The sequence below is a fragment of the Argiope bruennichi genome, chromosome 11 (assembly GCF_947563725.1).
Source record: "Argiope bruennichi chromosome 11, qqArgBrue1.1, whole genome shotgun sequence".
Lineage (NCBI taxonomy): Eukaryota > Metazoa > Arthropoda > Arachnida > Araneae > Araneidae > Argiope > Argiope bruennichi.
In genome coordinates, this window is record NC_079161.1 from 65,169,094 (window position 1) to 65,239,733 (window position 70,640).

Genomic DNA, 70,640 nt, shown 5'->3' on the forward strand with positions numbered 1-70,640 from the left:
TAACTTTTTCATTTTCCCGTCATTTGAAAATCACAGTAAAAGACGAGAATTATTGGTTTAGTCTTTCAAGAATGAATATTTGCTATTTTAATATATTTCAGTATTATTTCAGAAATTACCGGAGATCACTGTCTCCGGTATTTTCCTGCATGAAGCACAAACTTCTCAATGAAACTGTAACAAAGAAATGCATAACTTTCAAAGCCAGTTCATTGTAATATTTGTCAAGTTTTTATAGGCTGCTTTCCTTATGCAAACAATAATTTTTGAAAAATCAAGTTTTACGTCGAAAACGACGCCAAGATGAAAAACTGAATTTAAGCGGCATAAAATACGATTGTTGTTTTTATGAGAATTAAACGGAAGTTGTGATTTCCGAGTATAACTAAAATAAACAGAAAAGAGTCGGAATAAAAAATAAGCTTCATCAAAGCTTTATATCTTCAGATTGCTATGACTACATTTTCTAGTTTAGCAAAGCATAGTCATAATTTTAATTCGTAAAAAAACCAAACTAAAACCTAATCTGTGTCACCCTAGTTTTTGATGTTTTTCAAAAGAGAAATCTGAAAAGAAATAAGAATATTCAGAATTACCATAGATTTAGCAAACATCATTTAAAATTGAGTTTTTGGTGGCGTTGCAATTATTGCTTCCACAAACATCCACCCACTCTTTTAAATCTGATCACCAATCAGTGGTTATTCACATTCAGAAGCAATGATCACCACTGGCATTATTAACCTGCCTCTGAATCAATCAGACAGATCTTTGATTTGCCAGTTCCCATCTGCTTTTGTTATTTTGGTTGGCCTTACAGGCCATGATCTTTATGGGGAAGTTACGACTCAAATGCACAGGGCAATAGGGTATGCCTTTTAAATTCTGACCAAAAAATGTTTTCTTGTGGCATCGTGAAGTCTTCATTCAATTCATCTTGAAATTTGTTCTCGTTTTTTTTTTTTTTTTATCTTTCTTAAATTAAGCGGTTGATAATGATACGTATACAATAGAGAATACTTTACGTTCATTTTAACAGACAGTTGATACGATACCATTGGTTCTTTCCACCCCCCTAAATATATATCAAACGGAGCACACTGGCAAAATTTTGCCTGTCTGGGTCACATTAGTTTTCATATAAATAAATCTCCAAGTATCGAGAAAGCATTAAATCATATTGTTAACATTATAATCGAAGCAGTAGAAAATCGAAGCAGTTTCTAAAGGCATCTGGCACTCAAAGCGAGCAAAAGAAACTTTTGTAGATTTCCAATTTGCCAGTCTAATGAGAAAGGAAAAAAAGAATTGAAGTGTTTTTTGGAATGTATTCTACTACATAAAATTTTATATCAATTCTAAATTTACAAAAGCAGAAACGAAAAATTCGACCAATGTTGTAGAAGAGTTGCTCGGCGGAAATTTGTTTCTTGCATCACTTCTGCAAAATTAAGCAAACACTTGTTGATTAAATTTTAAAAAAATCTTCAAGTTTTTGTCACTTTAATACAATTTCTGTTTTAACTGATGAAGGGAATATAGATTTCAACCTAAAGGGCACTGAAAACTGCTTCACTTCAACTTTTGCTTATGCTCCTGGCAGTCAAAATTACATTCCTCAATTTCTGAATTTTAACAAAATTGCAGATGAACAGCCTTGATATTGTTAGAAACAGATCCTTTCCCTACAAAATAAAATATATTTAACATTCTGAAGACACTTTTAATAATGATTTCATTTGTTCTCGTATAAACATTTAATTATAAAATTTTATTATTTAAAATTATACCATCAATATGTTTAAAACATTGATTATTAGCATAGTCTGTTTTGGCACAGTATAATTATGTCTGGCTTCTTGTGCCACTAAATCCCGAAAACTTAAGCAAACTGACGAGAATCTATGCCATGCCGTCATGTATGACAATGTAGCAGCAGGAAGGATTGAAAATTCTTCAACCGCCATATCGGAGAATTCTACGAAATCAATTTTGTTTTGGTTCTCGAAATATTTTGGCTTGAAGTAGGAGGTTTCGTGATGAGAACAGTTATAAAAGTTGGTGGTGGTCTTGCTGCGAAATGATCCACGAAAACAGATAGAAAGAACTGTTTGAAATATTTTGTGTCTGTTTCCCTGTCTACTGCGCTACCGAGGCTTAAAAATGTCGAGCAAGCAAGTTATGCTACTAGTGTTTTGTTCTTATCATTTTTCTGAAATTTTAGGAAGTACTTGCTAGGAGCGTATTTTCTTCATATGTTTTAGATATTATATCCGTATTTCATATAAAATCTAATTCATATAAAATAGGGGCAGATTGTCATATGTCTTACGATTGTTGTTTGCATCCTAAATCTCAATCCTGTACATAAACCTGGGGATTCTAATTTTCTAGTTAGTATTGTATGCGTGAACAAAAATTCATACCTACTAAACTGTCTATTCGTTGCGGCGTTCTATTTTTTTCTGAATAACTTTTAGAAATTCATGTATTAGATAAAAATACTTTACGATTCTGCAGCGTCTGTCAGTGGTTTTGTGGATTTTGATATCTTGAGAAGCTGGTCCTTTGAAATTCTTCCCAAGTCTTTTTAATTAAGGTAATACATTTTCTGTTCGAATCTGAAGCCCCAATTCTGTTGAAATAACGTTTGCAATCACAGTAGGACTATTTTGCTTGAAGGTTTGGTTATCTGACTGCCATCCGAAACATATTACTGATATAATTAAGTAAAGTGAACACATTTCTTTCAAGGAATAACTTCATTACATTTATCCTCCATCGTGGTACGCATCTTTCACTGTCTTCTAATTCACGAATAAAAGAAATTCCCCTTCCGCACTTTTCATGAATTTGATGTCATGCTTGTGACTTTTATTATTTTTTCTGAAGTGATGATATTCTTGACAAAATTTCGCTAATTGTGTGGTTTATTAATATAAAATAGAAAAACAATTTTATTCCTTTCAGTGTTTTCTTCAATCAAACCACGAATCTTTAATGACTATGAATTAGAAACCACATACTATGAGAAAGGAATATTGGACGTTGAATGCAATTTTACAATTCTGTTTACTCTCTTAATAGTGAAAAGAAAACGTTCTTTCATGCTCTCACACTTACCTTATATGACCTTTATTTGGCCATATATGCACCTGAACTCTTGACGTTGCTGACATTCGAAACATCTATATAATAGTGTTCATTTCCCTATAACTGTCTCTCACGTTAATAACGGAGGTTCGGCTCTTTTTGCTCTTTGTTTGACGGTTTTTAATGCAGTGGTCACACTGGACTGCACTCTGCTTACGGTCAAATATCTCATAGACTAAGGTGAAAATTTCGGATGTTTCTGTAGCAGTGCAATATTTCAATGATAACCGAATGAGCACATTAAATATCAAGAGTTCCCCAAGTTTAAAGAAATACGCAGGCAGTGGTGGAATGTATAGCTTGTCGCGACAGATATAATAATAATAATAAAAAGCGTTGGTAAATTTTCAATATGTACCCAAAGAAAGAAAATCTTTCCACATTTAAACGAAACAAAGCTCTGGTGGTCCCATCATATTCTCTACTTCCAGTAAGTTTCTGAGTTGAAAATGTGAAACTGTTGAATTGAAATAACACGGCCCTTTATATCCTATTTTAAATGCAAGGAGTGTGATGTTTCCTTCCCCGTTAGATGTTGTCAAGTATCTCGGCCAAGCATTCGTACTAATCTGTTCAATTGTTTGTTATAGTTCTGATTTTTTGGTACCTCTAAATCTCACGGCTCAGTTTCTTTTTTCTACAGTTTGGTACTACACAACTATTCATTCAGGATGCTTCAACTGGAACTACCTTACATTAAACCTTAAATTGACTACTCTGACCCGCCATAAGATACAAGGAAGAATTTGCACGACCGGACCACCACAAGTGCAACACTGGTGGGAACTGTGGTTGAGTCCTAAGGACTATCACCGGCCATGGTAGAACTCTTCCCTTTGGAAATACGTCCCGCCATAGGTGGGATTAACTAGACTCGTACATTTTTCTGTATTAGCCAGGGTGGCGACAACCAACTAACATTCTGGAAGTTTCTCATCCTCAATTATGTGGTGCCTCCAATGGGACGGAATCATGTGTAACAAAAGTAATTTTGATCTCAATCATTAAACGTGTGGAAGAACCATCCAATACTCTGAACTAAAGATATCCTCTCAGGGGCTCACCTATTTTAGGTGAGTACGGGTGTCCCAACAGTGAGGTACCCAGGGATCTTTACTCACTTCATGTTTGCACTTCCGTATGCCTTTTACTCTCTGCTTGAACCTTCCATCCCTAGACGGCTAATGAGGGAGTTCTTCATGATAAGCTATCGCCTCTCTGTTTGCTTCTTGCTTCTCTTGGAGTGCCGAAAACCCCACGTGTATACCGTGCGTGGTGACCCATTAGACGGGTGGTGAACTGTGGTCCCCGGTGTATCAATCGGCTGGTATCTTAACCATTTAGTTAGTCTGCTAAGGATCCAGCGAAAGGGTCATTCTCTGGGGCTTGGCGTTAAGGGTGGTGAACACTCCTGGAGGTGACTCTGAGCGTATAGGCCTTGGCTAGCACCAAGGTGAGTGCTGAGATTAGGAGCTTCCAGAGCCAGTAATTGCCTGCCCTTGTTGGGCTCCGTGGAGGGCATTGCCGTCGGGGCCCGAATTACACTTTTTTCTTCACATGAGATAGTTTGAAAACATTTCAGGTGTGGACATTATGGAATTTAAGGGTCTTAATGTAGACAACTTAAGTAAAATTGTGAGGTATTTAATTCTGACTCCAATTGATAAATCTAGAAATTCGTTTTCCCCTTTCGTTATATGAAAGAGGATTGCTGATATTGGAGGCGAAAAAAATCTGTTAAAAAACTAAAATCTGCTGATTTTGTTATAGAAACTAGCACCTGTTATCAGTTACAGTTTTATATTGAAATATCCGACTGCAACGGAATTCTTTTAAAATACTCCAGACAACATTCTTTCTGCACTAATTATGAATGCTTTAGAGTAACAATAAAGATTATGCTTCATGCATTTTTTTCCTATCTCTCGAGCATGTAATATCTGTCTCTAGCAATCTAATTTTTCAGCTACTTCTGAAAGTGAACAATTCCAGGTTACTGTTTCCACTAGACGGGTGCGTTTCACTTCAAAAGACGTACATGAATTCAAAAAAGTGAAATATAAAAAAATGTATAGAACTTACAAAAATTACTGATATTAAATCCTTTTCTAAATTCTGATAATACCCACTTCTACAAGTTTGCATTTTCTTTCCACCTGAATTTCTGCTTCTATACAGATTGTTGATTTTCCTAAGTTTCTTAATAAAAAATGAAAGACGTTACGGTAAACTCAGAGAAAGAACTAGTATCTACAGATCCATTCAAAGCACTGATGATTAAGTAGACTCGGATAATGCTATACAATTTAACTGCAACTGAAACTATCAATCAAACACCACTTGTTCATGAAAAAAAAAAAAAAAAACATCTCCAGTTCCACTGCTATATGTGAATATACTCTTAAATTTTTAAAAATGATTCATTTTTTTATTTTCATACAATTTTAAAATTTTGTGAACCTTTTTCGTACTAAGTGTTTAAAATAAACAATAAATAAATAATCTGAGACGACTATTTTGTTACATTTAATATATAATATATATATTTTTTGAATTTTTTTTTATTGACTCGATTTTATTTTTCTATTATTATATTTTGATTAATTTTTGGATTCTTAATATTGTTAGAAATATATACTTTCCCTAACATACTGAAATATATTTAACGTTTTAGGAACCCATTTTACTTATTCTCGAATGAAAATTTAATTATAAAAAATTATCATTTAAAATTACAGCCGAGAACCTATGATGTATGGGGAATGTAGCATAGTGGTTGTAAGGATTGAAAATTCTTCAACCGCCATATGCAGCAATTCTACGTAATGATTTTTGGTTTGGTCCTCGAAATATTTTGGCTTGAAGTAAAAGGATTAGTGCTGACAGAAAATACCCTGAACATTTATAACAGATGTGTACTGTCTTTTTGCTTCGGCATGACCCGTACAAACACATAGAAAGAATAGATTATTCATGTTGTAAATACTTTGTGAGTGTGATGTAAATCCTATTGAGCTACGGAGGCTTAAAAATGTCAAACAAGCAAGTGAAAGTTGCAAGTATTTTGATGATTATCAATTTTCTGAAAGTCGGGGAGATGCATGGTAGGAGCGTGTTTACTTCGAACGTTTTTAATATTATTTCGATATTTCATATGCAATACAATTCATATAAAATCGATGCAAAATAGTATATTTCTTCCGTTTGTTTTTAGCGTCCTCAATCTCGTTCCGTCACATAAACATGGAGATTCTAATATTCTGACGAGCATTATATGCGTGAACACAAATATATTTAACTCTTGAATTGTCTGTTCTCGTTATGTTTTTCTTTTTTTTTCTTTTATAAATTCATGTATTAGATGAAAACACTTGGCATTATTCTTTTACATTTCTGCATCGACTATTACTGATTTTACGGATTTTGTTTTCTTGACAAGATCAACGTTTTTAAGTTATCCTAAGACATTGAAATTAAGTCAGTACAATTTACCGTGTTCAAATCTGAAGCCCCATTTCTGTTGAAATGATGTCTTAAATCAAAGGAAGAGCATTTTATTTCACGCATTTTTATATATGCCAACCATCATCTGGCAAAATGCAATTATATCTGACAGCGAATCTTAACATGTAATATACAAGACATACAACATGATGCAATAATTAAGTGAGTTCAATATATTTCATGTTTACTTCAAAAAGTAAGTACATTGCATTCATTATGTTTCTTTGATTTCATGTCTCGCTGTCAATAAATATTTGGGAATTAAAATAAATTCTCTGATTTTCTAGATGGCTGTAATTGAAATTTTATAGCGCCAATATTGACAATGCTTGGCCAATACAAAGTGTATGAGTATATATCCCATGCATTTTGTTGTTATATCAAACAATATTTTGTCTAATTTAAAATATGCGAAATGATTTATGCTCCTATAAAAATAAAATAATAGAAATTGAAGAAAAGATATTGATTTAAAATTGAGGCTGGAATTATGTAAAAAATAAATCCTAAAATGTTCAGGAATCATTAATACTTATGTAAAATGGATGAAAATTAATAGCTCTTAAGAATTCAAAGATATTTTGGTGGGGTTTTCTGTCTCCAATACTTCTCTAATGATGATGTATTAAAAGGGCGCATACGAAGAGGATGAAATTCAGGAAATGAATTAAATTGTGCAAAGAACGTGAGATTTCTCTAATTTCTTTCAAATAATAATACCACTGAATTCATTATGCAGCATAGGATGTATCTTTCGCTGACAATCACCTTTGTGACTGAAAATGAATTTTTTGAAATCTTCTACTAATCTTCAATGACGATCAATTAAAAACCGGCATACGATGAGAATGGAATATGGGATATTGAAAAAAATGTATGAAGGCGGCATATTTCACATTTCTATCAAAAAATAAGGCCAGTGCATTTATACTCAGAATGCAGTTTTCGCTGTATGAACAATCAAATGACTAACAAGAAATTCTTTCTTTCGTTAAATTTACTACACTGAATGAAAAACGTTCTTCCGTGCACTCACACATATCTTCCAGAACCTTGATTTGGCCATATGTGCAACTGAACTCTTGCCTTTGCTGACCTATGAAAGATCTGTATCTACTAAATATCTACATAATAGTGATCATTTCCCTATTATTGTCTTCCATGTTGATAGTGATGGGGGCAATAATACTTCTTTCTCTGTCGGTTTCTAATGCAACAGCCATTATGGTCTGTATTCTCAAAACGGACCAATATCTCAAAGACTAAGGTCAGAACTTCAGATGTTTAGGTATCCGTGCCACATTTCTTTGATAACCGAATGAGCACAGTAAACATCTGCAATCGAAAGAGTTCCCCACGTCAAAAGAAATTCCTCGTTGTGTGATGTATCTTGTCGCAACAAATGTAATAAACTAAATAAAAGCGCTGTAAAATCTTGTCAAATTTTGCCATCGTAATTCGCCATCGCAGTGAGAGAGGAACCCTGGATTAAATTCATATCTCCAACATATTTTCTACTTCCAGTTAAATTTCTGTACCAGAACTAACAATAAACCACGTTTGAATATATATAATATCGTTTGAACAAATCATCTGTAACGTAGCCTGTAAGTCGGATATATGCAAACTATTTACGGAAGGGTTCGAAATGATCATTACCATTTGTTAGGAAATGTATACTGTAGAATTCAACGATTTCGATTTCTTTATACTAAGTATCTTAGATACATGTTAAATATTCATTTTTCCGTTATCTAAAAATCAAAATCCAAGATGAAAAGTCTTTGAGGAGTAAGAGTTTCCATTCCGTTGAAAGAACTTTCTCTTTACCTTGTTAGTAGATTACCTTGTTAGTCTCTTCAGATGTAAATGTTTTTTTCATCTTAAAAGCTCAATTCGCTTCAACACTTTTAACTGCAAAATATATTGGTCGTTAAATGGCAAATAACATTCTGTAGGGGATAGAATGATTTGATAATTTTGTCCATTGATGAGAAACTCACCAGCTGCTCCTGGAGCAAAACTTTGTTTATGTGACAAAGATTCGATGACTGCAAACGGATTTGCAAATTTTTCTCCGACAACGAAGGTTCTGTTCCATAAATTAAGGCGTTTATTGGAAATTGTTTTCCATCTTATTTGATGTTGGCTAAAGTATTTTTTTTCTTTTCTAACTTCGTATGAACTGAGGCTTTTATGTACACGATGTCCCAACGTCTGCGGCCAAGCGTATGAATATTGATATGGTTTTGCAAATGAGTATTCCTGCTATACGGACTACGGTAGAAGGAATATTCATGTTTCACTCTTCAAAGAGCTGATCTAATATTTTTATGAATTCATAAGCTTGATCGACGAAACAAAGGATATTTTGCTTATTTTACAATTAAAAATTTCGTTCATTTGATCGAGATCAGAAATCGTCGTAGTGCACTTCAACTCGCCAAAGCATAACAAGTCAGTAATCTCGTTGTTGAGGGGCTTGGTTGATCAGATTCCAACTCCTTTCATTTTGCTTGGTGATTTTAACGGACATAGTACTTTGTGGGTTTCTTATAGTCCCAACTCCCGTGGGCGACAGATAGAACAATTCATTTCTGATAACTGTCTCTGCCTGCTTAATATCAACGAAATGACATACTTCCATGAAGCCACTGGTTCTTTTCATTCCCTTGACCTCGCTATTTGCTCTCCTTCATATTTCTTATTATTGAATTTGGCAGTTGAATGTATTTTACATAACAGCGATCATTTTCCTCTTGTCATCGCTCATAATAATAATAGTAATTTTGTGCAAAGCCCACCGACATACATTTTCCAAAAAGCAGATTGGGCTACATTTACTAAACGTGCATTGATTACAGAGGCAATAATTTCATCTGCCAATATTAATGAGGCTGTCCAAAATGCATTGCCGTCGGGGCCCGAATTACACTTGTTTCTTTGCATGGGATCTTTTGAAAACTTTTCAGGTGTGGACATTATGGAATTGAAGGGTCTTAATGTAGACAGCTTAAGTAAAATTGTGAGGTATTTAATTCTAACTCCAATTGATAAATCTAGAAATTCGTTTTCCCCTTTCGCTATATGAAAGAGGATTGCTGATATTGGAGGAGAAAAAAATCTGTTAAAAAACTAAAATCTGCTGATTTTGTTATAGAAACTTTGTCATCATTTCAAACAAAATCATTTGTCAACGCAAAAACCCTGCTTGGTATTAGCATCTCTGTTTCTCCTCGTAAAAGTTTGAACTCTGTTCGATGAGTAATATCTGAACCTGACTTGCTGAATACATCCGATTCTGATATCCTTGTGGGTATCTCTGATCAAGACTTAATTCATATTCGTCTCATTACTGTATGAAAAGGTACAGAAGTCCAGCCTACACTTCACATAATTTTAAATTTCAACAAAACTCAACTAACGAAGTCAATTAAGGCTGGATACTTGCATTGTTGTGTCCGCCCTTTCCTACCGAATCCAGTTGGATGCTACAAGTGTCAATGGTTTGGGCATTTGAGGACTGCCTGTCGAGAAAATATGTTATGCGCTAGATGTGCGTCAGTTGATCATTCTTTTATTGATTGTCAACCAGAGACTATGTGTGCGAATTGTGCACAGCCTCATGAATCCAGATCAAAATACTGTCCGACGTGGAAACAGGGAAAAAAAAAATTCAGCACCTGAGAGCACAGAAGAACATATCCTACTCCGAAGCACGTAAATTGTAAAGCACATAATTTGATTCCTGATGTTCAAGATACAGCAGAATCTGAGGATTATATTGATTAAGATCTAGAAGAATCTATAGATGAAGATTTTATAGATGATCACAATCGATGGCAGCCGTCTACCAGTCGAACAGTAGCCAATTCAAAATTTTATACAGCTCTTAAATCAAAGTTTATGAAAAAGCGACGAAAGAAGAAAACCTCATATTTAGTTCAATTTAGTAAATTTACTCTATACAAATACATAAATAAACGCTTTACAACTCATTCCATTCATTTTCAAAGAATGGGGCATTCTGTTGGTTGATGTAAATATTTTATGAGTGTGATGCCCTTTCTACTGAGGCCTCATAGCGAGACTTAAACTGTCGAACAAGCAAGTCAAATCTTTTAAGTGTTTTGTTGGTTATCATTTTCCTCAAACGGGAGCAGGTACACAACAGGAGTGTATTTTCTTTATACATTCTAGATAATATTTCCATATTTTATACGTAATCTAATTCATATAAAATCAAATAGATGCAAAATGACATATTTCTTCCGTTAGTAGATTGCATCGTTAGAACTGTTGTTCCTGACCTCCGAAGAGGCCATAAAATAGGAACTCCTCGAGGATGCGAATGAGTTTAACCTGTTGCTGAGTATTGCTCTGTTCTGTCTTACCTGTTTCATGTCTGAGGAGGGGTTTAATCAAAATGTGGCTCTTGAGCCATTAAACCCACACAAACAAACAAATACAATTTTGCTCTTAGAGGGAAATTTCCCGTGCCTCTCATCTCAAAGTGAACTTGGTAGTAAAACGCCATCTATTGATGAAATTACAAAATATACTCTTCTTTTCGACTTAAACCTTAGTCGTATTATTTACATGACGAATATGATCCGTTTATTAGATTTGATGCTACAGGTCTCTAAATGCCTTTTAGTAAATTTTAATTGCATTATATACAAAGGAGTTATTGAAAAACTTAAATATTATAATGTCCTTTAGAATCCAAATATTATCTAACGTTTGAAAATAAGGGTAAAAACATACTAAAATATTAAAAAATATTGCTTGGTTTGCATTTCTTCTTAAAAGATAATGAAGATACATAGAAAGAACAAGAATTCCATTTATAATATCGAATAAAATATAAAATTGTATTTTCAAAAAATGAATATTTTAAACAATTTTAGCTCCAGATGTCGAAGTACGGTATAAATGAATTTGAATTGAGAACATTAAAAGAAAATCACTACTGCAGCTTCATAGAAAATAAATAATAGTCTCTGGAAATTGGAAGTCAGCTTTTCTTCACTATATTCTTCCAAGGATTTCGGTTTTCAAAAATATTTCTGCAACTAGTTGGAACAATTAAAAATCTGCAGTTGGACATTACAATAAAGTTTGCAAGTGAAATTAATATTTTCTACAGAAAGGCATATAAAGTCAGATGAATAATCATGTAATACAAATTGACTTACAAGACAGACAAATATTTAAAACGTTAGTCCCAACTCATGCTATAAGAAAATTCGAAAGAGAAATAACAGCTCTAGGGAAGAAGTCAATTCAATATTTTTATATCTTTTTACTTATCGTTGATACAACCGTAACGTAGTATAAAAAAATCAAGTAGTTGAGGTGGTTTCAGACACAGTTATAAGAATTTTGCCGCATCTATTCATAAATCATAAGAGGCAGTTCCATGTGAATTCAGACGTTAGCTTCAATCTTGTTGTTGATTTTTCCATTCTTTTAAATGCTACCTATTCACTCAAGCCAAAACATAATGTTATTTCATAAGTCAACGCTCTCTGGAAGCATTCGTCTACTGTTTATTGCATCTGAATCCAGAAAAAAGCTTCGAGATAGTTTAATATACGCCTTCACTGTGAGATGGAATTTCTAACTGTTTTAAAAGAAATTTCGTAGACCGTGGTAAAATGAAGCGTGTTACCAATGAAAAAGACATTTCGGAACAATTTAAAGATCCAATGACAGAGAAATGTGCCGTCTGAATGTGAATTGAAGATTGTTTGAAGAAGTAATTTCTCTTCTTACATCATCATTTATTTATATATCTTTTTTGAATGAGGTTTTTAACTTTAAACTCCTTTGTTATATTCTTAATTAAAACAATTATGTTACTTACAAATTCTCATAAGCATATGCACGTCCGTTTTTTTTTTTGCAGAATTTTTAAAAACTTATTTCCCAATACGAAAGTTTTGACATCACAGGCGAGTTGACTTCGAAACATAGCAAGGTACAAGTCCATGTTTGAGTTCATTCAATCTTGCTCAATCAATTTCAGCAACGAATAACGTTTCACGTTTCGCTTAAAAATAAAGAAATAAAAACTGGTGCAATTATGGTGACTTCAGTAATGGCGATATGGTTTTTGTAACTATTTTAGTTAAATCTTTCGTAGTCATACCGAATTATTTTCATGATTCATTTCCGACAAACTATTGATTCATCCATTTTTTTTTTGGATTCATTCATCCATTGATTCATTTCGTTGATTCATTCATCCATTTCATCAATTCGTTCAGGCCAAAATTCATAACACTTTTGAAAGCATTTGTTTGTTGTCTCTCTTTATAAAGAAGAAGGCAACTTATTGATAACGTAATATGCATCTGCACAAATAGGCATAAACAATACACAAACAACAAATAGTGAAGAATGTATATAATATATAGAAGATTCAAATAATTTGAGTTAAACAGTTCGAACGTAATGCAGGAGTGTTGATGAAAAATGAAATCAAACGCATATGTTAATAAAAAAAATATCATTAAATGATGTAATCATAATACTTGAAATTTAACTATTCCATGTGCATATCAAAATACTTAATGTTGTTCGTAGAAACCTAGCATGTTCTTTATATGATGAACAAATAAAATTATGCTTTACGAGGAACTATATGAGAAGACATTTTAAACAGAAATGTGACTTCTGAAGGTATGAGTGGCACACGAAGAAAGTTATATTACAGAAGAATGTTAAAATTAATATTTTTAAAATATTTGATTAAGCTTCTTCGCAATTAATCTCATTCCGTTACATGAATCCGGAGATTGTAATTTTCTTGGAAATATTATGAGCCTGAACAGAAATGTATAGGATCTAAACAATCTGACCCCTTTCTATTTTTCGTAATTACTTTTATAAATTCATGTATTAGATGAAAACACTTGTTATTGGTCTTTTACATTTGTGCAGCGGCGCCTATCAATTGCTTTGTGGAATTTTATATCTTGAGAAGCAAAAATTTGCGAAGTCCTCCTAAAACTTTTATATTAAGCCAATACAATTTCTATTTAAATCTGAAGCCGCATTTCTACTGAAATAACGTCTGAAATCAGAGTATGGACATTTTGCATTCAAGGTTTGGTTATTTGATAAACATCACGAACATCTTGCTGATGTAATTAAGTGAAGTCAATATATTTCATTTTTCTTTCAATTGATAATTTCACTGTACTTATCCACCATTGTGGAATGCGTCGTTCGCAATTCATCAATCTTCTAAATCATGACTTAAAAGAAATTTGCTTTAGTACAATGTTCTGTATTTTTTTTTTCTTTTTGCTCAAGTGGCGTTCTCGATTAAATTGCGCCAAAATTTTTTGCTATTAAAATAAGAAAGCGGGAAAAGGCTTCTCTTTGAGGGCTTTTACATACATATGAACGCATTTCTCATAATATTGATTTAGAAATGCGTTTATGATGAAACTGGAATACAGGACATTGAATAAAAATTTCACAGAATGTTACACATCTTACCTTTCTTTCAAAAAATAAGGCCAGTGTTTTTATTCTAAGAATGCATTTTTCACTAACGACCAATCTTCGAGCTCATGACTTAAAAGAAATTTGACACCCCATTCATAGCATTACTGCTCAATATTCGAGAGAAAACGTACTTCCATGAACACAAAGTATCTTACAGAACATTGGTTTGGCCATATGTTCACCAACTCCTGCCATATCTAGCCTTTGTAGTTAGTAAAGATCTATATAATAACGTAAAATTTGCGAGATGTCTCTTTCATCCTGCAAGGTGGCTTGGAGCACATTCTTAAAGTGCCCTTTCTTTCCGTCGCTCTGTCTGCCATGAGCACTGCGGTGGTCATACATCCTCTTTGCCTTAACGTAAGTAAATTGCAGTTAAAGAGTTATCTGCTGTTTCATTCACCGTGACGTTACATCTAATACATACGTTCTGCGACTTCTTCGAAGAAATAAAAGCTTTTAATGAAAATTATCAGTGACCCAGGCCATGGCATGTGAGATTTTGAATGCAGCGGTTATTGGTGCTGGGCAAGAGAATTGGTTTAACCCCTTACGCAGCAGAAAAGTAATAGAAATGCCGAGCACAAAAATTGAAAAACGTGCTTCCTATTCGAAAACGTTGAAATCTTCACATCTCAGACACTAGCACCTGTTATCAGTTACTGTTTTATATTGAAATATCCGACTGCAACGGAATTCTTTCAAAATACTCCAGACAACATTCTTTCTGCACTAATTATGAATGCTTTAGAGTAACAATAAAGATTATGCTTCATGCATTTTTTTCCTATCTCTCGAGCATGTAATATCTGTCTCTAGCAATCTAATTTTTCAGCTACTTCTGAAAGTGAACAATTCCAGGTTACTGTTTCCACTAGACGGGTGCGTTTCACTTCAAAAGACGTACATGAATTCAAAAAAGTGAAATATAAAAAAATGTATAGAACTTACAAAAATTACTGATATTAAATCCTTTTCTAAATTCTGATAATACCCACTTCTACAAGTTTGCATTTTCTTTCCACCTGAATTTCTGCTTCTATACAGATTGTTGATTTTCCTAAGTTTCTTAATAAAAAATGAAAGAAGTTACGGTAAACTCAGAGAAAGAACTAGTGACTACGGATCCATTCAAAGCACTGATGATTAAGTAGACTCGGATAATGCTATACAATATAACTGTAACTGAAACTATCAATCAAACACCACTTGTTCATGGGAAAAAAAAACATCTCCAGTTCCACTGCTATATGTGAATATACTCTTAAATTTTTAAAAAAGATTCAATTTTATATTTTCATACAATTTTAAAATTTTGTGAACCTTTTTCGTACTAAGTGTTTAAAATAAACAATAAATAAATAATCTGAGACGACTATTTTGTTACATTTAATATATAATATATATATATATATTTGAAATTTTTTTTATTGACTCGATTTTATTTTTCTATTATTACATTTTGATTAATTTTTGAATTCTTATTATTGTTAGAAATATATCCTTTCCCTAACATACTGAAATATATTTAACGTTTTAGGAACCTATTTTAATTGTAATTTTACTTATTCTCGAATGAAAATTTCATTATAAAAAATTATCATTTAAAATTACAGCCGAGAATCTATGATGTATGGAGAATGTAGCATAGTGGTTGTAAGGATTGAAAATTCTTCAACCGCCATATGCAGCAATTCTACGTAATGATTTTTGGTTTGGTCCTCGAAATATTTTGGCTTGAAGTAAAAGGTTTAGTGCTGACAGAAAATACCCTGAACATTTATAACAGATGTGTACTGTCTTTTTGCTTCGGCATGACCCGTAGAAACACATAGAAAGAATAGATTATTCATGTTGTAATTACTTTGTGAGTGTGATGTAAATCCTATTGAGCTACGGAGGCTTAAAAATGTCAAACAAGCAAGTGAAAGTTGCAAGTATTTTGATGATTATCAATTTTCTGAAAGTCGGGGAGATGCATGGTAGGAGCGTGTTTACTTCGAACGTTTTTAATATTATTTCGATATTTTATATGCAATACAATTCATATAAAATCGATGCAAAAGAGTATATTTCTTCCGTTTGTTTTTAGCATCCTCAATCTCGTTCCGTCACATAAACATGGAGATTCTAATATTCTGACGAGCATTATATGCGTGAACACAAATATATTTAACTCTTGAATTGTCTGTTCTCGTTATGTTTTTCTTTTTTTTCTTTTATAAATTCATGTATTAGATGAAAACACTTGGCATTATTCTTTTACATTTCTGCATCGACTATTACTGATTTTACGGATTTTGTTTTCTTGACAAGATCAACGTTTTTAAGTTATCCTAAGACATTGAAATTAAGTCAGTACAATTTACCGTGTTCAAATCTGAAGCCCCATTTCTGTTGAAATGATGTCTTAAATCAAAGGAAGAGCATTTTATTTCACGCATTTTTATATATGCCAACCATCATCTGGCAAAATGCAATTATATCTGACAGCGAATCTTAACATGTAATATACAAGACATACAACATGATGCAATAATTAAGTGAGTTCAATATATTTCATGTTTACTTCAAAAAGTAAGTACATTGCATTCATTATGTTTCTTTGATTTCATGTCTCGCTGTCAATAAATATTTGGGAATTAAAATAAATTCTCTGATTTTCTAGATGGCTGTAATTGAAATTTTATAGCGCCAATATTGGCAATGCTTGGCCAATACAAAGTGTATGAGTATATACCCCATGCATTTTTTTGTTATATCAAACAATATTTTGTCTAATTTAAAATATGCGAAATGATTTATGCTCCTATAAAAATAAAATAATAGAAATTGAAGAAAGGATATTGATTTAAAATTGAGGCTGGAATTATGTAAAAAATAAATCCTAAAATGTTCAGGAATCATTAATACTTATGTAAAATGGATAAAAATTAATAGTTCTTAAGAATTCAAAGATATTTTGGTGGGGTTTTCTGTCTCCAATACTTCTCTAATGATGATGTATTAAAAGGGCGCATACGAAGAGGATGAAATTCAGGAAATGAATTAAATTGTGCAAAGAACGTGAGATTTCTCTAATTTCTTTCAAATAATAATACCACTGAATTCATTATGCATCATAGGATGTATCTTTCGCTGACAATCACCTTTGTGACTGAAAATGAATTTTTTGAAATCTTCTACTAATCTTCAATGACGGTGAATTAAAAACCGGCATACGATAAGAATGGAATATGGGATATTGAAAAAAATGTATGAAGGCGGCATATTTCACATTTCTATCAAAAAATAAGTGCATTTATACTCAGAATGCAGTTTTCGCTGTATGAACAATCAAATGACTCAAAAGAAATTCTATCTTTCGTTAAATTTACTACACTGAATGAAAAACGTTCTTCCGTGCACTCACACATATCTTCCAGAACCTTGATTTGGCCATATGTGCAACTGAACTCTTGCCTTTGCTGACCTATGAAAGATCTATATCTACTAAATATCTACATAATAGTGATCATTTCCCTATTATTGTCTTCCATGTTGATAGTGATGGGGGCAATAATACTTCTTTCTCTGTCGGTTTCTAATGCAACAGCCATTATGGTCTGTATTCTCCAAACGGACCAATATCTCAGAGACTAAGGTCAGAACTTCAGATGTTTAGGTATCCGTGCCACATTTCTTTGATAACCGAATGAGCACAGTAAACATCTGCAATCGAAAGAGTTCCCCACGTCAAAAGAAATTCCTCGTTGTGTGATGTATCTTGTCGCAACAAATGTAATAAACTAAATAAAAGCGTTGTAAAATCTTGTCAAATTGTAATGAGGTAAAACCCTGGCCATCGTAATTCGCCATCGCAGTGAGAGAGGAACCCTGGATTAAATTCATATCTCCAACATATTTTCTACTTCCAGTAAAATTTCTGTATTAAAAATTTAAAGCTGCTGATGGGACATAACACGGGTCTTTAATTCCTGTTTCAAATACGATATATGTGGTGAGGATCCATGAGTATCAGGCGAATCATCAGAATTTTGTAGAATTGATGCCAGAACTAACAATAAACCACGTTTGAATATAAATAATATCGTTTGAACAAATCATCTGTAACGTAGCCTGTAAGTCGGATATATGCAAACTATTTACGGAAGGGTTCCAAATGATCATTACCATTTGTTAGGAATGCATACTGTAGAATTCAACGATTTCGATTTCTTTATACAAAGTATCTTAGATACACATTAAATATTCATTTTTCCGTTATCTAAAAATCAAAATCCAAGATGAAAAGTCTTTGAGGAGTAAGAGTTTCCATTCTGTTGAAAGTACTTTCTCTTTAACTTGTTAGTAGATTACCTTGTTAGTCTCTTCAGATGTAGATGTTTTTTTCATCTTAAAAGCTCAAGTCGCTTCAACACTTTTAACAAGAATGAAATTAAGTCAACAAGTTTGAAATTAAGTCAGTACGATTTACCGTGTTCAAATCTGAAGTCCCATTTCTGTTGAAATGACGTCTTAAATCAAAGGAAGAGCATTTTATTTCACGCATTTTTATATATGCAAACCACCATCTGGCGAAATGCAATTATATCTGACAGCGAATCTTAACATGTAATATACAAGACATACAACATGATGCAATATTTAAGTGAGTTCAACATATTTCATGTTTACTTCAAAAAGTAAGTACATTGCATTCATTATGTTTCTTTGATTTCATGTCTCGCTGTCAATAAATATTTGGGAATTAAAATAAATTCTCTTATTTTCTAGATGGCTGTAAATGAAATTTTATAGCGCCAATATTGACACTGCTTGGCCAATACAAAGTGTATGAGTATATATCCCATGCATTTTTTTGTTATATCAAACAATATTTTGTCTAATTTAAAATATGCGAAATGATTTATGCTCCTATAAAAATAAAATAATAGAAATTGAAGAAAGGATATTGATTTAAAATTGAGGCTGGAATTATGTAAAAAATAAATCCTAAAATGTTCAGGAATCATTAATACTTATGTAAAATGGATAAAAATTAATAGCTCTTAAGAATTCAAAGATATTTTGGTGGGGTTTTCTGTCTCCAATACTTCTCTAATGATGATGTATTAAAAGGGCGCATACGAAGAGGATGAAATTCAGGAAATGAATTAAATTGTGCAAAGAACGTGAGATTTCTCTAATTTCTTTCAAATAATAATACCACTGAATTCATTATGCAGCATAGGATGTATCTTTCGCTGACAATCACCTTTGTGACTGAAAATGAATTTTTTGAAATCTTCTACTAATCTTCAATGACGGTCAATTAAAAACTGGCATACGATGAGAATGGAATATGGGACATTGAAAAAAATGTATGAAGGCGGCATATTTCACATTTCTATCAAAAAATAAGTGCATTTATACTCAGAATGCAGTTTTCGCTGTATGAACAATCAAATGACTCAAAAGAAATTCTATCTTTCGTTAAATTTACTACACTGAATGAAAAACGTTCTTCCGTGCACTCACACATATCTTCCAGAACCTTGATTTGGCCATATGTGCAACTGAACTCTTGCATTTGCTGACCTATGAAAGATCTGTATCTACTAAATATCTACATAATAGTGATCATTTCCCTATTATTGTCTACCATGTTGATAGTGATGGGGGCAATAATACTTCTTTCTCTGTCGGTTTCTAATGCAACAGCCATTATGGTCTGTATTCTTCAAACGGACCAATATCTCAGAGACTAAGGTCAGAACTTCAGATGTTTAGGTATCCGTGCCACATTTCTTTGATAACCGAATGAGCACCGTAAACATCTGCAATCGAAAGAGCTCCCCACGTCAAAAGAAATTCCTCGTTGTGTGATGTATGTTGTCGCAACAAGTGTAATAAACTAAATAAAAGCGTTGTAAAATCTTGTCAAATTTTAACGAGGTAAAACCCTGGCCATCGTAATCCGCCATCGCAGTGAGAGAGGAACCCTGGATTAAATTCATATCTCCAACATATTTTCTACTTCCAGTAAAATTTCTGTATTATAAATTTAAAGCTGCTGATGGGACATAACGCGGGTCTTTAATTCCTGTTTCAAATACGATATATGTGGTGAGATCCATGAGTATCAGGCGAATCATCAGAATTTTGCAGAATTGATGCCAGAACTAGCAATAAACCACGTATGAATATAAATAATATCGTTTGAACAAATCATCTGTAACGTAGCCTGTAAGTCGGATATATGCAAACTATTTACGGAAGGGTTCCAAATGATGATTACCATTTGTTAGGAAATGCATACTGTAGAATTCAACGATTTCGATTTCTTTATACAAAGTATCTTAGATACATGTTAAATATTCATTTTTCCGTTATCTAAAAATCAAAATCCAAGATGAAAATATTTGGTCCAGTCTTTGAGGAGTAAGAGTTTCCATTCTGTTGAAAGGTATTTCTCTTTACCTTGTTAGTAGATTACCTTGTTAGTCTCTTCAGATGTAAACGTTTTTTCATCTTAAAAGCTCAAGTCGCTTCAACACTTTTAACTGCAAAATATATTGGTCGTTAAAAGGCAAATAACATTCTGTAGGGGATAGAATGATTTGATAATTTTGTCCATTGATGAGAAATTCACCAGCTGCTCCTGGAGCAAAACTTTGTTTATGTGACAAAGATCCGATGACTGCAAACGGATTTGCAAATTTTTCTCCGACAACGAAGGTTCTGTTCCATGAAATAAGGCGTTTATTGGAAATTGTTTTCCATCTTATTTGATGTTGGCTAAAGTATTTTTTTCTTTTCTAACTTCGTATGAACTGAGGCTTTTATGTACACGATGTCCCAACGTCTGCGGCCAAGCGTATGAATATTGATATGGTTTTGCAAAGGAGTATTCCTGCTATACGGACTACGGTAGAAGGAATATTCATGTTTCACTCTTCAAAGAGCTGATCTAATATTTTTATGAATTCATAAGCTTGATCGATGAGACAAAGAATAATTTGCTTATTTTACAATTAAAAATTTCGTTCATTTGATCGAGAAGAGAAATCGTCGTAGTGCACTTCAACTCGCCAAAGCATAACAAGTCAGTAATCTCGTTGTTGAGGGGCTTGGTTGATCAGATTCCAACTCCTTTCATTTTGTTTGGTGATTTTAACGGACATAGTACTTTGTGGGTTTCGGATAGTCCCAACTCCCGTGGGCGACAGATAGAACAGTTCATTTCTGATAACTGTCTCTGCCTGCTCAATATCAACGAAATGACGTACTTCCATGAAGCCACTGGTTCTTTTCATTCCCTTGACCTCGCTATTTGCTCTCCGGCAATTTTCTCATTATTGAATTTGGCAGTTGAATGTGTTTTACATAACAGCGATCATTTTCCTCTTGTCATCGCTCATAATAATAATAGTAATTTTGTGCAAAGCCCACCTACATACATTTTCCAAAAAGCAGATTTGGCTACATTTACTAAACGTGCATTGATTACCGAGGCAGTAATTTCATCTGCCAATATTGATGAGGCTGTGACGGGTGGTGAACTGTGGTCCCCGGTGTATCAATCGGCTGGTATCTTAACCATTTAGTTAGTCTGCTAAGGATCCAGCGAAAGGGTCATTCTCTGGGGCTTGGCGTTAAGGGTGGTGAACACTCCTGGAGGTGACTCTGAGCGTATAGACCTTGGCTAGCACCAAGGTGAATGCTGAGATTAGGAGCTTCCAGAGCCAGTAATTGCCTGCCCTTGTTGGGCTCCGTGGAGGGCATTGCCGTCGGGGCCCGAATTACACTTGTTTCTTTGCATGGGATCTTTTGAAAACTTTTCAGGTGTGGACATTATGGAATTGAAGGGTCTTAATGTAGACAGCTTAAGTAAAATTGTGAGGTATTTAATTCTAACTCCAATTGATAAATCTAGAAATTCGTTTTCCCCTTTCGCTATATGAAAGAGGATTGCTGATATTGGAGGAGAAAAAAATCTGTTAAAAAACTAAAATCTGCTGATTTTGTTATAGAAACTTTGTCATCATTTCAAACAAAATCATTTGTCAACGCAAAAACCCTGCTTGGTATTACCATCTCTGTTTCTCCTCATAAAAGTTTGAACTCTGTTCGAGGAGTGATATCTGAATCTGACTTGCTGAATACATCAGATTCTGATATCCTTGTGGGTATCTCTGATCAAGACTTACTTCATATTTCTCTCATTACTGTATGAAAAGGTACAGAATTCCAGCCTACACTTCACATAATTTTAAATTTCAACAAAACTCAACTAACGAAGTCAATTAAGTCTGGATACTTGCATTGTTGTGTCCGCCCTTTCATACCGAATCCAGTTGGATGATGCAAGTGCCAATGGTTTGGGCATTTGAGGACTACCTGTCGAGAAAATATGGTGTGCGCTAGATGTGCGTCAGTTCGTCATTCTATTATTGATTGTTAACCAGAGACTAAGTGTGCGAATTATGCACAGCCTCATCAATCCAGATCAAAATACTGTCCGACTTGGAAGCAGGAAAAAAAAATTCAGCAACTGAAAGCACAGAAGAATATATCCTACTCCGAAGCACGTAAATTGTAAAGCACATAATTTGATTCCTGATGTTCAAGATACAGCAGAATCTGAGGATTATATTGATTTAGATCCAGAAGAATCTATAGATGAAGATTTTATAAATGATCACAATCGATGGCAGCCGTCTACCAGTCGAACAGTAGCTAATTCAAAATTTTATCCAGCTCTTAAATTAAAGTTTATGAAAAAGCGACGAAAGAAAAAAAAATCATATTTAGTTCACTTTAGTAAATTTACTCTATACAAATACATAAATAAACGCTTTACAACTCATTCCATTCATTTTCAAAGAATGGGGCATTCTGTTGGTTGATGTAAATATTTTATGAGTGTGATACCCTTCCTACTGAGGCCTCATATCGAGACTTCAACTGTCGAACAAGCAAGTCAATGCTTTAAGTGTTTTGTTGGTTATCATTTTCCTCAAATTGGAGCAGGTACACAGCAGGAGTGCATTTTTTTATACATTCTAGATAATATTTCCATATTTTATACGTAATCTAATTCATATAAAATCAAATGGATGCAAAATGACGTATTTCTTCCGTTAGTAGATTGCATCGTTAGAACTGTTGTTCCTGACCTCCGAAGAGGCCATACAATAGGAACTCCTCGAGGATGTAAATGAGTTTAACCAATTGCTGAGTATTGCTCTGTTGTGTCTTACCTGTTTCATGTCTGAGGAGGGGTTTAATCAAAATGTGGCTCTTGAGCCATTAAACCCACACAAACAAACAAATACAATTTTGCTCTTAGAGGGAAATTTCCCGTGCCTCTCATCTGAAAGTGAACTTGGTTGTAAAACGCCATCTATTGATGAAATTACAAAATATACTCTTCTTTTCGACTTAAACCTCAGTCGTATTATTTACATAACGAATATGATCCGTTTATTAGATTTGATGCTACAGGTCTCTAAATGCCTTTTAGTAAATTTTAATTGCATTATATACAAAGGATTTATTGAAAAACTTAAATATTATAATGTCCTTTAGAATCCAAATATTATCTAACGTTTGAAAATAAGGGTAAAAACATACTAAAATATTAAAGAATATTGCTTTTTTTTGCATTTCTTCATAAAAGAAAAATTGAGTGGACAATGAAAATACATAGAAAGAACAAGAACTCCATTTATAATATCGAATAAAATATAGAATTTTATTTTCAAAAAATGAATATTTTAAACAATTTTAGCTCCAGATGTCGAAGTACGGTATAAATGAATTTGAATTGAGAGCATTAAAAGAAAGTCAGTACTGCAGCTTCATAGAAAATAAATAATAGTCTCTGGAAATTGGAAGTCAGCTTTTCTTCACTATATTCTTCCAAGGATTTCGGTTTTCAAAAATATTTCTTCTAGGAGTTGGAACAATTAGAAATCTGCAGTTGGACACTACAATCAAGTTTGCAAGTGAAATTAATATTTTCTATAGAAAGGCATATGAAGGCAGATGAATAATCATGTAATACAAAATGACTTACAAGTCAGAGAAATCATTCAAACGTTAGTCCCAACTCATGCTGTAAGAAAATTCGAAAGAGAAATGGCAACTCTAGGGAAGAAGTTCAATTCAATATTTTTATATCTTTTTTCTTATCTTTGATACAACCGTAACGTAGTATAAAAAAATCAAGTAGTTGAGGTGGTTTTAGACACAGTTATAAGAATTTTGCAGCATCTATTACATAAATCATAAGAGGCAGTTCCATGTGAATTCAGACGTTAGCTTCAATCTTGTTGTTGATTCTTTCCATTTTTTTAGGCCAAAATTTCATATCAGTTTTGAAAGCATTTGTTTCTTTTCTCTCTTCATAAATAAAAAGGAAACTAGTTGATAACGTAGTAATATACATCTTTAAAAATAGTCATAAACTTTACACAAAGAGTAAATAGTGAAGAATGTATATAATATATAGAAGATTAAAATAATTTGAGTTAAACAGTTCGAGCTTAATGCAGGATTGTTGGTGAAAACTGAAATCAAACGCATATGTTAATCAAAAAATATCAATAACTGATATCAATAATAATTATTCCACATGCATATCGAAATACACATTGATATACACAAAAAGCAAGAAAAAACTTTATACAATGAACACGTCATCAAATTATGCTTTACGTTTTTGTGTCGAAATTATGCTTTACAAATTACGTGTCGATTTTAATATCTTGAGAGGCAGAAATTTTCAAAGTCCTCCTATAACTTTAATATCAATTCAATACTATTTCTGTTCGTATCTGAAGTCCCATTTCTGTAGAAACAACATCTGAAATCACAGTATGCTTCTTTCACTTCAGATTTTGGTTATCTGACAATCATCCCAAACATATTAACTGATATAATTAAGTGAAGTCAGTATATTTCACATTTCTTTCAAGGAATAACTTCACTGCATTTATACATCGTTGAAAGCGTCTTTCGATATCCATAAATCTTCTAATTCATGACTTAAAAGAATTCTGCATTTACAGAATCTTTTGACTTTGATTCTTCTCATGCTCGTGATTTTTATTCGTTTTGCTCAAGTAGTTTTCTTGGCAAAATAGCGCCAATTATTTGGTGTATAAAAATAAAATAGCAAGAAATTTCACAGGTCGTGGTGGTATGTAACTTGTCGCAAGAAGTGTAATAATCTGATATAGCGTTTGAACATTTTCAATAAATACCTAAAGATGGAGAACCTTGTCGATTTTAAAGGAGGCAATGCCCTGGCTTGCCGCATTCTCCATCGTGGTGAGAGGGGAATCCTAGATTAAATTCGTATCACCCATCATATCCTCTACTTTTAGCAAATTTATGTGGAAATAATTAAAAGCAGGTCATGGGATATATCACGGATCTTTAATTCCTGTTTGAAATAAAAGGGGCGTCATGGTTTATGCTCCATTCGATGTTTTCTTGAGCTCTTCTAAGAATTCGCACAAGTTTGTGAAATTGTCTCTTAGAGTTCGGACTTTTTTTGATAATTATGAATGGCGCGGCTCGGTTTCCTCTGTGTTTTAAATGCCCGAAGTTTCCTCCTATACAACTTTTCATTCTTGGCGTTTGAAATGGCAGCTGCATTATCTCATCTCAATCCCATGATACAATTCCCGGGCCAGATGGAATCATATAAAACATCGTTTGAAATGGCAGCTGCATTATCTCAATCCCATGATACAATTCCCGGCCCAGATGGAATCGTATAAAACATGCTTCTCCATTTGAGCACAACTTTCATTTCCAATTTGTTACTCTTATTTAACAGAATATTTTGTCTAATTTAAAATATGGGAAAAGATTTATGCTCGTATAAAAATAAAATACTATCAATTTTAGAAAAGATAATGATATGAAATAGTGAGTCGAATTATGCAAAAATATCCAATAGAATTTATGTAAAAACGATCAAATTAATAGTTCTTAAAAATTGAAAGACATTCTGATGATGATATTGTGCCACAAATTCATATATCAGTAATGAGGATGAATTACAATACCGCCTACCAGGAGAATTAAATTTAGGACATTGAAATGAAATGTATGATGAGGGTTACAGTTTTTGGCCTTCTTTCAGAGAATAACATCTGTGCATTTATTCTGAGCCATAGAAGGCATCTTTCGCTGAAAATCAACATTGTGATCTGTGGCTTAAAGCAAATTCTTTCAATTCTAATTCATCCTTTACTTTGTTTCTTATAAATCGTCCAATGATCCTTAAGATGGAGTATATATTTTCAATTTCTTTTTTGGCAGGTTTTTCATTTTTTTTGAAACAAAGACTTCATGTTCATTTTGCGAAATAAGCCAGGCAGCCATACTAAAAACAGTTTTTGATTTAGAATAACAATTTATCGAAATGTTCCTTGAAATTATTTGTTCCTTCCTAAAATAACTACTAGAGAAAAGATTTCATAATATTTTCGAGTTCTACTCAAATGCAAACAATGAATTTTTAGCATGTGCTGGAATTATCAGAAAAAGAAATGAGAGCTCTGCTTCGAACTGGAAAATAAAAAAATAAAAAAAGGAAAGTAGGAAAAGGCATTCAAAAGAAGCGAAAACTACGGATAAAGCTAAAATATAATCTCGAAAAATATGTGACGATAAATCAAAAATATTTTTACAAAAGCATTAAGTGAAAAGTAAAGATTTCTTTGCAAAAAAAGATGTTGAAGAACTGGTAAAAGACGATAGTGATATGCTGACGTGAAATTCGGAAGAAACTTTACATACATGATTATTTTTTAAATTATGACTGTTAAATCAATTGCTTGGAGTTTCCATGACTTTCTTAATGATTTTGGATTTTATAAATTTTGCAAATAAATATCTATCTGTCTGCAGAGCTTTACAAGGAATACTTCTTCACATCAAAATTGATATTTGAATTAAAAATTACAATATTATTAGAAAACACAATTTGTAAAATAAGCTTACGATTCCAGTGCAGCTTTGCTGACCATAATTGTTTCATCTACGCTTATAATTCTCTATACTACATTACAAATAGTTTAATCTCAAATTCAAATCGAAATATTAATGAAAGTTTATCTTTCATTGAATCATAGTATAACTGAATGATCTTGCTGTGGTGAGAACACTTCTATTTCCTTTTCATATATTATGCAACTGAAATGCTCGAAGTCAGCGGATTGCTAAATTAATGACGAATCATGATTCACGTCATTTGAATGATAGAAATAAAATACTTTTTCCGACAACCTATTGCAGTAGTCCGTATTCTTAGCTTTCTCATTTCGTTTGATATTTCCGAATGTAGAATTAAATTTTAGGAGCCAAATTAATGTGTTCAGTACTGACAATTTCACGAATTTTATAACTTTTCCATCTACAGATGTTATTTTACCTGAAAAAACATTATTCTTTTAGCTCAGATAACGCCGATTGGCAATTTTTCAAAATATATCAGAAACTGCAACAGAAATGATTCAAAGGTCAGAAAAAAATGGCACCTTGAAAGAAGAAACGAATTATATTATGAAAAGCACCCGAGATTTATTTCTAAAAATATCCAAATGTTAAAAATAATTGCCTGATAGAACTAGAAAGGTGCAGAAAACAATAAGGCCCAGATTAAAGAGCGAGATAGGTTCAAAAGATGACCAGTATCTTAGAACGTTATAGATCTGAACTGCTTCAGAGCAAGTGTTCGAAAACTTAAGTTTCGCAGTCAAATGCAATGTTTTAAAAAGTATATATGTACCACACGCTATAAAATATAATGAATATTTTTTCTGGAAGAAAGGGAGAAAAATGATGAGTATTTAAACATGACGCGTAATCTCAGCTTTAAATATGAATGAAAGGGCGATATCTGATACTCTTGTGGGAACTTTTAGGTAAGTTAATGATGATGTATTCCAGTTATTTAATTTTTAAAAGCCAGGAAGAGAAGAAATTTTTAAATTTTGCATCGTCTCCAAATGAAATCTACATTTCTAATTTTATCATTCTGGAATAAAAATTGGCTTTAAATCAGTCTCCCCTCGTCTCTTGGTGCCGATGAAATGCATTACTATATGAAAAAAATAATACATTGTTTGATCCTTGATCATGTTTTTTTTTTTATATCGGTTGAATATAATTTTGAATATATAAGTGTACCTAACAGCTGGGGGAAAAGCATTAATTGAGCCTATATACATATAATAAAAAACATCTAAATCTAACAATATATAGATTTATTGTAGTAATATATATGAATACATAAATGGAAAAAAAATGGTCAACCATCACTAAGTATATATTCTTGATAAAACAGGTAACTTATGTAGATTTCAAAGTCATTTTCGATACAGAATGCTCCGTGCAAAATAACGTAATGCACACAAACATTGCCGTTGCAGAATGAGGCACGTCGCAAAAGGCAAAAGAAATTTCGGAACAATTTAAAGATCCAGTGGAATAGAATCGTGCTGCTTAGACTTGAATTGAAGGCTTTTTGAGGAAGTAATTTCATATCTTTCATCATCATTTACTTTTAATTCTTTTTTCATTGAGGCATTAAAAAATAAATTTGTTTGTTATATTCAGAATCAAAACATTTCTTTTACTTACAAATCCCTATAAGCTATTAATTGACATGTCTGGTTTTTTCCTACTCAGTTTTTTTAAAGTCGTTTTTCAGTATGAAAGTTTTGACATTATTGGCATGTTGGCTGTGAAGCGTGGCGAGGAAGGAGACCATGTTTGAGTTCATTTCTTCACGCTTTTCAAAAGTCACAAAAACTCTATTTAATCAATTTCACCGCCAATAACGCTTCACGTTAGTCTTAAATATAAGGAAATAAAAAAATGGTGGAATTATGGTGACTTCAGTAATGCGATATGTGTTTAGTAATTCTTTTGCGAAAATCCTTCGCGGTCATTTTCAGTTATTTTCTTCATTTACTTCCGACAAACTATTAATTCGTCCATTTGAGTGTTTTCTCCCACAAAACCACGAATCTCTAATGACGATGGATTAGAAAATCGCAAACCACGAGAATGGAATAAAGACGAATTAAGGTGGCATATGTCCACTTTTCTTTCAAAAATACAGCCTGTGCTATTAGCCTCAGATTGCATCTTTTGCTAATGATCAATCTTATAAATCATGACTTAAAATAAATTCTATTTGCAGTTTTGTCTTGGGTTCTCTTTATTCTCTTAATAGTGAAGAGGAAACATACTTCATTTAACCCATACGTATCTTACTGTGTCATGATTTGGCCATATGTGCACCTGAACTAGTGCCAATGCTGACCTTTGAAAGATCTACGTAATAGTTATCATTTCCCTAATTTTGGCTCCCATTTTGATAGTACGGTTTCGGCTGTTTGTCCTCTTTGTCTGTTGGTTTCTTATGCAAAGGTCGGAGTGAACTGTATACTCCCAACGGACAAATATCACAGAGACTGAGGTCTAAACTTCAGATGTTTCGGTTTCAGTGCCACAATTCGTTATTAACATAATGAGCAACGTAAATATCAGCATTTTAAAGGGTTTCCTATATAGTTTCGACTATAGAAATTTTGCAGTTCGTGGTGGTATGTAGCAAGTCGCAATAAGTGTAATAATCTGAAATAGCGTTGGAACATTTTCAATAAATACCCAAAGACGGAGAACCTTGTCGATTTCAAATGAGGCAATGCGCTGGCTTGCCGCATTCTACATCATAGTGAGAGGGGAATCCTGGATTAAATTCGTATCACCCATCACATTTTCTACTTTCAGCAAATTTCTGTGGAAATAATTTAAAGCAGCTCATGGGACATATTACGGATCTTTAATTCCTGTTTGAAATAAAAGAGGCGTCATGGTTTCTGCTCCATTCGATGTTTTCTTGAGCTCTTCTAAGAATTCGTACAAGTTTGTGAAATTGTCACTTAGAGTTCGGATTTTTTTGGAAATTACAATTCGCGCGGCTCGGTTTCCTCTATGTTTTAATGCTCGAAGTATCCTCCTATACAACTATTCCTTCTTGGCGTTTGAAATGGCAGCGGCATTATCTCAATCCCATGATACAATTCCCTGACCAGATGGAAGGAATCATATAAAACATGCTTCGCCATTTGAGTAGAACTCCCCTTTCTAATTTCTTACTCTTATTTAACAGAATCCGGACAGAATAGAAGTATTCTTCGCAATGGCTCAAAAATATTTTGATCTCAATCTTTGCTTTACTTTTTATTCATTTTATAGCCATCTTCTGGCAAAATGCATACTGCTATTCGATTTTTATAGCGAAAAAGACAATATTGACTGTTCTTGCCCAATACAAAAGTTATGAGTATATATCCCAAAACTATTGTTGTTAAATAAAACAATATTTTGTCTAATTTAAAATATAGGAAAATATTTGTGCTAGTATAAAAATAAAATACTATAAATTTAAGAAAAGATAATGATATAAAATAGTGAGTCGAATTATGCAAAAATATCCACTAGAATTTATGTAAAAGCGATCAAATTAATAGTTCTTAAAAATTGAAAGACATTCTGATGAGGATATTGTGCCACAAATTCATATATCAGTAATTAGGATGAATTGCAAAACCGCCTACCAGGAGAATTAAATTTAGGACATTGAAATGAAATGTATGATGAGGGTTACAGTTTTTGGCCTTCTTTCAGATAATAACATCTGTGTATTTATTCTGAGTCATAGAAGGCATCTTTCGCTGAAAATCAACATTGTGATCTGTGGCTTAAAGCAAATTCTTTCAATTCTAATTCATCCTTTACTTTGTTTCTTATAAATCGTCCAATGATCCGTAAGATGGAGTATGTATTCTCACGTAGATACTATAGTATATAGAACTCAATGACATACACAAGAGGTAGAGCTAAACAAATTTATTAACTGCACTCAGAATACAGTAACTGACAAATCTTCTGCACTTATACTAGCAGAGAAAGTTAAAGAATACTCTTCCCCTCAGGGGCTCACCTACTATAGGTGAGTACGGGTGTCCCAATCCCGAGGTACCCAGGGATCTTTACTCCCTTTCAGTTCGCTCTCCTCTACGCCTTCTGCTTTTTGCTGTATTTTTTCTTTCCCTCGACGGCAGGCGAGGGAGCTGTCCATGAGAAGCTGTCGCCGCTCTGTTTGCTTCTAGCTTCTCATGGACAGCCAAAACCCCACGTGTTTGCCGTGCGTGGCGACCCATTTGAAAGACGGGTGGTGTACTGTGGTCCCCGGTACATCAATCGGCTGGTCGCTAACTACCTAAGTGGTTAGTTTGCTAGGGATCAAGCGAAGGGGTACTCCTTGGGCTTGGCGTTAAGGGTGGTCACTGTCCCCGGGGGTAACTCCCAGCGTATAGGTACCGATTAGCACTAGGGTGGATGCCGAGGCTGAGAATAAACAGAGCCGGTAATTGCCTTCCCTTGTTGGGCTCCGTGGTGGGCGGTGCCGTCGGACCCGAATCATTTACTATATCGTATGGGCTCCTCCAAACGTGGTCCCTTCAGTGGGCATCGAAACATTCCAATATCTTCCAACATATCCAATCATTTTGATCCATTTTACATTGTAAAGCGAGTTTCTTCAAATAACGAAACATTTCAAACTGTCTCTCCCTTCCTTGTGCAAGAGGCTATAACGGCAACAGTGGAAGATGTTAAATCCATTCGTAAAATGCGCTCTGGTGACTTGCTTGTTGAGGTGAATTCCCGTAAGCAAGCCCAGCAGATTCAAAAATTAAAAGCACTGGGAAATATACCAATAACTGTAAGTCCTCACCAGTCGTTGAATACCTCTAAAGGTGTCATTACCTGTGGGGAACTCTTAAATGTCCCCATAGATATAATAAAATCAGAAATGAAACCGCAAGGAGTTATAGATGTCCGTCGCATAACGATACGGCGTAATGGACAACTCCTTGAAACAAAACATCACATCTTAACGTTTCAGACACCCAAACTACCAGAATTTGTTTACGCAGGTTATATACGACGCCCAGTAAGGCCGTACATTCCGAACCCACTCAGATGCTTTCAGTGCCAGCGGTTTGGCCATTCTAAAGTAAATTGCCGCGGGTCTTTAACATGTGCCCGCTGTGCAGAAAAAGGGCATGATAGCCAGGAATGTTCCGCACAGGAAAAGTGTGTGAACTGTAAAGGCGATCACCCTTCCTTTTCTCGATCATGCCCTAGCTGGCAGCTTGAAAAACAAGTAATCACAATAAAAATCAAAGAAGATCTTTCATATCCCGAAGCCAGGCGTAGAGTTCAAGTACAAACTCCTATTCCTGGTAAAAGTTACGCTTCTGCTGTCCAGAACACCTTTTGCGCAAATTGTTCGTGTAGTAATTGTGTAAAATTTCACGCCGATTCAAAGCCACCTGAAAATATTAGGAATTCTGATTCTGAACATTCCAACAATAGTACACTTGACAGACCTAAGAAATCACAAAAGAAATTGAAGAAAAAATTGCAAAACTCGCTGACGTTGAAGTTAGCAAAACGCGGTATTTCAAAACCGGAACTGCCTTCAAAATTGAAAAAGTCAGCAGCTAAAAATTCCGTCGCTTTGGGACTTGCGACGCAGGGTATAGTCCACAAGGACTTGTCGTCAATATTTGGTGGCATGCCCAAAAGTCCAGATCGCCTTTCTCTCCATCCATCAGATGAGGATGAGGATTTGCACATGAGTTGTGAAGTTTCCGCAACTCTACCACATGCACCTATTAACTTACCTGCAATCCCGAATTCTTAATGGGTACCTTCATTTCTTGGAATTGTCGCGGCCTTCGATCCAAACTTTTTGACATTAAGACCATTATGAACACCTTTCATCCTGTTTGTTTTGGTCTTCAAGAGACCTTCTTGAAGTCCAATATTCCAATTAAATTACGTGGTTATAATTGTGTTCGGAACGATGCAGACACTGAATCTCATAGTTCGGGAGGAGTCTGTATCTTCACTTCTAATATATATCCGAGCACACCTCTCACTTTACAAACTTCTCTACAGGCTGTGGCTGTGCAAGTTCAGACACGAATTTTGGTCACAGTCTGTTGCATTTATTTACCGCCTCATGATGTCGTACGTCAGCAAGATCTTGACCAGTTAGTGGACCAGCTTCCGAAGCCTTTTATTTTATGTGGCGATTTCAATGGACATAGTACTTTGTGGGGTTCAGATAGTACAAACTCTCGTGGGCGGCAGATCGAACAGTTAATAACAAATAACTGTATCTGTCTGCTCAATAATGATGAGAAGACGTACTTTCATGAACCCACCCGTAGCTTCCATAGCCTTGATCTAGCCATTTGCTCTCCTGAACTCTTGCCATCTTTGACCTTTACAGTCAGCAAAGATCTACATAATAGTGATCACTTTCCTATTATTGTCTCCCATGCTGATAGCGGTGGTGCGACTCCCTGTCCTCCGCGTTTTCTATTCAAGCGGGCAGACTGGGATACTTTCACGCAATTGGCAGATATCACCGAGAACATGGTCCGTACTTACGACATCACGGAAGCAGTACAACATGTCATTAACTGCATAATAAGCTCCGCGAATGCCACTATTCCGAAGACTTCCCCACGTCTAAGAAAATTTCGTAGACCGTGGTGGAATGAAGCTTGTCGCGACAGTCATAAAAACCAAAAAAAACTTTGGAATATTTTCCGAAGGTATCCGACAACAGAAAATCTGATTGCATTTAAGCAAGCCAAAGCACTTGCTCGTCGCATTCGTCGTCGAAGTCAGAGAGAATCTTGGATAAAATTCGTATCCTCCATCACATCCTACACTTCCAGTAAACATATGTGGAAAAAAGTAAAGGCCGCTAATGGAATATATAGTGAAACCTCCTTGCCTGTTTTAAATACAGGAAATATGGTGCACTCAACCCCATTAGATGTTGCCAATATTCTTGGTCAAGCATTCTCGGAAGTGTCCGCAATTGACTCTTACAGTCCTACATTTGTGGCTATTAAGAATCGCGCGGAACGGTTGCGTCTACGCTTTAATGACCGACGCCCTTTTCCATATAACTGAGAATTCAGGATGTTTGAACTGGAAACGGCCTTATCTAAAACCAATGATACAAGTCCTGGCCCAGATGGGATCACATATAATATGCTCCGCCATTTGAATACAACTTCCCTTTCCAATCTGTTAATATTATTTAACAGAATATGGATTGAACAGAAGTACCCTTCACAATGGTGCGAGGCTATTGTGATCCCAATCTTAAAACCTGGAAAGGAACCATCAAATTCTCTGAACTACAGACCAATCGCTCTGACGAGTTGCCTTTGTAAGACCTTTGAGCGCATGGTGAATGCCCGTCTAATATTCGAACTGGAGAAAAACGGATACATATCCTCGTTGCAGAGTGGTTTCCGTAGAGGTCGGTCTACTTTTGACAACCTAATTCTACTGGAAACCCAGATACGCAACGCATTTGTTAGGAGGAACCACCTTATCTCCATATTCTTTGATATTGAGAAGGCGTACGACCGTGCTTGGCGCTTTGGCATACTTTCTACAATTTTTAACTTAGGTTTTAGGGGAAACCTACCCATATTTTTACAAAACTTTTTATCACATCGGACTTTCAGAGTTCGCGTTGGCAACACTTATTCATCTAATTTTATCCAAGCTGAGGGAGTTCCTCAGGGAAGTGTCCTCAGTGTCACTCTTTTTATTGTTCATCTTAATCAAGTTTTAACTCTTTTACCTTCATCTGTTCATGGATCACTTTATGTCGATGACCTTCAGATCTCATGCCAAGGTAGCAATATGAATTTAATAGAGCGGCAATTGCAAAATGCCGTTAATAAAGTGGTAGAGTGGTGCGACAACAATGGGCATACTATCTCTCCGGAGAAGAGCCGATGCGTCCATTTTTGCAGGAAAAGAAATGTTCACCTTGATCCGAATATTCATATTCGGAATATTTCCATTCCAGTGGTGAATGAAATTCGGTTTTTGGGAGTGATTCTTGATCGAAAGCTCACTTTCCTTCCTCACATCTTACACCTACGGCAGAAGTGTGAGAAATCATTGAATATTCTAAAAGTTCTGTCCAAAACATCTTGGGGTGCCGATCGAACCTCCCTACTACGAATTTATCAAGCAGTCGTACTTTCTCGCATTGATTATGCCTGCATGGTGTATGGGTCTGCACGCTCTACGGCTTTGCGGCAATTGGATACCGTACACCACACTGCTCTAAGAATCTGTTCTGGAGCATTTCGCACCTCTCCAGTAGAGAGCCTGTATGTTATTTGCCATCAACCCTCTCTCCCTTTAAGGCGTTTAAAGTTATCTACTCTATACTATTATCGTACAAGATCTGTCCCTAATCACCCTATTTGTCATATGAATCTTCCCGTAGGTCTTCGCAGACTATATAATGCCCGCCCCTCACATGTTCTTCCATTCAATGAGAGAGCAAAATTGCTCATGCGTGATTCGGACCTGTCAAATGTCACCATCACGACTGTTGATTCTTTTTGCTTTCCGCCTTGGGATGTCCCATACATTTCATTTCTGAATCCATTTGCAGGTTTTGATAAGTCCTCCACTGCTTCTGTTGTTTATCAGCAACTTTTTCTTTATCATCGCTGTCAGTATTCTTCTTTCACACCAATCTTTACAGATGGTTCCCGATCAGATGGGCATGTCGGTTGCGGCATCATAATTCCATCTGATACTCTGAGCTATCGCCTACACAACTGTTGCTCCGTTTTCACGGCTGAGTTGGTGGCAATTTTCTGTGCTCTTCGCGAAATCTTGCCACTTTCTGAGCGTAATTTTATAATTTATACTGACAGTCTGAGTGCTTTGGAGACACTCTCTCATTATCACTATCAGATGCACACTATTGCTATTCAAATTTTGTGTACATTACGACTCCTAGAAAATAGGGGTTTCAAAATTCTCTTCTGTTGGGTACCAGGGCATGCAGGTATTACCGGTAATGAAAGGGCAGATTTTGCAGCTAAATCTGCATCACTATTTCTAATACAATCTCTTCCATATTGTGATACTAAGCGGTCCCTTGTACGACACATCTTTTCTAAATGGCAGGTGGAATGGGATCTGCAGATCCACAATAAGTTGCATTCCGTCAAGCCCACAGTTGGTTTATGGCCTACTCTACGACAGCGTGAGAATGATGTCAAAATGACTCGCCTACGTATAGGGCATACTCGATATACTCACCTCCATCTCCTTTTTGGTGAAAGGGCACCAATATGCTCCAAATGTCATATTGAGATTAGTATTCAACATATTTTGATTGTCTGTCCTAACTTTGAAGTTCATCGTCGTTACTTCTTCCACTCGTCAAATCTTAACATACAAGACCTGGTGGGTGAAACATACCATCCAAATATTTTTAAATTTTTAAAATCTATCCATTTTTTTACTTGTATCTGATATTTATGTCTATATCCCTTTGTATACTACTGAGCTTTTAAAACTTTTCCTTTTTTCTCTACTATAAAAAAAATTATTGTACATTAGTAATCAATGTTACATTTGAATTTCATGCATTCATTTCTACTTTTAAAAAAAAAATGTCCGTTTTTTACTAGAATCGAACGTCTTTTTTTAAAATTTTAACCAATTATTATATGGGATGAAATTAAACCATACGCTTGGCGCAGTATCGCCAAGAATGGCTCTTGCGCCATTAAACCCAACAACAACAACAACAATAAAGAATACTCTTCTGGAGACAGTAAGAAAAGTCCAGAACACTTGTCTGGTAAACTAAAGAAATGTCCAGAATCTTCTGGAACATGAAATAAAGGAAAGCATAAACCCAAGGGATTAAATATTTACACATATTATGAATCACATCGTCTCTATCGTGATACGAACTTACGGTCTCTTAATTATGAGACCAGTGCTATGACCGTTCGGCCATAGAGTTTCGACTAACTTTTTTTCAATGCGGCACTATTTTCAAATTTTTTTTGAAGGGTTTTCATTTTTTTGAAACAAAGACTTCATGTCCATTTTGCGAAATAAACCAGGCAACCATACTAAAAACCGTTTTCGACTTAGGATAAGAATTTATCGAAATGTTCATTGAAATCATTCGTTCCTTCCTAAAATAACTACTAGTGAAAAGATATCGTAATATTTTCGAGTTTCACTCAAATGCAAACAACGAATTTCTCGCATGCGTTAAAACTATCAGAAAAAAAATGAGAGCCCGGCTTCGAACTGGAAAAGAAAGAAGGAAAGTAAAAAAAGGCATTGCAAAGAAATGAAAACTAAGGATAAAGCTAGAATATAATCTCGAAATATATGTTACAATATGGAAAAATATCCACTGGAATTTATGTAAAATCGATCAAATTAATAGTTCTTAAAAATTGAAAGACATTCTGATGATGATATTGTGCCACAAATTCATATATCAGTAATTAGGATGAATTGCAAAACCGCCTACCAGGAGAATTAAATTTAGGACATTGAAATGAAATGTATGATGAGGGTTACAGTTTTTGGCCTTCTTTCAGAGAATAACATTTGTGTATTTATTCTGAGTCATAGAAGGCATCTTTCGCTGAAAATCAACATTGTGATCTGTGGCTTAAAGCAAATTCTTTCAATTCTAATTCATCCTTTACTTTGTTTCTTATAAATCGTCCAATGATCCGTAAGATGGAGTATGTATTCTCACGTAGATACTATAGTATATAGAACTCAATGACATACACAAGAGGTAGAGCTAACCAAATTTATTAACTGCACTCAGAATACAGTAACTGACAAATCTTCTGCACTTATACTAGCAGAGAAAGTTAAAGAATACTCTTCTGGAGACAGTAAGAAAAGTCCAGAACACTTGTCTGGTAAACTAAAGAAATGTCCAGAATCTTCTGGAACTTGAAATAAAGGAAAACATAAACCCAAGGGATTAATTATTTACACATACTATGAATCACATCGTCTCTATCGTGATACGAACTTACGGTCTCTTAATTATGAGACCAGTGCTATGACCGTTCGGCCATGGAGTTTCGACTAACTTTTTTTCAATGCGGTACTATTTTCAAATTTTTTTTTGAAGGGTTTTCATTTTTTTGAAAAAAAGACTTTATGTCCATTTTGCGAAATAAACCAGGCAACCATACTAAAAACCGTTTTTGACTTAGGATAAGAATTTATCGAAATGTTCATTGAAATCATTCGTTCCTTCCTAAAATAACTACTAGTGAAAAGATATCGTAATATTTTCGAGTTTCACTCAAATGCAAACAACGAATTTCTCGCATGCGTTAAAACTATCAGAAAAAAAAATGAGAGCCCGGCTTCGAACTGGAAAAGAAAGAAGGAAAGTAAAAAAAGGCATTGCAAAGAAATGAAAACTAAGGATAAAGCTAGAATATAATCTCGAAATATATGTTACAATATGGAAAAATATCCACTAGAATTTATGTAAAATCGATCAAATTAATAGTTCTTAAAAATTGAAAGACATTCTGATGATGATATTGTGCCACAAATTCATATATCAGTAATTAGGATGAATTGCAAAACCGCCTACCAGGAGAATTAAATTTAGGACATTGAAATGAAATGTATGATGAGGGTTACAGTTTTTGGCCTTCTTTCAGAGAATAACATTTGTGTATTTATTCTGAGTCATAGAAGGCATCTTTCGCTGAAAATCAACATTGTGATCTGTGGCTTAAAGCAAATTCTTTCAATTCTAATTCATCCTTTACTTTGTTTCTTATAAATCGTCCAATGATCCGTAAGATGGAGTATGTATTCTCACGTAGATACTATAGTATATAGAACTCAATGACATACACAAGAGGTAGAGCTAACCAAATTTATTAACTGCACTCAGAATACAGTAACTGACAAATCTTCTGCACTTATACTAGCAGAGAAAGTTAAAGAATACTCTTCTGGAGACAGTAAGAAAAGTCCAGAACACTTGTCTGGTAAACTAAAGAAATGTCCAGAATCTTCTGGAACATGAAATAAAGGAAAGCATAAACCCAAGGGATTAAATATTTACACATATTATGAATCACATCGTCTCTATCGTGATACGAACTTACGGTCTCTTAATTATGAGACCAGTGCTATGACCGTTCGGCCATAGAGTTTCGACTAACTTTTTTTCAATGCGGCACTATTTTCAAATTTTTTTTGAAGGGTTTTCATTTTTTTGAAACAAAGACTTCATGTCCATTTTGCGAAATAAACCAGGCAACCATACTAAAAACCGTTTTCGACTTAGGATAAGAATTTATCGAAATGTTCATTGAAATCATTCGTTCCTTCCTAAAATAACTACTAGTGAAAAGATATCGTAATATTTTCGAGTTTCACTCAAATGCAAACAACGAATTTCTCGCATGCGTTAAAACTATCAGAAAAAAAAATGAGAGCCCGGCTTCGAACTGGAAAAGAAAGAAGGAAAGTAAAAAAAGGCATTGCAAAGAAATGAAAACTAAGGATAAAGCTAGAATATAATCTCGAAATATATGTTACAATATGGAAAAATATCCACTGGAATTTATGTAAAATCGATCAAATTAATAGTTCTTAAAAATTGAAAGACATTCTGATGATGATATTGTGCCACAAATTCATATATCAGTAATTAGGATGAATTGCAAAACCGCCTACCAGGAGAATTAAATTTAGGACATTGAAATGAAATGTATGATGAGGGTTACAGTTTTTGGCCTTCTTTCAGAGAATAACATTTGTGTATTTATTCTGAGTCATAGAAGGCATCTTTCGCTGAAAATCAACATTGTGATCTGTGGCTTAAAGCAAATTCTTTCAATTCTAATTCATCCTTTACTTTGTTTCTTATAAATCGTCCAATGATCCGTAAGATGGAGTATGTATTCTCACGTAGATACTATAGTATATAGAACTCAATGACATACACAAGAGGTAGAGCTAACCAAATTTATTAACTGCACTCAGAATACAGTAACTGACAAATCTTCTGCACTTATACTAGCAGAGAAAGTTAAAGAATACTCTTCTGGAGACAGTAAGAAAAGTCCAGAACACTTGTCTGGTAAACTAAAGAAATGTCCAGAATCTTCTGGAACTTGAAATAAAGGAAAACATAAACCCAAGGGATTAAATATTTACACATACTATGAATCACATCGTCTCTATCGTGATACGAACTTACGGTCTCTTAATTATGAGACCAGTGCTATGACCGTTCGGCCATGGAGTTTCGACTAACTTTTTTTCAATGCGGCACTATTTTCAAATTTTTTTTTGAAGGGTTTTCATTTTTTTGAAAAAAAGACTTTATGTCCATTTTGCGAAATAAACCTGGCAACCATACTAAAAACCGTTTTTGACTTAGGATAAGAATTTATCGAAATGTTCATTGAAATCATTCGTTCCTTCCTAAAATAACTACTAGTGAAAAGATATCGTAATATTTTCGAGTTTCACTCAAATGCAAACAACGAATTTCTCGCATGCGTTAAAACTATCAGAAAAAAAAATGAGAGCCCGGCTTCGAACTGGAAAAGAAAGAAGGAAAGTAAAAAAAGGCATTGCAAAGAAATGAAAACTAAGGATAAAGCTAGAATATAATCTCGAAATATATGTTACAATATGGAAAAATATCCACTAGAATTTATGTAAAATCGATCAAATTAATAGTTCTTAAAAATTGAAAGACATTCTGATGATGATATTGTGCCACAAATTCATATATCAGTAATTAGGATGAATTGCAAAACCGCCTACCAGGAGAATTAAATTTAGGACATTGAAATGAAATGTATGATGAGGGTTACAGTTTTTGGCCTTCTTTCAGAGAATAACATTTGTGTATTTATTCTGAGTCATAGAAGGCATCTTTCGCTGAAAATCAACATTGTGATCTGTGGCTTAAAGCAAATTCTTTCAATTCTAATTCATCCTTTACTTTGTTTCTTATAAATCGTCCAATGATCCGTAAGATGGAGTATGTATTCTCACGTAGATACTATAGTATATAGAACTCAATGACATACACAAGAGGTAGAGCTAACCAAATTTATTAACTGCACTCAGAATACAGTAACTGACAAATCTTCTGCACTTATACTAGCAGAGAAAGTTAAAGAATACTCTTCTGGAGACAGTAAGAAAAGTCCAGAACACTTGTCTGGTAAACTAAAGAAATGTCCAGAATCTTCTGGAACATGAAATAAAGGAAAACATAAACCCAAGGGATTAAATATTTACACATACTATGAATCACATCGTCTCTATCGTGATACGAACTTACGGTCTCTTAATTATGAGACCAGTGCTATGGCCGTTCGGCCATGGAGTTTCGACTAACTTTTTTTCAATGCGGCACTATTTTCAAATTTTTTTTTGAAGGGTTTTCATTTTTTTGAAAAAAAGACTTTATGTCCATTTTGCGAAATAAACCAGGCAACCATACTAAAAACCGTTTTTGACTTAGGATAAGAATTTATCGAAATGTTCATTGAAATCATTCGTTCCTTCCTAAAATAACTACTAGTGAAAAGATATCGTAATATTTTCGAGTTTCACTCAAATGCAAACAACGAATTTCTCGCATGCGTTAAAACTATCAGAAAAAAAATGAGAGCCCGGCTTCGAACTGGAAAAGAAAGAAGGAAAGTAAAAAAAGGCATTGCAAAGAAATGAAAACTAAGGATAAAGCTAGAATATAATCTCGAAATATATGTTACAATATGGAAAAATATCCACTAGAATTTATGTAAAAGCGATCAAATTAATAGTTCTTAAAAATTGAAAGACATTCTAATGAGGATATTGTGCCACAAATTCATATATCAGTAATTTGGATGAATTGCAAAACCGCCTACCAGGAGAATTAAATTTAGGACATTGAAATGAAATGTATGATGAGGGTTACAGTTTTTGGTCTTCTTTCAGATAATAACATCTGTGTATTTATTCTGAGTCATAGAAGGCATCTTTCGCTGAAAATCAACATTGTGATCTGTGGCTTAAAGCAAATTCTTTCAATTCTAATTCATCCTTTACTTTGTTTCTTATAAATCGTCCAATGATCCTTAAGATGGAGTATATATTTTCAATTTCTTTTTTGGCAGGTTTTTCCTTTTTTTGAAACAAAGACTTCATGTGCATTTTGCGAAATAAGCCAGACAGCCATACTAAAAACAATTTTTGATTTTGAATAAGAATTTATCGAAATGTTCCTTGAAATTATTCGTTCCTTCCTAAAATAACTACTAGAGAAAAGATTTCATAATATTTTCGAGTTCTACTCAAATGCAAACAATGAATTTTTCGCATGTGCTGGAATTATCAGAAAAAGAAATGAGAGCTCTGCTTCGAACTGGAAAATAAAAAAATAAAAAAGGAAAGTAGGAAAAGGCATTCAAAAGAAACGAAAACTAAGGATAAAGCTAGAATATAATCTCGAAATATATGTTACAATAAATCGAAAATCTTTTTACAAAAGCATTAAGTGAAAAGTAAAATTTTTTTTTTTGCAAAAAAAGATGTTGAAGAATTGATAAAAGAATTTCGTACAGACGAAAGTGATATGCTGACGTGAAACTCGGTAGAAACTTTACATACATGATTACTTTTTAATTATGACTGTTAACTCCATTTCTAGGATTTTCCATGACTTTCCTAATGACTCTCTATGTCTTAAATTTTACAAATAAATATCTGTCTGTCTGCAAAGCTTTACAAGGAATACTTCTTCACATTAAAATTGATATTTAAATTAAAAATTACAATATTATTAGAAAACACTATTTACAATATGAACTTACGATTGCAGTGTAGCTGTACTCACCATAATTGTTTTATTTACGCCTATAATTCTCAATACTACATTACAAATAGTTTAATCTCCAATTCAAATCGAAATATTAATGAAAGTTTATCTTTCATGGAATCATAGTACAACTGAATGATCTTGCTGTGGTGAGACCACTTCTACTTCCTTTTCATATATTATGCAACTGAAATGCTCGAAGACAGCGGATTGCTAAATTAATGATGAATCATGATTTATGTCATTTAAATGATAGAAATGAAATCTTTTTTTCCAACAACCTATTGCAGTAGTCCGTATTCTTTGCTTTCTCATTTCATTTGCCATTTTCGACCGTAGATTTTAATTTTAGGAACCAAAATGATGTGTTCAGTACTGACAATTTCACAAATTTTATGGCTTTTCCATCTACAGATGTTATTTTATCCGAAAAAACATTGTTGTTTTATTTGAGATGACGCCGATTGGCAACTTTTTCAAAATATTTCAGAAACTGCAACAGAAATGATTCAAAGGTCAGAAAAAAAAAATGGCACTTTGAAAGAGGAAACAAAATATATTATGAAAAGCACCCGAGAATTATTTCTAAAAATATCCAAATGTTAAAAATAATTGCATGATAGAACTAGAAATGTGCAGAAAACAATAACTCCCAGATAAAAGAGCGAGATGGTTTCAAAAGATGGCCAGTATCTTGGAACATTTAGATCTGAAATGCAATTGTTCTTCAGAGCAATTGTTCGAATAATTAAGTGTCGCAGTCAAAGGCAATGTTTTGTTGTTGTTGCTGTTGTCGTGTCAATGCATGCAGTGCTAATGCAAAAGATTAGAATCCTACAAACGCCCTGGTGACGGCAAGATCTGCAAGTTCTGGAGCCCAATGGTTATGGAGGATTTCGATTCGGGGTGCTCCAAGTTGAAAGAGGGAATCTTTAATGACCAGGCAGTCAACAACATGATCTGGAGTTAGTTGGGAATGAGGACAGTACTTGCAGATGGAATAGGATTTTATATTGGTTCGTGATATCTTCATGCCTTTGAAATGTCCAGTACGTAGCCCAGCTATTGTAGAGGAAAGGTTTCTTGGGCAGTTTAGATCGGGGATTGTTGCCTTGCTAAGATGCTGGTAGTAGATCCTTCGCCTGGTGGCAGCATTCGCATCTGCACAGGTTGGTCTTCGTCACGTGCTTCCTTTGCAAGGGCATCTGCACATTCGTTCCCTTCAATTCCAACATGAGATGGGATCCACCGGAAAGTGCAAGGTATATTTAATAATTGGAGAAAGGTATTAATTTCTTGCGTTATTGTTGTTTTACTGTTACACTGCGTAAAAAAAGTAGAAGGACAGTGTCTTTTTGCCAATTAATATCTCTTATTTTCTCCTAACTACCAGATTCCCCTCAGGGGCTCACCTACTATAGGTGAGTACGTGTGTCCCAATCCCGAGGTACCCAGGGATCTTTACTCCCTTTAGGTTTACTCTCCTCTGCGCCTTCTGCTGTCGCCTTTGTTTTTTCTTTCCCTCGAGGGTAGGCGAGGGAGCTCTCCATGAGAAGCTGTTGCCGCTCTGTTTGCTTCCTGCTTCTCATGGACAGCAAATACCCCCACGTGTTTGCCGTGCGTGGCGACCCATTAGACGGGCGGTGCACTGTGGTCCCCGGTGTATCAATCGGCCGGTAGCTAGCAACCTGAGTTACTAGTCTGCCAGGGATCAAGCGAAGGGGTTACTCCTTGGGCTTGGCGTTAAGGGTGGTCACTGTCCCCGGGGGTAACTCCGAGCGTATAGGTTCCGGCTAGCGCTAGGGTAAGCGCCGAGGCTGGGATTGGCCAGAGCCGGTGGCTGCCTTCCCTTGTTGGAGTCCATGGTGGGTGGTGCCGTCGGGGCCCGAAGCCCCATCAATATCGTATGGGCAAAAAAAAACCATTCTCCCTTCAGTGGGCGTCAAATGTTACCGAATCAAATGCAAACCAAAGATACTTTTCACTCGGTATCACCATTTCTTGTACAAAAAGCCATAGTAGCAACCGTCGGTGATGTTGCAGGTATACGTAAACTGCGTTCTGGGGACTTGCTTATAGAAGTTAATTCTAAGAAGCAAGCGCAGCAAATAACCAAACTAAAAGCATTAGCTACAATACCAGTTACTGTTTCCCCTCACTCTTCCTTAAATTATTCAAAAGGTGTCATAACCTGTGGAGAGCTGTACAATGTTTCTCTGGAAGAAATATCTAAAAGATTTCAACAGCAAGGAGTTACTCATGTACGCCGCATAACCATTCGGCGGGATGGGCAACTCATTAATACAAAACATCTCATCCTCACTTTCCATTCGCCTAAACTGCCTGAATTTGTAAAAGCCGGATATCTGAAATTACCTGTTAGAGCATATATACCCAATCCCTTAAGATGTTTCCAATGTCAACGTTTCGGCCACTCCAAAGCTAATTGCCGCGGGACAGTAACTTGTGCCCGATGTGCTGAAAAAGGTCATGAAAGCCAGGAGTGCACTGCGCCAGAAAAGTGCGTCAATTGTGGTGAAGATCATGCTTCCTTTTCGGGACTTTGCAAACGTTGGACTCTCGAGAAACAAATAACCACTCTTAAGTTCAAAGAAAACATTACATATCCTGAAGCTAGACGTAAAATACTAGCTCAAACACCTACGCCTGGTTTAACCTATGCTTCTGTGGTACAGAAACAGTTTTGTGTAAACTGTTCTTGTCCGAATTGTGTAAAATCTGCTACACACACAAAAACACTTGAAAAATCAACTGATTCAGAAACAGAGCATTCCACAAACAATGAAATTGAATTATCGAAACTTGACAAACCTAAAAAAAATAAAACAAAATCTGGAAAGCATTTGAAATTACAACTCTCAAAACGCGGTCTTTCTCCACAGGATATTAGAACAAAACTTAGAAAATCAACCTTGCGCAATTCAGTTGCTTTGGGACTCGCAAATCAAGGTGCAGTCCACAAAGACCTAACGTCCATTTTTGGTGGCACATCCAAAAATGTAGACCTAATCGCACTTCATCCATCTGAAGAAGAGGATGAAGAACTTAAAATGAATTGCGATGCTTCGCAACTTCTCAACACTGTTACTAATCCTTTACTTGAAGCAAAAGTTACTTAATGGGTACCTTCGTTTCATGGAATTGTCGTGGCCTTCGGTCCAAATTGAATGACATTAAGACCATCCTTAACAACTTTCATCCTATCTGTTTTGGTGTTCAGGAGACCTTCTTGACACCTAATATCCCCATCAAAATACGCGGTTATAACTGTGCTCGTAAAGATGCAGAAACAGCATCTCATCCTTCTGGTGGAGTTTGTATTTTCACGTCGAATTTATATCCGAGTACACCTCTCCTATTACACACTTCTCTGCAGGCTGTGGCTGTTCAGGTTCATACACGAATTTTGGTCACAGTCTGCTACATTTACTTACCGCCTCATGATGTCATTCGTCAGCAAGATCTTGATAACCTTGTGGACCAACTTCCTTCTCCATTTATTATACTTGGAGATTTTAACGGCCATAGTACGTTGTGGGGTTCGGAAAGTACAAATTCTCGTGGGCAACAGATAGAACAGTTTATTTCTAACAATTGTCTCTGTTTGCTCAATAATGATGAGAAGACGTACTTCCATGAACCCACACGTAGCTTCCATAGCCTTGATCTAGCCATGTGCTCTCCTGAACTCTTGCCGGTATTGAACTTTGCAGTTAGCAAAGATCTACATAATAGTGACCATTTCCCTATTATTGTCTCCCATGCTGATAGCGGCGGTGCGACTCTCTGTCCTCCGCGTTTTCTATTCCAGCGGGCAGACTGGGATACTTTCACTCAATTGGCAGATATCACAGAGACCATGGTCAGTACTTTCGACATTACGGAAGCAATGCAACTTGTTATTGACACCATATTAAACGCCGCAAATGCCACCATTCCAAAGACCTCCCCACGTCTCAGAAAATTTCGCAGACCGTGGTGGAATGAGGCTTGTCGCGACAGCCACAAGCAGCAAAAAAAACTATGGAACATCTTTCGGAGGTACCCGACAACTGAAAATCTCATTGCTTTTAAAAGAGCCAAAGCGCTAGCTCGTCGCATTCGTCGTCAGAGTCAGAGGGATTCCTGGATTAAATTCGTATCGTCTATTACATCATCGACCTCTAGCAAACAGTTGTGGAAAAAAGTAAAGGCTGCTAATGGTATTTATTGTGAATCTTCCATTCCTGTTTTAAATACAGGAAGTGGGATACATTCTGCTCCATTAGAAGTAGCCAATATCCTGGGCCAAGCATTTGCACAAGTTTCCGCAATAGATTCTTATGGTCCTGAGTTTCTGGCGATTAAGAATCCCGCGGAACGTTTGCCTCTGCATTTTAATGACCGTCGCAAGTTTTCATACAACTGTAAATTTAAAATGTTTGAACTCGTAAAGGCCTTATCTAAATCTCATGACACCAGTCCAGGACCAGATGGGATTACATACAACATGCTCCGTCATTTGAATACCACTTCCCTTTCCAACCTGTTATTATTATTTAACAGAATCTGGACCGAGCAGAAGTACCCTTCACAATGGCGCGAAGCTATTGTTATCCCAATCCTAAAACCCGGCAAAGAACCATCCAATCCTATGAACTACCGACCAATAGCTTTGACGAGCTGTCTCTGTAAAACCTTAGAACGTATGGTCAATGCTCGTTTGATTTTCGAATTAGAAAAACAAGGATGTATCTCTCAGTTGCAGAGTGGTTTCCGTAGGGGACGGTCTACTGTTGACAACCTCGTCCTTCTGGAAACGCAAATCCGCAATGCATTTGTGAGGCGAAATCACCTTGTATCTATTTTTTTTTTGATATAGAGAAAGCGTACGACCGTACGTGGCGTCACGGCATACTCTCAACGCTTTTTAAATATGGTTTTAGAGGAAATTTACCGATATTTTTAAAAAACTTTTTATCTTGTCGAACGTTTAAAGTTCGCATTGGTAACGTCTATTCAAATGATTTTATTCAAACTGAAGGTGTCCCGCAGGGTAGCATTCTTAGTGTTACTCTTTTTATTGTCCATTTTAGCCAAATAATTAATGTTTTACCTCCATCTATTCAAGGCACATTATACGTGGATGATCTCCAGATCTCTTGCCAAGGGAGCAATATGCACCTGATAGAGCGACAACTGCAGGTTGCTGTAAACAAACTTGTAAATTGGTGCAATGAAAATGGACATACGATTTCTCCAGAGAAAAATAAATGTGTCCATTTTTGTAGGAAACGGGGTATTCATTTAGATCCCAAAGTTCAGATTCATAGTGCTACCATCCCTGTGGTAAATGAAATAAAGTTTTTGGGGATAATATTTGACCGTAAGCTCACTTTCCTTCCGCATGTCCTACATTTCCGGAAGAGGTGTGATAGGTCATTAAATATTCTCAAGGTACTGTCCAGAACCACTTGGGGAGCAGATCGAACTTCCTTGCTTAGAATTTATCAAGCAGTGACTTTATCCCGTATAGATTACGGAAGTATGGTGTATGGCTCTGCTCGTCCTACGGTTTTACGTAGACTTGATACCATACACCATTCTGCTTTGAGAATTAGCTTAGGAGCATTTCGCACCTCGCCTGTGAATAGTCTGTATGTTCTCTGCCATCATCTACCACGTGAAAAATTATCTGCCCAATATTATCTTCGAGCACTGTCTGTTCCGAAGCATCCTGTGTGTTCTTTGACATTTCCGGTTAGTCTTCGGAGACTTTATAATGCTCGTCGCTCTCACGTACTTCCATTCTGCGAGAGAGTTAAAATGCTCCTTCGTGATTATGGACTTCATGATAAGGTAATCCAGACATACGATCCATTTTCCTTTCCTCCCTGGAATATTCCTCAGTTTTCATTTTTAAATCCCTTCTCTGGTTTTGAGAAGCAGAGTACTTCCCCTATTGTTTATCAGAATCTGTTTTATTCTCATTGCTGCCAGTATTCAGATTACTTAAAAATATTTACGGATGGTTCGAAATCAGACGATCATGTTGGTTGCGGTATTGTCTTTGATACCGACACATTTAGTTACCGTCTAGATTCCTCTCTATCTGTTTTATCCGCTGAATTATTAGCCATCTTTTATGCTCTTCAGAGGATTTCACTCTCTTCTGATCGTAAATTCTGTATCTATACTGACAGCATGAGTTCACTGACAATGTTTTCCAACTGTAATAATCAGATTCACCCGGTTGCCTTGGAAATCCTCGATCTTCTAAGGACTTTAAAAAACAGGGATTTTGAGATATTGTTTTGTTGGATTCCGAGTCATGTCGGAATCACTGGTAATGAGTTGGCGGATAATGCAGCAAAGAGTGCATCTTTGCTTTCACAGCGAGACATCCCGTTCTGTGATGCAAAAAATATTTTTCAACGTCGTATGAATTCACTCTGGCAGGAATCATGGAACAATCATACTAATAACAAACTTCATAACGTAAAACCTATCATTTCATCCTGGCCTTGTTTACCAGTGCGAGAGCTAGACGTCAAATTGTCTAGACTCCGCATTGGTCACACTCGTTTTACTCATAAACACCTTTTATTCGGTAATCGAGCTCCTATCTGCTCTAGATGCCAAGTGATTTTAACCGTTCTTCATCTCTTAATAGAGTGTCCCAATTTTGATCATCATCGTTTACGTTTTTTCTGTGCTTCAACACTGAGCATGCAAATGCTCGTGGGGGAACGTCCCCACAAAAATCTTTTTAAATTTTTAAAAGCAACTGGATTTTACCATTTTATTTAACATTTAACTTTGTTGGTTTTACCTTGTTTACAATTTTAAGAGTTACTGCTTTGCAATTTTATCAGTTTTATTTAATCAGCTGTAGGACGTAAAGTCTAAGACTATATTTTAACCATATGTCTGGCGCAGTATAGTTAGATATGGCTCTTGCGCCAATAAACAACAATATCCAATCCAATCCAATCCTAACTACCAGATATTTATGCAGATTTAGTTTAATGACCCTTGTTTTCATTTAAGGCAAAAATTAAACATCTACCACTAATATTATTAAGAAAATTAGTATATATAATTTCCGATGCGTAAAAAAAGTAGAAGGACACTTGCTAATATATTTAATTTAGTGAGTTGTTCTTTATTTAAATAGTGATTTTGCACTTTGTTTATCCTTTTCTGCCAAAAAAAATCTAATTTGTTTAAAAGTTACGTTGTTTCTCCGTTCTCAGAAATGCCTAAAGGAATACCTTTGAACGATTTGCAAAAAGGGCAAATTTCCGCATATCAAAATGATGGTAAAGGTGTCAGAGAGATTGCTCGATTGTTGCAGGTGAGTCCCAATACAGTTTCAAACTTTATCAGAAATCCTTATAAAATTGGAAATAAAACGAAGACTGGTAGACCGAAGAAGTTAACACCATGTGATGAAAGAAAATTCGTGTGCTGAAGAAGAACAAAGGAAGTGTTTCAAAGGCAAGAAATCAAGCAGGACTTAATCATGTGACGAAACAAACAGTTTACAACTATATTAAAAGATCTAAAAAATTCATTTTTAAAAAACGGAAACATCATCCTAAGTGGAAACAAGCTCACATTGATAACCGTTTAGCGTGGGCTAAGGAGCACATGTCCTGGACTACAGAATGGACTTCTGTGATATTTTCCGATGAAAAGAAATTTAACTTAGACGGTCCAGACGGATATCAGCACTACTGGCATTGTCTGAGGACTGAAGGCGAATACTATTCAACACGACAAATGGGAGGAGGGAGTTTAATGGTTTGGATGGCTGTTGGATACGGAGGAAGGACAAGTTTGGTTTTCTTAAATGGTAGGCAAAAACATTGCTAAATTCCGAGCTTCTTCCTTATGCCTCTGACATGGGTGGTGAAGAGTGGAAGTTTCAGCAAGACGGAGCTTCCATTCACACCGCGACTGGAGTCAAAGATTGGTTCCTAACAAATAATGTGGATGTTTTACCATGGCCAGCCAAAAGTCCTGACCTTAATATAGTGGAAAACCTCTGGGCAATGCTAGTTCGTCGAGTTTATGCTGATGGAAGGCAGTTTGATTCCCAAACTCAGCTTCGAGAAGCATTGAATGACTCGTGGGACAATTTTTGTCAAACTGAAATTCAAACTCTATACAATTCACTTCCAAATAGAATATTTGAAGTTATAAAGGCCAATGGGAAGACCATTCCTTATTAAAGTCACTATTTTTTCATTCATTATAATGCTGTCCTTCTACTTTTTTTACAAAGTTTCAAAAAAGAGAAACTATTTTTGTTGCCATTAATATTTTATGTTTGAACATCATAATTCTGATGTTAAAATTGTATTTTTGAAATATTTTTTAAATGTTTCTTATAAAAAAGTTAAGTAAAAATAAAATATTTTTCGGTTATTGTTACAAAATCAAGTGTCCTTCTACTTTTTTTACGCAGTGTATGTATGGCTTCGAGTGCTGATTTTGAATTTGAGAAAATCACAATTTCTTTTATTGAGTCGTTTAGAGAATGAGAGCGAAAATGGGTAAGAGTCTCTTTAATAGCGATTTATTCGCTTGTGAAATTTGAAGCAATTTGGCCAGTGGGTGTTTTGAGTTTGACGTTATATCTTGGGGGGTAAATGATGGAGATACCATCACCACCTCTGTTACAGTCAATATCAGAGGAACCATCTGTGTATACTATAGCGCTGTTTTCATTGGAAAGTGAAGAACAGTGTCTTCACCTTTTTGTAATAAAACTTGTGTTGGTTCTTCCTTAGAACATGGTTCCAGTAGGTTAGTATTTATTTAATTGTTGAAAGGGGGCTTGGAAGTAAAAAGTGATCCTTGAGTAATGTCCAGAGAGGAGGGATCAAGATGAATGGCCTTACTGATGTCACTGTCAAATTGCAGCGTTAATGATCTATGAAGCCTTGACCTGCCTGTCCAAGTATGAAAAGCTCTGTGAGAAATGTGGTCCTTATTTTGGCTTTTGATTTTGTTAGTGAATTTTAGAGTGAGAAGTTTCCGTCTGTTTTCAACGGAAAAAAGACCGCTTTCAAGTTCGGCCTTGGTGTTATTAGTAGAGGACACTGCACCAATGATGATTTTTGATGCTCTATGTTGGAGTCCAAAGTGTCTTTAACAGATTCAGACGCATGTGCCCAAATGGGGGAATAATACTCAAGTACTGGCCTGATGACGGTGCAGTAAGTGGTGATTCATCTGAACGCCAACAGATGGCGCAATGAAAATCCAGAACTTTGAACTCTTGTTTATGTTCAGGGACTAGGCATTCTTAGGGGATGCTTGGAGGAAACGGATGCCAAGTAAACGCGCTCGAAAATGTGTAGTTTGAATAGTCTGAATCTGTATACAAAAATTATATTCGCTGTAATAAATATCGAGACGTGGATGAGGTGAGTCATTCCTTTATTTATTACCATAATCCTTAATTAAATCAACATTTTTTTTGGTCCGTCGTTAGCCGCAGAGCCCTATGGACAATGAATTCCAAATCGAAAATCATAAAAGCAATTCAAAATTTCAGTAATGTCTGTAAAGAAATTTTGAGAATTGAGGAGAGAATTAAAAATGCAGTTGAAAACGCGGATAGTTCAGATGCATTATTCAATGCGCTAAAAACGAAAGTCAATACTTATGAACAAAAACTAGAAAATTCGTTTTCGAATTTAGATGTTAATGATAGTGAAGAGAAACTTGAAAAATATTTAGAATTTCAGGATGTGTTAAACCTAAAAATAAAACGGAAAGTCAAGCTGTTAGCTCAAATGCCAAAATTCGGGCATCTAAAAAATTGCCTAAACTTGAATTACCGCATTTTTATGGAGATATGGAAAATTGGATATCATTCAAAGAATTATTTCAAGCAACGGTAATTAATAATTCAGAATTATCCAAAATAGACAAATTGCAATATTTATTCGCATCTACCAAAGGTAATGCCGCAAAATTAATTCGTGGATTCGCAATTCGGGAAGAAAATCTTAAAAATTGCTGGGAATTGTTATGCGAAAGATTTGAAAACAAAAGTCAGTTAGCTAATTGCCAAATTAATAAGTTATTTAATCTAAAAATACAAAACGCAAATTCATCTAAACTGCTATTCGAGATTCTAGATAATTGTAATGAATGTGTTAGAAATTTAGGTGTTTTGGGTTTAGAAGTAAATGAATTAACCGAGCTGATTATAATCAATCACTGCGTTTCAAAACAGGACGACGAGATAATTCACCGCTGGGATTTGACCTTGAACCCTGATGCGTTTCCAACGCTGAATTCTTTTAAAGACTTTATCGAGAGGGAGGCGAGATCTCTAGACAGTCGTAGCTCAGCTAAAAATAAACAAATGCGGGGGAACCTAACCCCTGAAAAGAAATTCTTTCCAGATGGTCGTAAATGTAGTCAGACTGAAAGGGGGAACTGGTTTAGCCGAAGGGTGGCAGACCGGACAAGAAAAGTGATAGTTCATAACGTAACTGAGGGGAAAAGCGACTCTTTTTCTTGTTTTTTGTGTCAGGGAAATTCAAATCACCCACTTTATAAATGTCCTGTTTTTAAAAATCGAAGAACGATTGAAAGCAATAGAAGGAATTTGTTGTAGGAATTGTCTTCGCAAAAACCATAAGACGGATAATTACAAAATAAATATCGGACGTAAGGTTTGCAAAAATCGACATCATACTTTACTTCATAAATATAACGTAAATCTTCCAACTGAGACGGGCAGTAATCCGGAGGTCGTAGCTGTTTCTAATAGTTCTGGTCTTCTCTCAACGGCCGTAATTAAAGTGAAAGATCACTCGGGAAAGTTTGTTAAATGCAGAGCTTTAATTGACAATGCATCACAGCTCTCATTAATTTCAAAAAAATTAGCTCATCAATTAAATTTACCATTAAAAAATACAAACCATAAATTAACCGGTATTAATGCTATTAATGCAGAAACTTCATTGCATAGTTGTCAGGTAGAATTCACTCCTTACTTCTCATCTAAAACATTCAATCTTAATGCTCTTGTGGTAAACAAAGTGACTTCACCTCTCCCAAATTTCGATATTCAAATTCAACACTGGCCGCATTTGGATAATCTTATACTCGCAGATCCAAATTTTTATATTTCGCAACAAATTGACATTTTGCTCGGTGCAGATATTTATGCACTCCTCCTGGATGGACTTCCCATTTTTGGACCTTCAGGAACTCCAGCTGCAATTTCAACTAAATTGGGATACATTTTAACTGGAAAAATCTATACTTCACAAAGGCCTGACTCGATTGTGCATTCAACTTTGTGTGACCAGTCAATTGAAAAGATCCCTCCGAATGTAGACGATTTGTTGGCAAGAGCTGACACTGAAGAAGAAGCTAAAGCCACTATTACCAAAATTCAAAACCTAATGAAATCAGGGGGATTTAGTCTTCGAAAATGGTCTAGTAGCCATAAAATTATTTTGAAAGATTTGGATAAATCCTTGTTAGCTACAGAATCTATACATTCGTTGTGCGATGAAGAAGTAAAACAGCGGGTATTAGGTATTTTTTGGAATCTTTTAACCGATTCGATTCAAGTTAGAATTGCTGATGGAGAAATCGTAAATACAAAAAGGCAACTTCTATCAGTTATTGCTAAAACATTCTATCCGCTGGGACTGTTTTCGCCTTCTGTAATCATATTAAAAATTATGTTGCAAGAACTATGGAAATCGAAAGCCGCTTGGGATGATCCTGTTCCTCTTACCATTCTAGAAACCTGGACAAAATTTAAACAACAAAGCTATAATCTAAACTTGATTTCAGTTCCTCGCTTCTTGGGAGTCGACAATAATTCTGACATCCAATTACACGGTTTCTGCGATGCATCTACCAAAGCATTCGCTGCCGTTGTCTATTTGAAATCTAGACAGAATCAAGTATCTCTTGTAAGTGCTAAAACTCGTGTGGCTCCTATAAAACAGCTTACTATCCCAAGGTTGGAACTTTGCGGAGCACTTCTACTTGCCGAGCTAATAACTGCCATCGAAAAAGCGCTATCTTTTCCCATAAAAGAGCGATATTTATGGACAGATTCAACAAACGTATTAAGTTGGATAAATAAACCCCCAAGTAAAGGGAATATGTTCATTCAAAATCGAGTTAATAATATCTTAAATTTAACTTCAGTGTCTGATTGGTTTCACATTCCTGGTAAACTCAATCCAGCCGATTGTGCTACTCGAGGACTTTTCCCAGAGCAGCTCAAAAATGCATCTTATTGGTGGAATGGTCCTGATTGGATCAAACAAGATTTTCATTCTCTTGTACCGTCCTTAAAAGTGCTAACAACCAACTTAGATGAGCCAGACTCCGTGCAGGAACCTACGTCCCTAAATGCGGACAGAAATCCTTTGAATGACGTGCTACTCAAATTTTCATCTTACACCAAAATTATAAGAGTATTTGCATGGGTTAAACGTTTTATTCAAAATTGTAAAGCTACCTGTTTAACCTCTAAATCAGTAGGGCTCCTTCAAACAGAAGAAGTAGAGGCTTCACTTAAAAATCTAGTTAAACTCATTCAGCAAACTGAATTTTACCAGGAAATTAAATGTTTCAAGATGAACAAACTCATACCCAAATCTAGTAAATTACTCCCTTTAAATATATTTTTGGATTAAGATGGGATTCTCAGAGTGGGAGGTCGGCTTTCTAAACATCCGACTCTTCCCTATGATCAAAAATTTCCAATAGTCATCCCCAAAAGACATCATTAACTCCCCTTATAATTCGACATTTTCACCAACTCAGTCTCCATGCTGGACCAGAATTGGTTTTATCACTCATTCGACAAAAATTCTGGATTCCTGATGGTCGTTCCACGGTTCGTCGAGAAATCAAACGTTGTATCGTTTGCTGTTGATTAAATTCTAAACCTTCGAACCCTAAGATGGGAGATTTGCCAAGTAGTCGAATAACAAAATCTCGTCCTTTTGAAAAAGTTGGGGTAGATTTCGCAGGACCGTTAGTCACAAAATGTCAGCATCTCAGAAAAGCTACCCAATTCAAGTCTTACCTTTGTTTATTCATATGCACAGCGACTAGAGCAGTTCATCTCGAACTCGTGTTCAATATGTCTACGGAAGCCTTCTTAGCCGCACTTCGTCGATTTATTGCACGACGAGGCCATCCCACTGATATCCTGTCAGACAATGGATCGAATTTCATAGGTTCAGATAATTATCTAAAGCAATTATTCAAGTTAGTCCAAGACCAGTCTGTACAAAATTTCCTGACTGTGAGAAACATTAGTTGGAAATTCATTCCACCATATGCTCCCAATTTCGGTGGTGTTTGAGAGTTATCCATCAAACTCGCCAAAAGACATCTCTTTAAAACTTGTCAAGGACATTTGCTTAATTTTGAAGAACTGCCTACTCTCTTATGTCAGATAGAGGCCTGTATTAATTCAAGACCTCTAGTACCACTTTCCAATGATCCAGCTGATCTCAGGGCTCTCACCCCTGGGCATTTCCTAATCGGGGAAAATCTTCTTGAGCTTCCTGAAGGAACTAGTCTCACTAATCAAAATCTTAGTCTTTCTTGCAGATGGACTAGAGACGTCCTTCACCATTTGCAAGCCCGACGGAAGTGGCATCAACATCGTCCTCCATTGAGTGTCGGAGATCTCGTCCTTATTCAAGCTGACAACATGCCTCCATTATCCTGGCCACTAGCGCGTATCCTGGAGATCATTCCCGGAACAGATGGTATCCCTAGAGTTGCCCTGCTTCGTACTCCATCAGGACCTGCCAAAAGAGCCATAAACAGACTCATTGCACTACCGGTGCCGACATGCCGCGCCCCGGAGGATGGTGATTCATCTGAACGCCAACAGATGGCGCAATGAAAATCCAGAACTTTGAACTCTTGTTTATGTTCAGGGACTAGGCATTCTTAGGGGATGCTTGGAGGAAACGGATGCCAAGTATAAGCGCTCGAAAATGTGTAGTTTGAATAGTCTGAATCTGTATACAAAAATTATATTCGCTGTAATAAATATTGAGACGTGGATGAGGTGAGTCATTCCTTTATTTATTACCATAATCCTTAATTAAATCAACAGTAAGTATTTTTTAATGTTGATGATCTCGAGCCCCAGTTTGTGCCACAAAGTTTTATTGCACTATTCATAGAAGAGGGGTGCTATTGCCTCCGGAAAGGTTGGACTTCTGCCTGCTGGTCGGCGGGAGCTACTTTATTTCACTCCTACCACCCAATGGTAAACCAAAGTAGGCATTCCTCTATCCGCCTCCTGGGGACGCGCTCTCTAGGGGTTACAGGCTCCCCTGGGAGAAGGCAATGTTTTACAAAGTACATATGTACCACACGCTATAAAATTTAATGATTTTTTTTTTTTTTTTTTTTTTTTTTTTTTATGGAATAAAGGGAAAAAAATGAGGGGAATTGAAACAGGATGTGTAATTCTCCCCTCATCTCTTGGTGCCGATGAAATGCATTACTATATGTAAAAATAATTAATTGTTTGACCATGTTTTTTTTATATCTGTCGAATATAATTTTGAACATATAAGTGTGCCTAACAGCTTGGGAAAAAGCATTAATTGAGCCTATATATATATAATAAAAAAATTCTAAATCTAACAATATATAGATTTATTTCAGTAATATATATGAATACATAAATGGAAAAAAAATGGTAAACCGTCACTTAGTATATATTTCTGATAAAACAGGTAACTTATATAGATTTCAAAGTCATTTTCGATACAGAATGCTGCGTGCAAAACAACGTAATGTACACAAACAGGGCAATATTATGGTATATTAAAAGAGAGAAAAAAAAAAAAAAAAAAAAAAAAAGAGGGAAAATAATCAGAAAAAAAGAAGAAAGTATAAACACATTTGGGAGAGAGTATCATATAAAATGGAATTTTAAAAAAATACCCTACATCAAGTGCATTCATTATAATAACTTTCATGTTACTAATTCTGCAACTAAAAAGAAAACCAGATTAGAAGAAAGGTATTGTGTGTGACATGCGATTAAGTTTTAAATAAAAGTCAAATATTGGATTAAAAGCACTATTTACATTGTTTGCCAACAATTGTAACCTCCAAATAGGACTTGAGGTGGCGCTATAAATATTTCTCCATTAGCGAGAGAGTTACGTGCTATTTCGTTCACTGTAATTCGAACAAGGCTTGTATGAAGAGAACTAATCTAAGGCAAAAAGTATACCAAGAATTAATCTGCGACAAAGGTTCTACTAAAAGAACTAATCTATTCCAAAACACGTAATATGGATAAAAATATAGAAATAGATAGAATAACTGATAGAAATTTCCAGAAAAAAAAAGAGTGAAATATGAACAATGTAACGTTTTGATGAACGGCTGGTGGTTTGAAGAATTCGTGTATTTTAAATTTATGAAGAGAACATTCAACAAGCTGTAACATTAACAAACTGTAACTTGGAAACTGATGGACTTTGCAAGTAATGAATCGTGGCGTTTGAAAAGGAACTGAAACTTGATGCAGATAGCTGATCCAGAAAACTTTTTTACTGTGGAACTACGAATCTTTGGGGAACACTCTTAAAGATTTTGGAAAAATATGAGTTCTCTTTAAGAAAGAAGGGTGCTTAGATGTAATGATATTTAGAGGTTTGGGGAGTTGGAGAACCGATGTACTTTGTTCTAGAAAGAAAATTGTTAGTCTTATTTCAACACGCTACTGATATAGTGAAGTAAAGTCAACACATTTCAACTCTTCTTGACAAAATACTTTCTTTTTCTTTTTCTTCCAATTTCGAAAGCAGTTTACCATATTGATCTATCTCGTTTTTCATGACTTAAAAGAAATTTATAAAGATTAAAGCTCGTTTATTGAAATGTTTTAGAGCAAGAGCCATTCTTGGCTAAACTGCGCCGCAAAATTGTTGAAATATATAGTGGAAAATTTAAATTTCAAAATACCGTTGTCTTTTTAAATTTCAAATGAAAAATATGATTTTTCATGAAGACCCAAATGTAACTGAAGCAGTAAACAAATTTACGAGGTTCAATAAAAATTTTAAAGAAAAACAGATTGAAACTTGAAAACGTTTGGATGGTGTTTCTTACCTATCCATTCCTTCAGATTAAAAGAAGATAAATTAAATAAAAATATAAATGAATAGAAATTGATGAGATTGAAAGAAAAGTCAACAGAAACATATTTCACACTAAAATCCACGGTACATGTGGTAAGTGAAAGTGGTACGATAAGTGAAAGGAAATTTAGCTCATATGAAGGCGAGTCGATTTCGCATCAACCTCTCATATGGGCAAAAAAAAAAAAAAAAAAGCAATCTTGGATTCTACTATATGTAACTTATTGCGAATATGCAGATCCTATGCAACAATTCACTTAGAAAAGAATCGAGAAAGAAGCGACCTCTTAACATTACAATATATGAATAACTGCGAAAAAAAATGATGCATATCTAGCTGCAAATTCTGCCCTCTTATTGACCGAAATAAAAACCTGTCACGAATTCAGCATAAGATGATATTAAAACCCCTACCTTGTAATATACAGTGATAACTATTTCTATCACAAAGGCCTTTTTAAGTAAGGATCATGATAGAAAAAAAAGGAAAAAAAAAAAAAAAAAAAAAAAAAGAGCATCGGGGGAATAATCAACAGAAAAGCTCTTCTCTATGAAACGAGGCAAAACTGTTTTACGTACCTGCTTTGTTTTGGTTTTTAAATACTTTGATTGCTGATGGCTTGACAATGAAAAAAAAGAGGTTAACATTGTTTCTACATATGAGATTCAAAATTATTTTTTTTTTCTGCTTTGCAGAATTCCGGTTCAAACTACTCGGAAATCTAGAGTTTAATCTCCGGTTATAAATGTATTCATGAAATCCGTATTTTCCTCCGCTATGTCGATTACGTATATTCAACATTTCGTTTGTGTTGGTTCTATCCGTTTAGCGTTTTCTCCAATTCTATGTGGCGGTTTTCCGAAAAGTTTTCTAGGGGGGACGTCCGAATCGTCTGATAATATCTTGGGAATTAATCGGAATCTCTCAACAGATTTCACAATATCGTTATTAAGTTCCGTTCTGCTGATTTTGACGCCCCTTCCGATGATTGCTTCGGTCGCTGTTAGTCAATTCGGTTTATTGTCTCAAGAGCCCTATTTAGCTATTGTCTTGTGCGCTTTCACGCCCATCCCTAAACATTTTAAACCATCTGTATTTAGTCTTCAAAGTCACGATATCATCGCCATACACATGCTTCGGTATTGCATGACATATTACTACTGATGTGCCCAATTTCAATTTCATCCTGAATTCCATGAAAATTCTATTTGCCCTAATAATTGTAAAAATAGACGGAATTTCGAATTAAGATTGAGACACTCACAATGAATTATACAATTATATATAAAATCACAAGAACGATATAATCAAAGGGGAAAAAAGATTAATTTAAACATCTTTTGCGGTGCCGAAGTTTGTATCAATGAAATTGAAGCTTCATTTTGTAAATCATGTCACTCTCCGTCAGTCGCAATATCAGGTAGATGTCAAGATAGACGGAAAAATATTTATCTGTGATAATTGAAAATAATTACAACAAGTGAGTGAAATATTTAATATACAAAATCATTACACATTGAAGAGAAATAGAAATAACAGTGAATAATATAATTACTTATTTGCAATAAAAATATCAGCGTCTTCTGGCCATCCATTTTTTTTTTTTTTTTTGCCTATTTCCTTATCTTTTTCCTTGTATGAAATTGTTTGTCCATATTTTTAAATTAAATATTATTAATAGTTTCAATTTCTTGAATTAGAAGAATCTCAGCTATCTCAGCGGTATGTGTCAATTCAATATTCGCAAAGTTCCATTGCATCTTTTGAAATAAGCGCTAAATTTTAGGACTTTTCGTGCCGGTAATCTCAAATGAAAGTGATTTGATGAGAAAGAGTTTCAGCTTCCTTGAACCATGTCCTTGTGAATTCTTCTTTCTATGAGCAACAAAATGTCGAAGCTAACGCTAACCCAAGAACAATAAACAAGGTCCCGGTTTAAGAGGTCTGCAAAAAACGAACTAAATATTAACTAAATATTTTATACAATTGTTAGGTATTTTTCGAAAACATATATAAAAAAAGTAAAAGGGTCGCAATAATAATACTTATTTCACCCTTGACTTCTCTTGGCAACTGATTCTGTTCGAGAATATTCAGAATGAAAAAAAGAATATTTATAAAAGCAGATTTCATTTGTTGCAAAACCCAATCCCTGTCAACATAACATAAGACAAAATTTAAATGTGTTTGTAAATTGCAATATCGATTCAAACAGGAAAAAATATTTTTGCTCGGATTTTTTCCCAACACGTCTCTTAAAATGACTTTGCTGTTACCAAAACTGTTTGGTCTAAATTTGTCAAAATGCAACACTAATGTTTATTTTAAGGATAATTGACCATGGTAAAGCGAACATATGGATGGAGGTTCCGATTTGAGTAAATGTTAGTTCTTCAATTTAATAAGTTCTGCTTCTCATACGATTTGGCATAAAGGAATTTTATGGTAGATTGTTTTTGATCTTGTCCGTTTCAAATACTCAGTTTTGTCCTCCAAATCTATTTTTTATTGCATGCAGAGAGCATCGCCTAAGGGGACAGCATTTTTAACTAGTACTGTCGGATCTATTGCAACTTTGTTAGCTTTCTCTCTTCTTGCTTTTTCTGAGTGTTCAAGGATCGAAAGTGATATATCTCTGCCTTTTTAAATTAAAAAAAAATGATGAAATTCATCACGCTTCAATACTAAAGAATTTTTTATGGACTTCGAATTCTATGATATAATTTATATTATAAAGGGCACATAGATTATATTTAATATTGCGGAATGTTTTGAACTTTCAGCGTTGATCATTATCCAATGTGAAAATGATTGGTTCTTTTTCCGATTCAAACGAAGAGTTCTTAACACCGCCCCTCCACTCTCTTCATCAAAGATGTGAGAAAATCAACTTTTTTCCTCTCATTCGAATGTGTTCGAAAAATTAAAAAAAAAAAAAAAATGCACTAATCAGGGCTGGCCGATAATATTCACAAATTTCAAGAAATCAAGGCCATTTTGAACGTTTTCATTTTAGTTTGTGCAGGAATTCAAGTAACTTTCTTGAAGTTCAATATTTTATTAAAGCTATGTGACAATAACAATTTACGTAAAATTTCAGATAATGTATTGAATATTTCAAGCTTGGTAGTTTGGTGCATGAGATGATGGTTAAGGCGAACCACTTTAAAACTGAAAGAAAGGCTTTTATTTCATGTTAACATAAGGACTTTATGCTCTGAAGATTACTACATATGTTAGTTCTTAAATAGGTACAGATACAAATTCGCGTTTACAGCTAATATATAAGTATTTATATATGAAAAAATTAGTTGGAATGTTTACAGATTATTGCTGAGATTCGAATTCGAAAATTCACTGGTATCTTATTCACTTCTTATCTGTATATCCAGACCTGGCTTTTTTTGGAACAAAGGCCATAAGGACTACACATATTGTTAAAATAAAAAGTATGCGTGAAATTTCAAATCACTTGTCTTTTGTAAAGTATAAAATTAGAGAATCAGGTATACTAACTAAATTAAACAAAAAGAATACAAATCTGATTATTTGTGAAATCAACTGTGTTATCAACATCTGCATCGTCTGCTAAGTCTTCAGAACAAGAAAAAGTGCCATCAACTTGCTCGAAAATTCTTTCTGTAACATCATCCGCTCTGAAAGATAAATTCTAATCACCTGAACAAAAATTAACCACTATTGTACCAAACAGCAAGAAAAACTCCCACGTCAAAACACCAGAACCCCAGAACCCTCTCGCTGCATTGAAGAAAAATAAAGATATTCTAAATCGAACGGTCTCTAAAGAAGACATTTGAAAGAAAATGAGAAAGGCAACAACACAGCCACCAAATATTGATACATTGCTTAACATTTATTCAAAAGATTCTGTCTACAGCTAGCGAGACAGATATTCTTTAGTCTTCTCCGAAAAACTCCTGAGGTAGGTGTTCTTTTCTTTCCCTCTCTTTTTTTTTACTTGGCAAGCTTTGTTTTTTGGAATTGACGTGGAATTAAAAAAAGAATATGAGATTCAAAAGACATCATTAATAGTCACAAACCTTCCATCATTGCCCTAAAAGAAACTTATCTGAAGACGGGAGAAACAATTGCATTCAAACATTATAATCTCATTCACAAAGCTGGTTTGCACAATAGAGTTTCGGGAGGAGTGACTTTTCTTATCTCGTGCGCTCGTTTTTGTCCTAACCATTGACACTAAATACTTCATTGCATTCAATAGATACTCAGATACACTCTCACTCATTAACCACAGTTTGAAGTTTGTATCTACCACCAAATACATCCGTTGATCAAACTAACTTTAATAACCTCGTAGCTCAGCTTCCTCAACCTTTCATAATTCTTGGAGATATGAATGGCCACAGCCCCCTCTGGAGTAAATCAGATACTAACACTCTTGGTCTGCATACAGAGAAGATGTTAAATGATAACAATCTTTGTGTTCTTAAGAAAGATGAATACACACACTTTCACGAAGCAACCATATCCACTCCATTGATCTCTCAAAATGCACTCTGTACCTTGTACCTTATTTTACTCTACATGTTGATAATGACTTGCATCATAGCGATCATTTTCCTCTAATTATATCTGATATAAGACGACTTTTAATCTAAATGTTGATAATGACTTACATCATAGCGATCATTTTCCTCTAATTATATCAGATATAAGACAACAGAGTTCTTCGATTCATCGATCATCAAACTATAACATTAACTCAGCCATCTGGAGTAAATTTACTTCTCTGGCTATCTTAGCTGAAGAAATGGTAATGTCACTGAAGTCTTAATTGCCGCAGCCGACCACTCGATAAGTAAATGCTCAAAGACGTTTAATAAAAAAAAGCGAAGTTTGGTGGAATTTAGATTGCCATGGATACGCAAAAAATAAACGACGGCTTTGGGTCGATTTCGCAGAAACCCAGCTACCGCAAACTTAATATAAACGAGCCAAAACTAACTCGCGACGAATACAAAGACGTAACAAGCGAAAATCTTGGGAGCGGTATGTAAATAGCATTAACTACAAGATTTGACAAAAAAAATATAAGAAAGAGTAAAAAATAAAAAACTTGTCGCATTTTCAAATCAAAAAATATGAATTCTATATAATAATGGTATTTCTGTTACATCTTTAAAAGACATCGCTAACTGCATTGCTTCAGAATTAATTCAAATTTCAATCAGTAAAAATTATTAAACTCCGTTTTCACATCATAAAATTACAGCAGAAAATCAAAAACTTAATTCTCAAACATCTGCTTATACTCCCTACAACGCAGATTTAACTTTCTTCGAACTAAAACGTTGTTTTTCGGAAATTCATAAATCATCTACCGGTCCAGGCAATATCAGTTATCTCATGATGCAGCATCTATCTCATTTCTCTACAATAGAATTTGGCGTGAACATCCCTTTCCCATCATGTTGGCAGGAGGATATTATTATACATATTCTCAAAACTGGAAAAGAACTGTCAAATCCATATAATTACCGACCAATCGCCCTTACCAGCTACTTATGCAAAATTTTTGAGAAGATGATAAATGGACGTCTCATGTATTTTTTGAATCAAATAAGATTTTAAGTCTCTTTGGAAGCGGGTTCAGACAGGGACGCTCGACATTAGATAACCTCCTCGTGGTAGAAACAGAAATTAGAAACGCATTTATTCGCTGACAGCATACAGTAGCAATCTTTTTGAACATTGAGAAGGCTTACGATCGCACCTGGCGTTTTGGTATCCTCCGTGATTTTTATGAGTAGAATCTGCGAGGTAATTTACCAATATTTACACAAAAGTTTTTAAAACTAGGAAAATGTAGAGTTAAAACCTGTGATAAACTGTCAGATCTTTTTATTCGAGAAGAGGGCATACCCCAGGGGAGTGTTCTTAGCGTATTTTGCCCTAAGACTAAACGGCATTCTGCAACAACTTTCATTCTCTGTGAAAGGATTTCTTTATGTAGATCGCCTGTACACTTCTGATGCAGGATGTACTATTCCTTTTATGGAACGACAACTGAAATTAGCTATGAACAGAATTCAGGAATGGTCAACTCTTAATGGGTTTGCATTTTCTACGGAAAAATCATCATGTATACACTTTTTTCGGAAACGCCGCCTCCATCCAGAAGCTGAGATAAAAAATGTTGACAAAGTAATTAATGTGGTCAGAGAACTTAAATTTTTAGGAGTTATATGTGAAAAAAAAACTAATTTTTTGACCACACGTAATGCAATTACACAAGAATCTTGGCAGAACCCTGAACATCATGAGAGTTCTTTCAAATACAACTTGGGCAGCTTCAAGAGAATGTTTGCTCCGTGTGTATAGCGCAGCTGTTCTCTCAAAAATTGATTATGGATGTGTAATATATGGATCGGGCAGAAAAGATGATGAAGATACTTTACCCCATTCATCATTCTGCTTTGCGACTATAGACGCAAAAGGCTTAATACTTAAAATTATTTTAAGTTTTTTTTTTCTGTTTCCGGACAGAAATTTCTGAAATACAAAGAAAGTCAGTTTATCCTGCGCTTGTAAAATGCAAGACTACTAATCATTCCTTCATTTTTCACAAGAGTTACAAATATTAAAAGAGATTGAAACATGGACAATATATATATTATGTCCAATTCAAAATATCTCAATCCATGGAGTTCGCATTGGTTGAAATACTTAAATCCATTTAAAACATTCGACAAGTCTAACACGACTCCCGCAATTTACCAGCAGCTTTTAGCACAACATCGGGAAGTATACTAAAATTTCATTTCAGCATTCACGGATGATTTAAAATGCTCTTCTCGTAATTCAATTTGTTTGTGTTTTTGTCAAATCCATAATCTCATTCGTACTTCATCCATCATATTCGGTTTTTACCGCAGAAACTTTTCTATCCTTTATGCATTATCACAAATTTCTAATGTCCCCCCAACAATTATAATATTCATTCAGTGTTTTAGAGTCCTTAACATCAATCCATTGTTTCAGTCAAGCATTAACTTTTAAAATTCTTTAATTGCACGACAGTCTTACACGCAAAGGCTCCTATTCTGCTGTGTTTCCTCATCTATAGGTATACCTGGCAATGAATTGGCTGACGAGGCAGCGAAATCGGCTACCAGTTTTTTAAATGACCTGTTCCTTTTAACAACACCAAGAGATATATAAAATACATTGTAAATTTGGAATGGAAATCAGCATGGGACACTAAAGAGGCTTCATACTATTAAATATTCCATCGAATTTTGGTCCAATTTACCTAGCAGAAAATTAAATACAATTATTAACCGTTTAAGAATTGACCATACTAGACTTGCACATAGGCATTTGTTGTTAGGGGAGCCCGCCTCTCGATGCACAATATGCCAATGTCTTTAGACAGTTCGGCACATTCTTGTAGAGTGCCCACGGTTTAATTCTCAACAAATTCAATGTTTTCATTTTCATCATATTGTTTTAAAAGACATCCTTCATAAAGTGCTTCGTCCTCATCCTTTTACCTTTTCAAAAATTATTGTTTTGTTCTATCTTATATGAGCATTGTTCATTCTCTTTTAATGCTTCACACCTATACCACAAGGATTTGTTAAATCTAGAATAGAATATTTGTAACATTGAACAGAAGTTTTAATTAACCTTTTAAAATGTGACCATACGCCGTTTTATGAACCATATGTTTACATATATCTTATGGCTGGTGCTGCATAATCAAAAATGGTTTTAACTCCAGTAAACTCCATCAAACTGAAAAACCCTTGGCTTTTCAGCCAAACAAACCGCATGTTGACTGTTCGTGGCGATACATTAGATGAGTGGTGCACTGTTGGTGACATGTAATTTGCCATGGATCTGCAGATTTTATGCGTGTTGCCAAAAAGAATAAAGGCAACCAATAAAGAATTTCTGACATCACATTTGGAAGTTCTTGAGGCGAAAACGTCTATGCAATAATTGTAATAGAATCCGCCATGTTCTTGTCAGACATGCCTGTGGTACTCAAACTTTCAGATCCAACATAAAATTATTTGAATATCCTAATTTTACAGGACATGCAAAGTGAACAGCATTCTTATATTTCTTATATCTATAGGAAGTATCCGATTATTGTAACTGGAAAGTATTTCCTTCGCACTGAGCAGAAGGTGTGATTTTGGCCAGAATGAATAATTTATTGCCAATTCGGCAACGATCCCAACTCAAACAACTACGCAAACGATCAATCAGTGTGTCAGGTTGCAGTATTATTCCGCACCAAACACATCTATTTGAATTCCAGCTATCTGTGAAAATTAGTGCAAAAGAAGGAGGAAATGGACTGTCATAGTAAAGAGATCGTCCCTGAAACAGATCTGTGTGGGATTTATCGAGCCCTTAATAGGGATTAAAAAAGGAAAGAAACCCACGGTGTATCCCAAACCAGAAAAGATAAATATGCTGATTTAATTGCAATATTATCAAGGTCTGAATCCCTCGAGAGAATTTTGACATGCTGTCTCATTACATGGAAGAATATGAGATGAGTGGGCATACGATAATCTCTGTGAAGATCAAGTGGCAGTGTTATCCGATGTAAGAGATGCTCTAGCAAAGACTTAATTCAGGAATGATACAAGTGGATAATTCTTATTTCTTATAGTAAAAAGAAATTCGTCACAGAGAGCAAGGCACTCGACTACAAAAGTAGAAAATTGTACTGGAGAAACGTCCCTGAGCAGATTTATAAAGAAAAAAGGCAGACCATATCTAGTCGCGGGAAGAAACCACACCACACAACCATACACCACACATCCAGTATCCATGCGAGGAAGTAAGACTGCCTGGTAAATGGGGTATACGCTTGTTCGATCGACTTCTCAATTTATTCCTTAGAGCCCATTCAGGATATTTAAAGTTCTTTCACATGTCCTCCGCATGTGTAAAATATGCTGAAGGAAAACGAGTTTTTTTTTTATTGAAAGTCACTCTCACATTTACATTCTGAATATTAGAATTTGGTTGAGTGTTTCTCTTCCGAGAAAGGTGTAGGGCCCGACTGTTCTCAGACTTAATTATGTGTCCATTAATGTTACATATATCTACCACCTTATTGGCTGCATTTTGCAACTATCGCTTTATGAGTTTCATCTTTCGTCCTTGCATGAAATCTGCAAATATCAAAGAAGAAACAGAAAAAGTAATTTCTCCTGCCAAATGTGTTGCGAATGTTTGTTTCCAGCAAAATAAAGTTATCAAAAATACAACGACCTTAATGGAATTCCGTTTACAACGTCGAACAATACAGTCACCAGTCACAGATTATATGATGCCCATTCATCTCATACCCTTCCATTCAGAGAGGGAATCAAAATTCCCATAAATGATTCGGACCATGATGATATTGAGATAAATTCAGTTAACTTGGGTTTTCCAGCTTGGTAAATACTGCAATTTTTTTTTTTTTATCCCTTCAAGTGTAACAGATATCCTCCACTGCTATGGCTGTTATCCAGCAACTTTTCTTTTTAATCTTATCCTTTTATTTTAACAGATAATTCGAATTTAAAATGACGTGCTGGTTGCGACTTAATTATTTCACCTGATACACCGTGCTATCGTTTGCATAACTGTTGATGCGTATTTACTGTTGAGTTGTTATATTCTCCAGTCTGCAAGAATCACACCTTCTGATCAATGCGTTGGAAACACTTTCGCTGTTCAGTAATTGGATACGCCAGATAGCTCTCAAAAATTCGGTCAACTTTTCTATAAAATTAAGGTTTCCAAAAAAGATTTTGTTGGGTCCCGAAGTCCCGAATATTGCGGGCATTTATGACACGAAATGACGTAATATATTAGAACAAATGCATCGAAGATTTGGTCCAAGAGCTTCCAAATCTGATGTCAGACGTACTTTGCAAGTTGCACTTATTCTTTGTAGTAAGACAAATGAAATTTGCAGATACATAAGAAATTACTTGCCGTGAAGCCTAAAATTGCTCTGGGGGCCGTTATTTCCTATACGCTTTTATACGTTCTCTCCTTTGCGTGTTCACTCCTATTCACTTCAGAAAAAGATATGCTAATGGTTTCTATATGGTTCCAATATACCCAACGTATTTCGACTATTTTAATATAAATCACATTGAATTCGAATACTCTACTTTTAATCCTCATTTCTAGACTTTTTTTTCATACATTGTTGTTACCCTTGAAGAACATTATAGGAGAGAGATATCACCCAAATAATTATAAGCTATTTAAACAAACATTTTTGTTTTAATTTACATTTCCCAGTTCTTTCTGTTTCAGTCTCATCACCTGAAATTATTTTATATCAGTGTTTCTACGTTTTACTAATATTTTAAATCAATGATTCGTTGTTTTCATTTATTATTTGAATTTTTTTTTTACTTTGATATTTATTTTGTCATTTTTTTACGTAATATTTATTATTTTAATAACCAAACAAGAAACGAGATTTTTAACGTACAGTAAGAGTTAGCCCTTTTCTCGTATTGATTTTTCCCTGATTCTCTTTTTTACAAAGGTTCCTCCTGGCACAGAAGAAAATAGAAGAACTCCATGAAGAAATTCGAAGAACAATTCCATGTAGAAGAAGACTGATGAGTTCGTCTGACAAAAAAGGTTTAACGATCAGATAAGCAATATATTTGAATGCTCATCTGGTCGTTAAATCTGGTTTTTCAGTACTTATTTCTCCACTTCCTGTTCTTTCCTTCGACACTGCATCCGTAAGTATGAAAAAAGAAACAATTCCTAATATGTGAATTATTTTAATGAAAAGATTATTAATATGCATCTTTCACAAGCATCTGATTTTTAGATCTTCTGAAATTTTTAAATTTAGCATTTTTAAATGACCGGTATTTTTTTCCCGAGAGTCTCTATTTTAGATAGGTTCCTGATTTAGAAGAAACAGGAAAAACTCCATGAAGGAATTCGAAGAACTCCATGAAGAAGAAAACTGATGAGTTGGTCCGGGGTAAAAAAAACATTTCCAAATATGTTAATTTTTTTAAATCAAGAAATGTGTAAAATGGATCTTTCGCATGAATATGATTTTTTATATGTTCTGAAACATTAAATATGCTGATGTCTTTAAATTTGTTGGTCTGAATTGTATGTTCCAATTCAGAGATCCAAATTCATCTGGTCACAATAGATAAGTCCTCAATGATAACGCCCAGAACGTCGTGATAGAGTTATCTGGCCAGCATACGACTCTCTTTAACTTTACGTCATAATTCCTCTTTGATTGATCATATTAAATGAGACCTCAAATCTGACTAACTATAAACGAAAAAAAAAGCAGGAAATTTGCATGAGCTTTTGAATTTTCTGCTGCACAAAGTATTTGTCAAAACTAAAAAACACTTCCAAATGCAATTGA

The 70,640-nt window shown here is 34.9% G+C and overlaps 3 protein-coding genes across 3 annotated transcripts; all 3 read left to right on the top strand.

Moving 5' to 3' along the window:
• The first annotated feature begins 31,888 nt into the window (after positions 1–31,888).
• LOC129956583 (uncharacterized) lies at positions 31,889–32,968 on the top strand. The gene has a single exon (XM_056068511.1). The coding sequence runs from the start codon at positions 31,889–31,891 to the stop codon at positions 32,966–32,968; it is 1,080 nt and encodes a 359-aa protein (XP_055924486.1).
• Positions 32,969–35,373: 2,405 nt separating this feature from the next.
• LOC129956584 (uncharacterized) lies at positions 35,374–42,868 on the top strand. The gene is made up of 2 exons (XM_056068512.1): positions 35,374–36,579; positions 42,857–42,868. Exons 1-2 carry the CDS (start codon positions 35,374–35,376, stop codon positions 42,866–42,868), a joined length of 1,218 nt encoding a protein of 405 aa, XP_055924487.1.
• Positions 42,869–44,970: 2,102 nt separating this feature from the next.
• Positions 44,971–46,164, top strand: LOC129956585 (uncharacterized). Its single transcript, XM_056068513.1, has one exon. The coding sequence runs from the start codon at positions 44,971–44,973 to the stop codon at positions 46,162–46,164; it is 1,194 nt and encodes a 397-aa protein (XP_055924488.1).
• Positions 46,165–70,640: the final 24,476 nt, after the last annotated feature.

Coding starts and splice junctions, on each gene's coding strand:
- LOC129956583 (XM_056068511.1), top strand. CDS start 31,889: ATGCGCTCTGGTGACTTGCTTGTTGAGGTGAATTCCCGTAAGCAAGCC.
- LOC129956584 (XM_056068512.1), top strand. CDS start 35,374: ATGGTGTATGGGTCTGCACGCTCTACGGCTTTGCGGCAATTGGATACC.
- LOC129956585 (XM_056068513.1), top strand. CDS start 44,971: ATGTTACCGAATCAAATGCAAACCAAAGATACTTTTCACTCGGTATCA.